The sequence below is a fragment of the Protopterus annectens genome, chromosome 16.part0 (genome assembly GCF_019279795.1).
Source record: "Protopterus annectens isolate FY-2018-M chromosome 16.part0, PAN1.0, whole genome shotgun sequence".
Classification (NCBI taxonomy): domain Eukaryota; kingdom Metazoa; phylum Chordata; order Ceratodontiformes; family Protopteridae; genus Protopterus; species Protopterus annectens.
This window is the reverse complement of record NC_056750.1, coordinates 827,741,238-827,813,326: the sequence shown is the minus strand read 5'-3', so window position 1 is coordinate 827,813,326 and position 72,089 is coordinate 827,741,238.

Genomic DNA, 72,089 nt, shown 5'->3' with positions numbered 1-72,089 from the left:
CCATTAGCCTAGTACACACCTCTGAACCTATGAACCTACTGTACAGATGGAAACATAAGGTGGAGGAGACTCAGTCTATATTAAAACCAACCTCACATCCAAACTAGTTAAAGCGTATGACCTACTGGAACTCACACAACTGCAGCTCACCATAAGCAGGACAATATCCTTGGAAGCTATAAGTCCCCCCTTCATGTCTCAGGAAACCCATACTGCCTATCTCAGTGTACTAGAGTCTCTTACTGTTCAACCCAGTATGATCTTTATGGAGGATTTCAATTACCCCTCTAAAGATTGGGAATCCTACACTACTTCTAATGCAGAAGCGCAGTGATTACTAAACTTCATTACTACCAACATCCTGCAACAGTTAGTCCATTTTGCTACTGGGGGTACAAACATCTTGACCTTGCACTCATGAATATATGGGAGCAATGTTCCTCACCAAATGTTATGTCCTCACTCACTACATCTAACCATAAGGCAGTATTGCTTGAAATAAAAATTAAATCTGGGAACCAAGCAAAACCAAAAACCCTTTAGGAATTATTCCAAGACTAACGTCTCACTACTAAGCAACACCTTGGCCAAATTCCAAGCAGCCCCAAACCCAGTAATCACCATAGCATATGGTGAGCTATTTACAAAATCCCTGTACAGACATATTGATAACTGTACAGAATGAGCTATGCTTACTCTTATTAAGAATAAGACAAACTCAAAAGACAAGCCACCCTGGTGGAATCACAATATCAATCAGTTATACAAAAAAAGAAAAAATCTTGGCCAAACGTAGGATGAATAAAGCCCAACACACTAAAAGCCTCTTGACCAATCTAAACATGTAGCTAAGAGGATTAATTAATACTTCAAAGGCTAAATTTAAAGGAAAAATAACTTCCCAGGCAAAGGACAGCCACAAAGCTTCCTACAGTTATGTTTGTAACCTCAAAGGAAGTACGCAATAATGCACAGAACTTATTGCAAATGGCATCACCCACACTAAACCAGAAGCCATTGCCAACCTTTTGACTGATGAGTTTAACTCAACCCCTCCTCCGATAATCTAAAGGAAATACCACAATCCCCCCATCCATTACCATGAAACAGACTGTCAATGCACTTTCCAAGGCCAAAAATACTGTATCGATGGGCCCTGATAACATCCTGCAATGCTTAGTAAATAGCATGATACATGACCGCTCTGTTTCACTTGAATCACTTTTCATCCGGAGCCTGCAGTCAGGTTTTGTGTCCAAGGAATGGAAGATGGCTGCAGTCAATACCTTATACAAAGGAGGTCCAGCCACTGATCTGGGTAATTACGGGCCCATAAGTTTAACAAGCCTCATATGTAGGGCCATGGAAAGAGTCATCATGGACATAATAAATGAGGACACAGGTAACCTGCAAACACTGTACCCATCACAGTTTGTCTTTTTTAAAAGAATGTCATGCATATTAAATCTGGTGGACTTTTTTGAGAGGGTCACCAAAGTAATAGATGAAGTCAAGACTATGCACACAGCTTACCTTGATTCGTTGAAGGCTTTTGATACAATTCCCCACTCAGACATTATAGACAAGCTCACTAATTTAAGTATAAACCCTTTTATCTCCATCTCGATAGCCAATTGGCTCATTGGCCCAAAAATTCAAAATAGGCAAGGCCACCTCCACAGTGAGGTCAGTCATTAGTTTAGTCCCCCAGGGTTCAATACTGGGCCTGCTCTTTTTTGGCATCTATTTCTGTGATGTGGAAGTAAATGTTGAAGGTTTATGGCTAAATGAAAGTAAATGTGCAGATGATTGCAAGCTGGGGGTTATCACCTACTCCCATTGCTAGCACTAGTATTCCTCAAGAATGCCTATCTGTAACTAATAAATGGTGCCAAAGCCATGGTCTTAAACTGAATGCAAAAAATGCATAATTGTATATTATTGGAAGTCAACCATCACGGCTAATTACCATGTTGATAATATGTCTCTAAGTGTCAACCCAGTGGTCAGGTATCTGGATGTGCACATAGTCAGTAGCCTTACCTTCAACCACCATGTGGCCACAGTGGTGAGGAAATCCTTTTATGTTGCACAACTTATAAGTAAGGACATAGCATCTAGGTCCAAAGGGGTCATTATTCCATTGTACTTTCTCCTTATCAAACCAGTCATAGAGTACAATGCTCCCCTTGTAGCATACCTGACCGGGTATATGCAGAAGCTACAGCGACCTCAGATGTTAATAACAAAAAGAATACAAGGAGTAAAAAACCTACCTTATGCAGAGTGCCTTAAAAGCCCTTTCCCTGTACTCAGTCTCCTATAGATTGCTGAGGGGTGATTTATACCTGGCATACAAGACATTTGCAATCCCTAAACATATGATTCTCCTGCATATTTGTAAATGAAACAGTGCCAGAAATACAAGGCCTAGGAAACTGAATTTTGTCTGTGACATAAACAAAACATGCTGAAGCGACAGATACATGCCCCAGAGACTGCCCATCCTGTTCAGGCTGACTTCATCTATTAGCCAGTTTAAGCATAACCTAGACCAGTGGATGGGGAAGAGGAAATTTACACCAGGCCTGGTACCCATGTCCCTTAGGGACAGAGGTAGCATATAAATATTTGTCTCCTAATGTCCAATTTGGTTACAGGATGTCATTATTCTTTCAGGAAAACTTGGTTAGGCTTACAAAGGCCCCCCCAGGTCATTACCTAGTAACAAGCTATAAATCTATGAATCTCTATGACCTGCAAAGTGCTACTGATTTCAGAACCAGTTACATTCAGACACGTAGAATGATTCTTCTGAAGAGATATATGTTATAGTTATGGTTAATATCCAAATTATCAAATGTATTACAGACTTATTTCATTGTATACTTTTTATCTTTAATTAATTAAATTTAGCCTGCAGGCATAACTGTTATCTTAAATGTAAAAGGCTGAAGACATTGCTTAAATGTCACAACAATGAAATCATTTGTAACTCGCTGTTCTTAACAAGTATAGTTAGAAAAATGTCAACTGAAAAGTCTCACAAGGGAACCTGATGCTTATTTTACTGAAAAATATTTGTTTTGTTTCTGCATGAAATTGTACAGCTTACTTCTAGAATGGCAATTGTTCCAATATTTCATACCAAGAAGTGAAAGTGACATTTAAATAAGGCTAACACGCAGGAAATTCTATTTGGTTAAGGCTGATATCATATGCTAATAATTACCACACAAATATGAGTGATGCAAGATTTATCTACGACTTTTCAGTTTGTGTAAATATTACATCATTTACTGTTGAGGGGAGATTGCTAGCATTATACTCTGAAGTTATTTTTAAGCTTAAATTTCTCACCACTTTAAAATAAATATGTTGTATAGAAGATCTTTTTCAAGTTTTCATGTATGTTACATGGGAGAGAACCACTGTGAATGTAATTCGTATGCTTTGTTACAGGTGAGGGCAATTTGTATAAAAAACCCGTTGCAAGGGTTTTGGGGCAGCTGTTTGATTTTTGCTGTGTAAAAGCTGAAGGCAATTACTTTTAACATCTGCAATCTGAACCTGACAGTTGTTTTTATTATAAAATGCTTTTTTGCAGACTTACTGTCGGTATTTTAATAGATCGATAGTACGGTAGACTGGCTCACTAATTGTGTTATGCCTCAGAATAGCAATCGGATACAGGTTAAAATGAAGAGAGGAAAGCTCATGAGGAAGAGCAACACTTTTAACTCGATAAAAGTTATAAAGAAACAGTGTCCCTCTCTAACAAACTAATGGCAGAAAAGAATACAGTAAAGTGGTTCATATGCAGGCTGCATGAAGAAATACAGATGAAAACAAAAAGGTAACTATTTAGGTAACTACAGAAGAAAGCAAGTAAAGGTATTGGGAAAGAGAATATCCTTCTATATCACTGTTGCAGTATTCAACATGGAAAGGATGTCACGCCCAGGGCAGCCCGATGCTTGGACAGTATGGAAAAGCCTAAACAAGGTCGTGTATGCACCATACATCACATTTATGTTCCCTGCAGAGAAATTCCTAGAACTTTTTTTGCTACCAGTTTGAATGCTGTTTTTACCAGTTGGTCTGAATGCCTTGTTGCTACACTAAATATTTAGCAACACCAGATAAGTGCCCCGTTAGTTTTTTTTTTTTTTTAATTTGCTTTTCTTGGTCTTGTCTTTTATTTTACTACCTAGAGTTCATGTCATCCAAGGGAAAATGTCAGTGTGGGAGACAAAGTTCCCATAAGGATCATCACAAAAAGTCTATTTTTTGTTTGGGTATTTCCCACAACCATACCTCTTGTAATATCTGTAAAACAAATGTGCCTGAAGCACTCAAAAGTTGTTTGTCTTCCCTGGCCCTTTATCTTGAAAACCAGTGGCTTAAACAGTTAGCTCAGGGTACTATGGCAGAATCCTTTAACCCCAAGATACTCCTGTAAGATAAAAAGAAGGTCAAGATGTCTCAGCCAGATTCTTTAGCTGTCCAGTCTCCACCAAATGTTTCTCTCTTTAGAAGCAGGAAATAGCTCTGGAGATTGACAGGGAACTATGGTTGATTATCCAGGGGTGTCCTAGAGGGATTCTGCAGATATTGGTCAGGGAGGAAGTTCTGGATTCTCTTATTGAAATCTAGCCAAGGGTCAGAACCACCAGTATTTGCTAGGGCTGATCATTCCTTCTAAGAAAAGACAAAAACTGAAGCATGTTTTGATCCATCCCATGGATCCGCAAAGTGAATAGCATGAGTTTACCCAGGGCATGTTTTCTGCCTTAATGGCCCTAAAGCCTCCTCAAGGGGTTTCATTACCTGGTCCTCCTTCGTCCTCTACTCCTTCTAAACAGCTGAGGGAACCAGATTTGTCGGATGAGGATTCAAGTGTCTGGTGAGGGGTCTTTGTCCTGTTCTTCACAGATGTCTTCAACTTTGGCTTATGGTTCTGAGGGAGAGGAGTCTGTTAAGTCTGAGTCTCCTTTCAAGGAATTATCCTTCGGGGACACATTTGCTAGGATGATAGAATGCTTTAAGTGGTATTCTTCTCAAGTGTCTGATATTCAGAGAAGATATTATGGGTTACTTCAGGATGATACTCCTAAACCATTGGCAGTTCCTCCTTTGTTGGCTGCCTTTTTAGATACTTTCATTGTTGCTTCCAAGTCTCCTGATTCTCAGCCTCCTGCTCCTAAGAAACCTTCTATAAGGTTCCTGAGGATTGTCTATTTTTATTTAAATGTCTTTCTGCTGATCCTACTGTGGTGTCAGTCTCTTCTAAGCGCTTGCCCTCTTCCAAACGTTTGCCTTCTGATAAGGATAGTAGGACAATGGAGAGGATTGGGAAGAACATTTACACTGCTTCTACTTTGGCCTTAGGGCTATTAATTACCAGACCCACATGACCAGGTATGCTCTGCTCTTGACTGCTCAGGCTTGTCAAGATATCTCTCAACTCCCTCATTCTGAAGACAAATCCTCCGCCTTATCTTTTTTTAGGTTCTGCTTCTCAAGTGGCACTCCACTCTATTAAATGTAGCTATGATGCTGCTGACATCTTTTCTATGGCTCCGGCTTTTGGGTCCATCATGAGGTATTATTCTTGGCTTCATTTCCAGTCGTCTCTACCTAAAGACATTAAGGTCAAGTTTTTAGATGCTCCTTTGGATAATACACCTATTTTTGGGACTGCTGCTGACTTGTTTATGTCTCTTCAAGAGAAAGGCAAAGCCTTACGAGACCTTAAACATAGTTTTGTCTCCCTTATCCCTACGTTCCAGAGAAGTCATCCTTCTAGGTCTGTTTTTGTTCACAGGCAACCCCACCAGGCCTCTAAGGGCAGGAAGGGTTGGAGGTGGGCCCCCTCTGCTAAGGATTCCCAGATTTCAGTGGCCCAGAAGCCTCCTTTATCTGATAAGCCTGCTTCTCTTTGATAATTCACCCCCCTTTCTTTTAGACCGAGTTCCTTTGTCCCTTCAGTTCTCCCTTTGTCTTCTAAATTGATATCTCATCACTTCAGACTCTTAAGTTCTTTCTATCATCTGTCAGGATTACTTCATGGTATGGAAATCTCTCCCTCTTTTTTCAGGGATTCTTCAACTTCTTCTAGAGCAATTTGCTCATAACTCTGGCAAACTCGTATCTTCCCTGTTCCTAGACCTATACAAAACTTTTGATACCGTCTCCCACCCCATACTCCTATCTCAACTTATCTCCTTCTACCATATCCTGCTTCTCTAACTACCTCTCCAAAAGGCATCAAGCTGTAAAATGGAAACCTTCAACTTCCTCTTTCTTACACTCACCCACTGGTGCACCCCAAGGTTCTGTACTTGCCTCCCTACTTTTCAACATATTCATCAATAACTTTCACCACATCATCCCCAATTCCTCCCTAATCCAGTATGCAGATGATTCTACAATCATCTGCACTGCTGACTCCCCCTCTGACCTACTACTAAAAACCCAGTCAGCTTTTATTAAAACAGAAGCGTGGATGCACAATAACCACCATGCCCTAAATGCAAACAAAACTAAACTAATGATCTCTACTCCCTCTAGAATCTCCTCCTTTGCAAATACCTCCTTTACCATATTAAGCCAGAACAATACCCCCATTGAAATAGTAACTCACATCAAATCACTGGGTGTCACCATTGATGAGCATCTAAAATTCGACATCCATATTCAGCCATCAAAAAAAGCACCAAAAATTAAGACTCCTGCACATACACAATCGCTACCTCACTCCCTCCACTAGAAAGACCTTACCTTCTCCCATCTTTCATATACGGACCCCCACTGCTCTCCAACCTCCAATTCGGCTTACAATCCAAATTAGAATTTTGCTACAATAACATCAGAAAATTCACCACCAAGTCCAAGAATTCTTCCCATCACTGACTCTCCCTCCAGTCTCTACAGTGGCTAGAAATACCTAACTACCTAAACCTACTTAAACTCACCACAGCCCATAAGCTCTTCTTCAAACCATCCAGCTGTCCCACTGTCTCCAACACCTTAACCCCCTATATTCCAAACCGCTGTCTCCGATCAGAAAACCAAAACCTTCTACAAATCCACAAACCCTCCCGACCCCTTGGCCACCTTCTGCTATCATACTCCCTTGCCAAATTATGGAACTCAATCCCCTCCTCCCTTTGAAGCACTCCAGACCACACCAACTTCAACTCTGTCCTACACTCCTACCTGTCAGCTAAATGGATATGCCCCTGCTCCTCCCCTACATGAGCCCCTCCTCACTCATCTTTCATTTCCCTGAACCTACTTTCTCTCCCTCTTGACCCCCACATACTACTCCTCAAATCTGCCTGCTATTGCTGGAATGCTTTTTCTACCCTCTTTTTCATTAGATCTGAGATTAATATTTATATATTATGAAATGTAACTGCTTTTACAGAGTGAATGTTCACTGTCACTGCAGCTGCTCTGTATATAATGTTATTCTCTTCATACCTGTTAATTGTACTCTCAGCATATGTAATATACTCTGTTTGTTATGCATGTTTGCTATTGTTAATGAAGTTTTTCTCCCTGGGCCTCCACTGAAAATGGGCTCTTCTTTGCCTAGTGGACTTCCCCGGTCATCAAACTGAAATAAATAAAAATAAATAAATAAATAAATAAGTTTCAAGGGTTCCTGTTGAACCAAGGAACAATTCAACCTGTCCCCTCTTCTCAAGTGGGAAATGGGTTTTATTCCAGGATGTTTCTGGTTCCTTGAAAGCAGGGCACACAGAGACCTATTTTGGATCTCTCCCAACTCAACACCTTTCCAAAGATCCCTACTTTTTGGATGCTTATTCTTCAAAATCTGTTTCCACTTTTATTACCCCAAGCTTTTCTGGTGTCCTTGCATCTGAAAGAATCTTACCTTCATATCCCTATTCACCCTCTCTTCAAGATGTTTTTATATTTCTCTGTGTCTTCCTGTCATATTCAGTTATCTGCTTTGTCCTTTGGTGTCTCCACTGCCCCACAGGTATTCACAAAATGCCTAGCTCCTGTGATTGCCTTCTGCAGGTTCCAAGCAGATTTTTCCTTATCTAGATGACCTGTTGCTTCAGCCACCTTCTCCCAAGTCAATTGTTACAGGATCTGTAGTTCACCAACTTTCCTCTTCAAAGTCTGGGGTTTACTATCAACTTACAAAAGTCTGTCCTGACCCCCCTTCTGGATCATGTGTATCTAGGATACCGGATTAAGATGGTGCCAATGTTAGCCTCTCTTTTACCCCCAAATGTATTGTCATTGACAGCCTTCTTTCAGTTGCTTATTTCTTTGACTGGCATGCCAGACAGGAAATTTTTTCAGGCCTTGGGATTCATGGCCTCTTCTGTTCCAGTGCTTCCTCTTGCCAGACTGCATATGCAGAAGCTTCACTGGTACCTCAAGTCAGTTTGATTACAGCATCGTCACCCTCTGAATTTCAGTGCACCTCTCCTTCACTGTCTCAAGAAGGCATTTGAGTGGTAGTTTCCACAGTTCACTCTCAACACAGCCTGGCCCTTTCAGCCTCCAGTCCCTTCTCAAGAGCTGTTCACCAATGCCTCGGACACGGGGTGGGGGACTTCACTTACTCACCTGAAAGTTCAGGGTCTTTGGCCTCCCCATCAGAAGTCAGATTGTATGAACATCAAAGAGATAAGAGCTCCAATTCTGGCTCTTTGTGCTTTTCAACCCGTGTTCTCTCCAGGACTGTTGAAGGTGTATACAGACAACACTACAGTGATGTGGAATGTCAACAAGCAGGGGGGCATGAAATCTTACCTCCTCTGCAGGATGGTGCTTCAGGCTGGGGGAGTGGCTCTCAGTTATCAATTTAACTCTTCAGGCAGTATACATTCCTTTAGAGCACAATCTAGTGGCAGACTCTATCAGCAGGTGCAAAACACAGGTTCATGAATGGATGCTTCACAGATACATGTTTCTAGACTTTGTCCATCACTGGAATATTCCTCAGGTAGATCATTTTGCCTCCCCTTTGAACAGGCAGCTTCCTCTCTTCTGTTCTAGAGTTCTATGCCATCTGGTATGGAAGACGGATGCCTTTTCCTTTCCTCAGAAGGGGATGTTTCTTTATGCTTTCCCTCCTCTTCCTCTACTTCCAAGAGTCCTGCAGCAGATTCAGCTGGACTCCCAAAAAATCTTGCTAGTGAATCCATTTTGGCCGAGACAGCACTGGTTCCCCCTCTTAATGCATCTGGCCAGGGGCATTCATCACAAGTTACCTCTTGTCCATCCCCACTTGCCCACTCTGCAAATGGCATTGTGAATGATAGGGTTTTGATCCCTTTCAGGCATCTCTTTTCTGAGGATGTGCTCAGGGTTTTACAGGAGGCAAGGAAACCCTCAACCAGAAAATAGTGTATGTCCAAATGGAAAAGTTTTTTGGTCTGGTGCCATGCTCCTAACCAGGACCCTTTTTCAGTGGGGGTACCTCTGGACATTTTCTATTGTGTAAGTTGCTCCAGTCTGGCTTGGCCTATTATTCTGTGAAGGCCCATTTGTCAACCATTTTTGCTTGTCTGCCCTTGAATCCTCCTTTGACTTCTTGTTTTGAGATCAAACAATTTCTTAAAGGCGTCATGCATAATAGGCCTCTAAGAAAACTATGTCTATATTAGGTCACAAAAATGGTATTCAGCTACCCGTAAGGAGCTAAAATCACTTCAGCGATTCACTGAATTCACTAAGGGCAATGAAATAGTTGCCTAAAGCACAACAGACAGCTACAGAACTTTGCCCTTTTCTCCATTGTTGTACGATCTCGGAGTTGGTATATATAGTTGGGTGGGGGGGAGGTCGAGTCAACTAAAAGCTGGTCCATTGTGCTTCAGGCAACTATTTCATGCCCTTAGTTAAGTCAGTGAATTGCTGATGCAATTTTTGTTGATTAGGGGTCAATGAATAGGTGTTTCCTGGAATACCATTTCGGCGAACTAATATAGACCCAAGAAAACCTATTCCTCCCTCTAGGGACCTTAATTTTGTTTTGGAAAAATTGACTCAGGATCCTTTTGAGGCTGCAGATTCTGGTTCTTGCAGCTTTGTACCTGGAAGACTGTTTTTTTTGCTGGCTATTACTTCTTTTTGGAGGATTTCTGAGCTCCAGGCCTTTATGGCCATTCCTTCATTTTTGTTTTTCCCAGGGACAGGGTGTCCCTTCATACTAATCCTTCTTTTACACCCAAGGTAATAAATGAGTTGTCCTTGAATCAGCCAGTACAACTCCCTTACTTTTTCTCTTCACCACAGTTTGCTAGTAAGAGGGTCCTGCATACCTTGGATTTGCACAGACAGCTCAGACTCTATTGGAATAAAGCTTGGACTATTTGTAAGTCTGATCAGCTTTTTGATTCCTTTCTTTCCAAGCCTTTGGGATTGGCTGTTTCTAAGCAAACCATTTCCTCCTGGATATCTAGGGTCATTTTCTTTTGTTATTCTTTTCATGGCAGATCTCTGTCTACTTCTGTTAGAGCTCATTCCACTAGGGATGTTGCCTCTTCTAGTGCCTTTTTCAGGGGGTTGGACACCAATTCTATACTTGAACCTGATACTTGGTCTTCAGTGCATATCTTTACTAAGCATTATATGTTGGATATGGTTTCTAGGGCAAAAGCTGGTTTTGCTGAAGCCATTGTATGTGGGTTTGTTGATGGCTCTTCTCAGCCTTGCATGTCTCACTGTGTTTCTTGAGGTTTTTACTCTCCCTTCTATGTAAGAATACTGAACATTGATATAGAAACACATAGTGCAGTTGTGTCCTTCTCTTTACTGTCGCAGTATTTGGTCCCTCCCTTCAACCCCCTCTTGTTTATTCTGCATTTTTTCCTTCTGGATGTACATCAACTCCTTTGTCCTATGGCAACTAATTTTTTTCTGGGGCAATTTAGTTCCAGGTAGTTGCATTCGTATGTCCCTTTTATGCTCTTTGTTCTGTGCAGGGAGCATACATGTGACGTATGGTGCATACAAAATCTTTTTTTAGACTTTTTCATACTGACCGAGTATCTGGCTACCCTGGACAGGACATCCCTTCTATGCAGAATACTACAAGTGAAGATACTGTTATGGCAAGATTTTACACCACTGTATTTTTCTGTTAAATGAGTGATGAAGCTATGCATAGGTTATTGATGGGATTCATGAATTTTATCCTAGCAGTGCAGACTGGGATAACATGCTGCTGCTGCTGCACCAAGGAACTAGTAGGATGTCCATGTTAGACTTTACAAACCAACATAAGAGCCAATAGCACATGCAAGTGAAATGTTCTACGTTTAACATGTAGGGATAGACACCTCTTTTTACTAGGCAGTGTGGCCTCAGCAGCTCCATAGCAATGCTCTTACAATGTGTATGTAAACAGTGGTCCAGGTGGGAAGTCAGGTGTACTGCTTGGTACTTCTCACCTGCTTTCTGGACCCTTATACAGCACAGCGCTGCTTTTGATATTTAAGCATATACCATGTGCAAACACACAGCCGCAGTGCCATGATAAACTGCTAGTTTGTGCATTGTATGACTGAATAGGGACATTCAAGAATTGGCATAACTCAATGCTTCAAAGGTATGACTTTCAGAGGAGTGTGTAATGAAGCATTTTTTTGCTATGCAGATTTCTTGGCAGGGCTTTTTTAAATATCTTTTGCATCCTGCACTCCATACCAGCTTTCTACCTAGCTATTATACATTACTATGCAGAACATTCTTTTGACGTTAGCCATGTTTCGCTAAATGAATTGTTCAAACAGTTCTAAGATTCCCAACCTTAAATTTTACTTTCATGAAAATTTTATATAAATTCTGTATAATCTGCTATTTTCATTTCTTACCAAATTAATGTATCTCAGCATTATATACTACAAACTCAACAACTGACTCAAAGCTGTATGCTACCACAGTTAAACCAAGTGCTACATGAGTATGTCTGTGTCTGGTGCAAGTAACATCAAAGCTGTTGATAGTATAACCTATATGCTGCTACCCCTCCTGCTCAATTTCCAGCTGTCTATCTGTAGTAACCAGTTATGAATTAAGCTACAGAACTGATAATTCTACATTACTCAAACTAACAGTTCCAATGACACAAGACAAGGCAGTGGTTTTCCTACCTTCTGCCTATAATCTGATTTTCCGATGCTCCGTTCTCTCCACTGCTAATACACACAGTTCTATATTGTAGAAATGTCAGTACAACTCACATCTTATTTATGTATATCCATCCTTCGCATTATTTTGTGTTCTGTAACTCTGTTACAGAGAGTGGCTTGCAATAAAACAATCTGATATCAATATGTGTATTTATTTATCTGATTACTTAATTAATCAGATTATTGCTGGGGGACAGAGGCTGAGGAATTGAAAAGTTGCTCTAGTCCAGGCCAAAAAATTTTAATAAGATAAACTTGATTGAAGGTAAATACAGATTAACTGATCGTGTAAAGATGACAGTGTTGCTTAAAAACTAGAATACTTTTATAACACTACACAACAGAGGAGCTGAAAATAAATGGTTGAATATGTTTAGAGCAAACCTTTCTGTAACTCTCTTGAAGCCAAAACTGAGGAGGCCTGCACTTTTTAGGAGAAAAGGTCTTTGTTGTCTAAAAGAACTCTAAAGGAGAAGGATTATATATGTGTGTGTAACTGGGTCATTACATTTCACTGAATGCTTATTTCACTGAATCCTAAATGTTTGAATCCATTTCACTGGAAAATCATTTGACTGAAAACTCATTTCATAGAAAACATTCTCAGCAAGAAATATAGTCTAAAAAATGTTTCTAAACAGGGACAATCCCTCTGTATCCCCATATCCTTTAATTATATATAGTAACTCCATGGTTGTATAACCACAGAGAAAAAAGGGAAAAAAACACCGCACACAGTGAATCAGTGCTGGAGCATAAACACAAACCAGATCTGGGGGTACAGCTTGATCCTGACCATTGCAGTCCACACATACTCTGCTAGACTCACCTCTATAATAATTCCTATGATAAGAACTGACCGGACTGCATACTTTTTTTCTGTACACTTCACACATACATCTACATTTTTCTAGTAAATCACTTTTCAGTAAAATTAGTTTTCAATCAAGTGGGGTTGACCATTTGGGACTCAGTGAAATGAGCATTCACTGAAATGACACAGACTTATTCAACTACCCTGTATCACAAGATGGACATTGTCAGATATGGAAAAGTGATATTTGGTCATCGAATCGGAGTACTTGATCACCAAATCGGTATTGGATGCCTTACGTTACTTCTTCCTTGGCCAGATGTTTTGATACTTTAAAATAGCCAGGAAGCACCATTAAGACAATTTATTGATCACTGTGTGTGTGTGTGTGTGTGTGTGTGTGTGTGTGTGTGTGTGTGTGTGTGTGTGTGTGTGTGTGTGTGTGTGTGTGTGTAAAACTGAATAGCTAAGCATGGAAATATGGGAATTAAGAAGAACACCCATATGCTATTTTGGTATAAAATTTGAAAGTAGTCTGGAACCATTAAGGAACCAAACAATTTTAACACATGATGGTTCAGCAGAGAATAGCAATCTCCTTTATTGCATTGAGAAACATGTATATGGGAGACTAGCAAGGTCCTGTCTCCGTGAATTACAGAATGCATTACATTTTATACCTTTTTTCATTAAAAGCAACATTAATACCAGGCTACAACTCTTACCACACTTTTCGGCCACCAAAGCAGGACCGAAACACTAAAGGTGGAGGAGTGTCAATATTCACCAAGGATATTCACACCACCAGGCTAGTTGCCCAACACAATGCGTCTGAAATTCTCCAGGTGCAACTAACACTAGGTAAGACTGCAATCCAAATTGCTACAGATCACCCACCATACCCCAAGATTCTCACTACACCTTTCTACACATACTGGAAAATATTAAGATAGAACCAAACACCCTAATACTGGGTGATTTTAACTACCCTGCCATTAACTGGGAAAGCTACTCATGTACCAACACCTTTGCCCAACGGTTCTTGGAATTCATAAATTCCAATGCCCTGGATCAACTAATCCATAGTCCCACCAGGGGCTCCAATATCCTAGACCTGGTCATTACCAACATGGGAAATCAATGCTCCACACCTATGGTCACCCCCTCATTAGTCACGTCTGACCATAAGCTAATCACCCTTAATATCCACATCCCACCCCCACCCCCCAGTAAGGAAAACTCCATAAAAAACTTCTCGAAAGCCAACTTCATGCTACTCAAGTCAGAAGTGACAAACTTCATGACACCCATGCAGACGGGCGCTGAAAGTTCAACTGCTGAATCCTACACTAAGGCACTGGATGAGCACATCCACTCATGCATAAATCGTGCCATTCCAAATAGAACCAAGATGCTCTCATCCAAAAAAAATAAGCCAATCTGGTGGTCCCCTGCCATAAACAAAATTTACAACAAAAGGAAGAAACTGTTGCAGAAAAGAGGAAAATCCCAGGATACAAAAAACTTCCTTACCAGCCTCAGTAAGAAACTGAGATCCCTCATAAAATCTTCCAAAGCTAGTTATGAAAATAAAATTGGCAAAGATTCCAAAGACAACAACAAGGCATTCTATAACTATGTCAAGAATCTAAGTGGCAATGCTCAGATCTGCTCTGAGCTAAAACAGAATGGCATTAAATATACTGATCCCAAGGATATTGCCAATATCCTGGCAGATTGATTCAGTGCCAACTTCACCCCCCTCTCACCCCCTAAATGGCCCATCTCAATACCGGAAGACTGCCAAATTCCGGTAATAACGGCCACACAGGTAAAAAACGCACTCTCCAAAGCTAAGAATACAGCATCCATGGGACCAGATGACTTCCTGGGCTGTGTACTACATGAACTACAATATGAACTGGCACCTCACCTAAGTGTCATGTTTAATCATAGCCTCACCTCAGGTTTCATGCCCACTGAGTGGCACACAGCTACAGTTATCCCACTCCACAAGGGGGGATCCACCTTGGATCCCGGAAACTACCGTCCCATCAGTCTGACAAGCCTTATCTGCAAGGCCATAGAGCGTATTATCATGGAACTTATAAACAAAGACATTGGCAATCTTCAAACACTGGACCCCATCCAGTTTGGGTTCGTGAAGGGCCGATCTTGTCTTCTGAACTTGATTGACTTCTTCGAATCAGTCTCCAGAGCCATGGACAAGGGTAAGGTGGTCCACACAGCCTATCTAGACCTTGCAAAGGCCTTTGACACCATCCCCCACTCTGGAATCATAGATAAACTTACTAAGCTGGGCATTAATCCCTATGTCACCCAATGGGTTGCCAACTGGCTTACTGATAGAACCCACACTGTAAAAGTAGCAGACTCCAAATCCAGCTCCAGACAAGTGACAAGTGGAGTACCTCAGGGTTCAGTCCTGGGACCGCTCTTGTTTGGCATCTACTTCTCTGAAGTACAAGCCAACACTAAGGGACTCTGGATAACAAAGTTTGCAGATGACTGCAAACTGGGAGCCATTATTGAATCCCCAAATTATGTGGATACTCTACAAAAGGGCCTTACAGAAACAGATGCTTGGTGCCAGAGCCATGGGCTCAAGCTCAATGCCAAGAAATGTATAGTTATCCCCTTTGGGAAAAAACATGTATAAATGAATTACCATATAGGTGGCAGTACACTAAACTCCGAAAGTTTGATAAGAGACTTAGGGACACAGGTGGACAGTGGTCTCACCTTCGATAACCACATCGCCACAACTGTCAGGAAATCCTTCTATGTGGCACACCTCACCACTAAGGGCTTTTCATCCAGAAAAAAGGAGGTCATTGTCCCACTGTACTCATCCCTCATTAGACCCATTATAGAATACAATGCCCCGTTTGGTATGTACCTCTCAAGACATCTGCAACAACTGGAAAGGCCACAGATATACCTCACTAAAAGAATCATAGGCCTAAAGCAGATGCCCTACGCTGACCGCCTTAAAAAACTCCAGCTATACTCTGTCGCATATCGTCTACTCAGAGGCGATCTTTGCTTAACATACAAGGCCATGTCAAACCCAGAGCTGTTGGACATGCTACACTTAAAGAAATCCCAATCCCTCAGAGCCACACGCTCCGGGGATCTAAACCTTGTCATCACAATAAACAAAACATGCTGGAGGGATAGGTTCCTGACCCAGAGACTCCCCAGACTCTGGAATAGATTGCCCATACATGTCAAGCAGAGTGCCTCTTTGGCCCTCTTCAAAAGGAACCTTGACGATTGGATGGGAGAAAGGAAATTCACCCCAGGGATCACGTCAGTCGCCCTGCTAGACAGGGGTCCAGGGAAGTAGATAGTGTGGGAAGAAATAGCCAGAGAATTGTTATGGCTAGGCTTGTATAGGCCCTAGGGCTGATAGCCTAGTACCAACCTATGAACCTATGAACCTATGCAATAATCATAGAACAACCGATGCCCAATTACAAATGAACACTACAGCATTAATTCTGCTAAGATCTCATTGCTGCTTGTTTATGACATTCCATATTAGGCATGAATTCTGAATTCCATGATAGAACTTTGTACTCAGAACAACTCTTGTGTGTTTTTAATCCCATCAGCACTTTTCTGATATTACACAGGAAACAAACTAATAGATACATACTGCAGAACATTCAGGAATCCATCTTATTGTGAAAGCACATTAGAGATGAAATGCACACACTAACATTTTACCTTCTCTATACTTCTCACCCTTCACAAAACTTAGCTGTAGCCTCACGAGAAGGCTCTGCTGTAAAAACTTACTAAAAATATACAGCTATATTTTATTTTTCTGTATTACCGTCAACTTCATCCATCCTAAAGTAGATTTAGATTTAAACTCTTCAGTATCAGTTTCCCAAGGAGAAACTCTCTGATCACTTTTTATTTGGAATCACTTTGGTACAGTTGCTTATTGTACTCTGAGCTTGACTCTCTTGTGTCTTTTCTCTTTTTCTTCTCAGCTTTGTGACAATGGAATAAGAAGTCATGTACTCACCATAATGTTCCATCTGAGTAGGTAAACTTCATTTGTCAGCAACCTATGGGTTATCGGATCCATATCGGATCCGAGCCGGCAGTTTCCAACAGCTAAGATCCGAGCTCCAAGCTCCTCCCCCTACCCATAATCCCCTGCCATCCCTGCTTGACCTCAGATCGAGTTTGCCTAAAAGCAACACCTGCAATATCAGAGAAGAGGATCACCTCTATAGACTAACCTGGATACAGTCCGCCATGACACAGGAATACCATGAACATCCAAGTAGGTCAGGGGGATGGAGGGAGGGACGGTTGCTGACAAATTAAGTTTACCTACTCAGATGGAACATTATGGTGAGTACATAACTTCTTAATCTGAAGTAGTTAACTTCATTTGTGCATCAACCTATGGGACAGAGTCCCCAGCTACCTGAATCTTGGGAGATCCTCATGGAAGGATGTTCCGGAGCACTGCGAAGCCAAAGGATGCTCTCCCTTTGGAGATAAAATCCAGCTTATAGTGGTTTATAAAGGTATGAGATGAAGCCCACGTGGCTGCTGAGCAAATGTCATCCAAAGATACTCTAGAACGAAAAGCAGCGGAGGTAGAAATAAACCGAGTAGGATGGGCATGGACTCCATGGGGTGCAGGTCGGACAGAACTCTCATAAGCCAGAAGAATACACTGGGAAATCAACCTGGACAATGTGACTTTCAAAACAGGTTTCCCCAGACTTGGTTTAGCAAAGGATACAAACAGCTGGTCTGATTCCCTATGACCAGCTGTCCCGTGTAAATAGAATCATAGTTGTCTGTGTATATCTAAGGAATGCAACTTGTGCTCACCCTTATTCTGATAATTGGGAAAGAAGACTGGTAAATTAATAGACTGGTTGATGTTAGATTCGGATGCAATTTTGGGCAGAAAGGAGGGATTGGTCCTGAGGGATACTCTATCTTTGTGGAAAGTCAAGTACGGTGGCTTGGCGCAAAGGACTTGAAGTTCTGAAACCCTTCTTGCCGCAGTAATGGCAACAAGAAAAGCTGTTTTCCAGGATAAGAATTTGAGATCCACCGAAGCTGCAGGCTCAAAGGGGGAAGTTGTTAAAGCCTGGAGTACCAGTGCTAAATCCCAAGGAGGGACGACATCCTTCACCGGGGGTCTTAGTAAGAATTTGCCTTTTAAGAAGGTCTTACACAATCTGGACGAGATCAAAGGACCCAGATCACATTCAACATGGTAATGAGAGATAGCTGACAATTGTACTTTGACTGTGGAGGAGCTAGCACCTTGGTCAAATAACCCTGATAGAAAGTCTAATATTGCTGGCAATGGAGCTGTAAAGGGGTCTAAGTTCTGATGCTCCAACCAGATAGAAAAACGTTTCCATTTGCTATTATAAATCCTTCTAGTAGACAGCTTGTGAGCAGCTACTAGGATGGCTTTGACCGGGGAAGAGATACCGGGAGTCCTAGCTAACAGTGGAACTGGATCACCCAAGCCGTGAGCTTGAGGTTGTTCAGGTTCGGGGCTGGCAGGCCCAATGGGTGAGAGATCAGATCCAGAATGGGATCTAGAATCCAGGGAGGATTCACCAGATGAGACCATAGATATGGGAACCAAGCCTGACGAGGCCAGAATAGGGCAATGAGGATTATTCTGCTCCCTAACCGTCTGGCTTTCTGTAGAAATGTCAGCATCAGGGGAAGTGGAGGGTAAGCATAAAGTAGACCGGGTGGCCAAACATGCAATAGAGCGTCTCCTGGAGATTCCCCGGGTGGGGGAATTAGAGCGAAGTAGTCATTGCACTTTGTGTTTGCGGGAGAGGCGAAAAGATTGCAATGAGGTTGACCCCATTTGGAGAAAATCTGCTTCACTACTTTGAGATTCAGAGACCACTCATACGGCGAGAGGATGGTGCAACTCAATCTGTCCGCTAGGATGTTGGACCGTCCCGGAATGTGCGTCGCTATGAGAAAATGGTTGGTGGAAATCACCCATTCCCAAACTCTCATGGCCTCTCGACAAAGTGGATAGGACCTGGTTCCCCCTTGTTTGTTGATATACCAGACGACCGACATGTTGTCCATCTGGATCGCAATTGTCCCGATGGGAAGAAGGCTCTGAAGTGCTTGCAATACTAACAGCACCACCCTCATCTCTAGGACATTGATATGCAGTGAGGTCTCCACATGGTTCCACGTGCCTTGGACGGTCCTGCCCAAACAATGCCCCCCCCACCCGAGGCGAGAGGCGTCCGTGGTCATCGTGGCTAAGGGAGGGGACATAGAAAAGGGGCATCCCTTCTGGAGGTCCGGAGACTGGAGCCACCCCAAGAGGGCTCTCCTGCAAACCCTGCTGAGAGGAACAGGATGGCTCAGGGGGTAATGTAGGAAGGACCACTGGACTTGGAGGGTCAATTGCAGGATTCTCATATTTAGGCACACCATGGGCAAGAGGTTGATGGTTGCCGCCATCGAGCCTAAGGCCCTCAGGACCAATTCCACCGAAGGGGCTGGGCAATGAAGACTGGCCTGCACATGAAGTTTTAGAGATTGCAGCCGGTCCGGAGTCAAGAAGGCTATAAGCTGATTTGTGTTCAACCTGGTTCCGATGAAATCTATGACCTGAGTCGGAAGAAGGGAAGATTTTCCCACATTGATCATGATCCCCAACCGGGAAGCTAGGTGAAGAAAATAATTCCTGGCCGTGCAGAGTAGATGCCTTGTGGGGGCGGTCAGGAGCCAGTCATCCAGGTATGGAAAGACCTGAATTCCCTGGAATCTCAGTTGGGCCGCTACCACAGTTAACACCTTGATGAACACCCTGGGGGCTGTGGTGAGACCAAAGGGGAGGACCCTGAATTGGTAACAGCTGGCTCCTAGCCTGAAGTGGAGAAACCTCCTGGACCATCTGTCCATCAAGATGTGGTAGTACGCGTCCTTGAGGTCTATGGAGCACATCCAGTCATTCTCCTGCAAGAGGGGGAGAATGGATTGAAAGGTGATGATTCGGAACTTTTCTTTGGTTACCGCCAGGTTCAAGAGAGAAAGGTCGAGGATTGGTCTTAAGTCCCCCGTCTTTTTTGGCACCAAGAAGAACCTGGAGTAAAAGCCTGATCTGTACTGGTCTACGGGGATGTGCTGGATCACTCCCTTTTCTAGCAGCTGCTGAATTTCTGCAGCTGTGGCCTCCCTCTGATCGGGTGGAACATCGGGGAGGGATCTGGGTCCGAGAGGGGAATGGAAAAACGGAATCTCGTAGCCTCTGGATATAATCTGAAGCACCCAGCAGTCTGTTGTGATGGACTCCAAAGCTGCTAGGTGCCTCGAGAAACACCCCCCGACTCCCTCCAGAGTGGAGCAGTTGGGTAACCCCTCAGGGTTGTTGTGTGGGCCGATTGGAGAAAGGTTCTCTGGACCCAAAGTTTTTCGGGTCCCTTCTGCCTCTAGGGTGGCGTCCACCCTGTCCTCCTCGGCCCCTGAAGGATGGGTGGTCCTGAGTGAAATGGGACTGCTGAGGCTTCTGGAACCACATCTTCTTCTGTCCCTTTTGGTTCTTGAAGAAGGACCTCTGGGGAGCAGACAAGTGGACTTCGATGGCAGACAGCGTCTTCCCGTCTTTCTCGCTCTGGACCAAGGTGTCGCTTACGGTTTTGCCAAAGAGGGCAGAACCATCAAATGGGGCATTAGCGAATGATTCCTTAAAGGGTTCCGCGAAATCACAGTGGTGGAGCCATGCCTGTCGCCTTAGGATGACTCCCGCTCTGCTAGCTCTAGCGGCTCCCTCTGTAGCATGGGATAGTAGCCACATAGAGGTATTGGAAATTGACCTGAGAGTGGCCATTCAGGTAGAGTAAACTTGTTTGTCCTCTGCCAACATGGACTCTGGGGGTGACCGAACGTACTCTTTGATAAGGTCCCACTGGAGTCGTATTACATGTGCCATATAGTTCAGCGACCTTACCGAGAAGGTGGCTGAAGCAAACACCCGCTTCCCCAAGTGGTCCATCGCCTGAGACTCCTTGTCAGGAGGATGGACCGTGGGACTCTCCTGGGCTAGTTCCCTTTTAGTGGCAGCTACCACCAACATGGCATCTACGGGGGACCCCTTACTCCAATGTACCCTGTCCGAGGGGGGGCTAAGAATTCTATCTGGCCTCTTGGGAATGGGCTCCACAGTGTCTGGCTCCTTCCATGCCCTGGTAGTGATCAGGTCCACCAGGGGGTCGGCTGGAGGGGACACCCAAGAGGTAGACGGGCCTGCTTCAAATGCCTCCAGAAACACGGACTCGTCCGAGGTAGGCTTTGGGGCAGACCACCCCCCTCTAATCTTGAACATCTCCATGATGTCTCCAAATGAGACGTCTTCGGGGGGTGATCTTGGGGAGCCTTCCCCTTTCTCCAAGTCTGTGTCCTCTGTCAAGGACTCAGGGGAGTCCAAGTGCCTCCTTGTGCACTTGCGTTTGTGAGGGACTTCCTCGGAGGGGCTGTCCGAGGAGGCCTCACCAACCACATCCTGTTCCAAGAAGGGAATGATCTGGGACGTAAGAGCAGGCTGCCCTGGGGCCAGGCGATTGAAGTCGGGCCCATCAGAGAGGGAGTGCAGGGTGGGGCCGTAGCTAGGGCTGGGGGCCTGGAGTCCCTTGACAGAACCCTGTCCACCATGTTGAAAGCTGAAGGAGAGCTGCTCTCCCTGGGATCCAAGAGCAGACCCTCCCTCGGATCTGATGCGGGGATTGGAGCCGGCGCCGAGGTAATCAGATCCGAAGGGGCAGCATGCTCCGACCTGGACGGAGCCAAAGGCATACTAACCGTCTTGGATCTGAAGCTTAGCTCTCGGCTCCGAGAGCTCGGATCTGCAGAAAAGGGACCCGACAGACTCGAGGGTGCCATTGGCGCCGATGCACTTGACTCTATCGGCACCGACAGTCCCCCGGCTCCAATGCTAGTCGGCTCCGAAAACCCCGAACCCAGGAAGCAGGTTGGGGAAGGAGCAATCGGGAAAAAACAGGGGGTCGAGCTCCCCCCCGGAGTGGGGGGGGGCAGGAGCACTCCCATCTGCAGCTGGGCCTGGAGGAACCTTCGCATCATCCTGTCCAAGTCTGCATCAGTTAAACTTCTTGTGGACCTAGAAGAGGCCACCGAGGCGGGATGGGAGTGTCGCCTCCATGACCTCAAAGGTGACCGGGCCTCCTCCCCCTCCGGCCCCGGCGAGAAGCAGGGTGAATGGAGCCGGGAAGGAGAAGGCTCGGAGGTCTCGGGTGGAGAAGCCCGCTTAGTTGGCAGAGCCGATGCAGAGGCTTCGGCCCACCACTTGTGATGCTTCTCTCTGCGCTTCTCTCTTCTGGCTTCCCTATCCTCTTGGCCCAAGGTGGGAGGTTGGGTCCCGACCAAGGGAAGGGAAGTAGCAGAAGGAGCTGCCGCAGCTGTGGCAGGAGCCATGGGGGGACCGGAGGCCGGAGCCGAGTCCGGGGGCAGAAGTCCCACCAGAATTAGCTTCGACCTCCAGTCCTTGAGAGCCCTGGGGTTGAACGCTGCACAAATTGTGTAGCCAGATGACAGGTGTTCAACCCCAAGGCATAAAACACACCGAGTGTGGCCATCCGCTGGGGAGAGCTTATGGCCACACTCGGTACATTTAGAAAAAAATGTTTTGGGGGACTCTACCAAGGTAAACTAAAAACACACTCACTAGGCCCCAAAACCACACATGCCCTAATGCTCTCACAAAAAAAGGGGGGGGGTAATACGAAAAAAAGGGAATCTAACGACTACTTTAAGGTAGCTATCCTAAAACACACACTCAGCAACTTCACACACAAACTTTAGCTAAATCCAAAAAAAAGGAAGATTTTTCTCACAGAAAAACGCTCTCTAAGGCCTGGAAGCTTGAGATCAAGCTGCTGGTGTAACCGCGGCAAACTAGATCTGGGGTCAGGTAGGGATGGCAGGGGATTATGGGTAGGGGAGAGGAGCTTGGAGTTCGGATCTCAGCTGTTGGAAACTGCCGGCTCGGATCCGATATGGATCCGATAACCCATAGGTTGATGCACAAATGAAGTTAACTACTTCAGATTTATTATTTAAAAATAAGAAGGATGAGGGGGTGAGCTTATACAGGCTTGCTCCTTGCAAAAAAATTCTTCAGTTGTATGTTTCATTAAGCTGCAGCTTTTACTGGCATTTTCCCACTGATCGAAGCTTCTTAGAAAACAAGAAAAATGTTATTCTATTCCCATTACTGAAAGAAGACAACTTACGCATTTATGTTTTGACACAAAGATTAATATAAAATGCTGCTTCAAATATGTACCCAGCCAGTATGCCATGCCTTTTGTTTTCTGTAAGGCTGTGTATGAGTTAAATCCCCAAAAACAATGTGCTTGTATTGTTATAATGCACACATACACACACACACACACACACACACACACACACACACACACACACACACACACACACACACACACACACTCACACCTATCTGTCTGTGTGTCTGTCTGTCTAAGAATAAACAAGGAAGACTAGCCAGGCATGTTACTTTCTACCAATGCATCATATCTCTTCTATGTGTATGCAGAAATAAATCCTTCCAAGCAATGAATTCATAAATCATAAACTAATGGGCAGAGTTGAAACAGGTTTCCTGCCATAAATATGGCTTCTACCTCTACTTTGAGTGAAAAACTTGAAATGGGATGTTTAATAAAAATTGAATGAGGTGTTGAGTATAAAACATAACTGAATACTGTTTTCATTATTATTATATTCTCTTTATACTCATAAACACATTAGAAAAATTAGACAACATTCTTAGTTTTGATGGCATCTCTTGGTTTTCAGTGGAAAAGATTCTCCTAGTTTGCTTTTCTCAAGGATGGGTGTCCTTTTTCCCTGACGTTAATACAACCAGCATCTAGGAATCATTTCTTTAAATATGACTCTCCAGAAGTGTCTCCTTACTCCTAAAAGTTCCTTGCCTGTTGTACTCCCAAATTAAATTATAATGTTTACCTTTGATGATATCACGTCCTCCTTTATTCCAGCTAATGATCTTACCATGGTAGTACATAATCGTGTCTCATCCCATCTTGACTATTGCATTGCCTTGTTACAAGGGCTACAAGATACAGAACTTGTCCACTTACAGCCACAGCAAAATGCCACAACCTGGTTACTGGCTTGGATTTCCTTGTTTTGATATATTGCACTGATCTTGCACTGATTACCAATCAACCAGATAATTTAGAAGGTCTTAGGTCTAGGCCGCCAATGCCTGGGTCTGCCTTATCTTCAGGTTTTCCTATCCTGGTATAGGCCTCCTCTCTGCATTCTGCTTCATGAGGTCTTTAGTAGTTACATCATATAATAAAAAAAATCTTCTGTCTGTCAGCTATTTAGTTACCAAGGCCACTGTATTTGGACTCTGCCCCCTGACTGGCTGTGGAACTCATCTAGTCTATCCTGATTTAACAGAGGATTAAGGACATTTATTTGAACTAGGTTTTAGTTGATGCCCATTTACTATTCATTTTAATTTTCTATTTGATATTAATTCATTTGTGAGACTTTTATTATATCTTAACATATCTTTTATATTTGGTATTTGGTTTAATATCTCTTTTTTATTGTTGTGTTTGATTTTTATTTTATTTGTTGGTGCTTCATTACTGTGCTTGTTTATTGATTTGTAAAATGTCTAACAGGTACTTTAAATAAAGTTAAACTTGACATTGTAATTGCTACATAAAAATGTTTGAAAGTGACTGGTGTTTTCTACTAGTGGTCAGTGTTGGGGCCTCTCCTGATCTCTGTGCAAATAGTCAAGACTTCTGATTAATAAAGTTTATATCTGACTGCAAATTGGATGTTGTTGTTGTCACCCTCTGACACCCAACCACTCCAGCACGAACTCTCCGTGGTAAACACTTGATGTGATAAAAATGGACTCAAACTAAAAGTTAAAAAGTGCAGTTTTGTCACGTTTGGCAGATAATCCATTGTGTCGTACTACACAGACAACACACCACCCCAAATTGAAAATGTAGTCAGTGATTTAGGAACTTTGGTTGATAATTCCCTCTTTTTTGACCATCACGTGACAATGATTGTCAGGAACATCTTTTACTTAGCACAACTAATAGCAAAAAGAATATCTTCACTATCTGAGGAAGTAATTGCTCCCTTACAGTCACCATTGATCAGACAAGTTATTGAATACAATGCCCCTTTGGATGTAGCTTATTAAACATATCAAACAATTAGAAAGACCTCAAATGTTCCTAACAAAAAAGATCACAGGCCTAAAGTCCATGAGCTATCACAATAGGCTAAAAGTTCTAACCCTTTATTCAATGTCTTAAAGGCTTTTTAGATGAAATCTCTGTCTTTATTACCATACAATAAGAGACTCTGTTGTCTTGGATACCCTGTATCTATGTAAGTCAAATAGCTCCACAATGCTTGAGCAAAGGACCTAAATCTTCACCAGCAGATAAACAAAATAGATTGATATCTCAGCACCTCTCACACTTTTGAGACTCCCCTTGCATGTTAAGCAGCGTGACTCACTATCTTCCTATAAAATAGCCTGGATGACTGGCTGGGTATTCACAAATGTTGTACTCCAGGATTGGCTGGTAAGGTCCTGCTGGAGAAAGGAGCTGCAGTCTGGGGAAAGGCACTGGCAGGGTAAAGTAGTCATGAGGCTAAATGGCCTTGGAAAATTAAAATCTATGAAGCTGCCGAGAATATTCCTTGTTTTTCAATTTGTCAACTAAATCAACTCTCTTTAAATTGTGGATAGCGTGATCCAACACAGAAAAAAGCTAGTCCCCCATTGCAAATCAATAAATTATTATATAGAGTGTTAGTTATCATCTCCTGCCTACGTTGCATAGTAATGATTGTAAATTCTACAATGTGACTTGCGAGTTGTTTTACCCATATAAACATGGAATGCTTAGGACACAGAATGATGCCACAATATGAAGACAAGATGATCAATTTCAACAATTGGCTTAAGTGTTGGTGTCATTCAAAGGGGATCCAATGCCTGTCAGCCTGGGATGACATGCTCGACAAGCCACGATGCTTCGCTAGGGACGGCTTGCACCTGTCACCCCTGGGCTTTCGGATATTGGCAAAGGCTCTTGCTACCCCCATAGTGCCTTTTTTAGGCAAGGCTCAAAAGACAAACCCACATCCATAGGTATCACAAGGGATAAGAAACTAAGAGTAATGCTACTCAACGCCAGAAGTCTAAACCTCAAGATGCAAGCACTCGAAACTCTCCTTAGCATGGAGAACATCGATATCTGTGCAGTAACAGAAACCTGGTTCAAGGCTCTCGAGAGCACCCCAGTACTACCAGGTTATACCTCATACCATGCTTTTCGGCCCCAAAACTTGGACCGAACCACAAAAGGAGGGGGAGTATCAATATTCATCAAAGATACCCACACCTCCAGGTTGGTGGCACAGCACGAAGCATCAGAGACTATCCATGTGCAACTAACTGTGGGTAAAACTGCCTTCCAGTTTATAGCCTGCTACAGACCACCCTCCCAAACACAGGAACCCCACTTGGCCTTCCTGAGAATACTGGAAAATATGAAGGTCTCTCCAAACACCATTATATTGGGCGACTTCAACTACCCAAACATAGACTGGGAGCCTTACTCTAGCTCCAACACCCTAGCCCAAAGGTTCCTAGAATTTATAAACTCAAATGCTATGGAACAACTTGTTAACACTCCCACAAGAGGGGAAAACATACTGGACCTGATCATCACCAACATGGGGACACTATGCTCCAGACCAGAAGTGTATCCCTCACTGGTAAGATCAGACCATAAACTAATCTCACTGGATATTCACATCCGACCCCAGCCCCTGCCCAGAAAACCACGGTGAAAAACTTCTCTAAAGCAAATTTCACACACCTCAAAACCGAGGCGAAATCCTTCAAAGCCCCCGGGCCTGTAGAAAATACAGCCCAGACCGCAGAATCCTTTATAAACGCATTCTATGAACACCTTCAGGAATGCATGGATCATGCAATCCCAAACAAAACCAAGACCCAATCCTCCAAAGGCAGACGTCCTGTTTGGTGGACCCCAGCCATAAACAAACTATACAATAGAAGGAGGAAGCTACTACATGATAGAGCAAAATCCCAAAAAGGGAAGGCATCTCTGATCAGTATTAGCAAAAAACTATGGGCACTCATAAAATCGTCTAAGGCCAGCTTCGAGAGAAAAATTGCACAGGACACTAAGGATAATCACAAGGCTTTCTTTAGTTATGTTAGGAATCTGGGTGGGAATTCCCAGATATGCTCAGAATTAGTCCAAAATGACAAAAAATACACCGAGCCCACAGACATTGCCAACATCCTAGCTGACAGGTTCAGTGCAAACTTCTCCCCCCTCTCCCCACCAAAAGGTCAAATATCTATCCCAACAGAGTGCTGCCCCCCTGACATCTCAGATGCTCAGGTAAGAGTCGCCCTCTCCAAAGCAAAAAACACAGCATCAACGGGACCAGATGGTGTCCCAGGCTGCGTCCTACATGAACTCCAAGAAGAGCTAAACCCAAACATAAAACTACTGTTCAATCTTAGCCTTACTACAGGATATGTACCCAAAGAGTGGCGTACAGCAACAGTGGTCCCTCTCCACAAAGGTGGTGCCCCAACGGATCATGGAAACTATCGCCCCATAAGCCTGACTAGTTTGGTCTGCAAAGCTATGGAAAGGATCATCATGGACTTCATAAATAAAGATATTGGGGACCTACAGACACTGGATCCTACCCAGTTTGGCTTTGTTAAGGGCAGATCCTGCCTCTTAAACCTGGTCGATTTCTTTGAAACAGTCACCAAGGCCATTGACGAGGGGAAGGTGGTCCACACAGCCTACCTGGACCTCACAAAAGCCTTCGATATAATACCCCACTCGGGCATTATAGATAAGCTCACCAGCTTAAATATAAACCCCTATGTCACTAGATGGGTTGCAAACTGGCTCAAGGACAGAACCCACATGATTAGAATTGCTGGAGCCATGTCAGACTCCAAACCAGTTACAAGTGGCGTCCCACAAGGCTCAGTCCTGGGACCTCTCTTGTTCGGTATATATTTCTCGGGTACAGGCCAACACGGAAGGACTGTGGCTGACCAAGTTCGCAGATGACTGCAAACTGGGCACCATAATCAACTCTCCAGCCGACACAAGCATCCTCCAAAAGGGCCTCATAGAAACAGACAACTGGTGCCAGAGCCATGGCCTCAAGCTAAATGCCAAAAGTGTATAGTCATCCCTTTGGCAAAAACAAAGTGCCCACAAATTACCACATAGGTGGTAATCCATTAAGTACAGAAGAAGTCATTAGGGACCTGGGGACCCAAGTTGATAGCAATCTCTCATTTGACAACCACATGGCCAAAGTGGTTAGAAAAACATTTTATATAGCCCACCTAATCATGAAGGGATTCACATCTAGATCAGGGGAGGTCATTGTACCTCTTTACTCATCCCTCATCAGGCCCATAATTGAGTACAATGCCCCTTTTGGGATGTACCTTACCAGACACCTGCAGCAATTGGAAAGACCCCAAAAGTACCTCAGCAAGAGGATCAAAGGGCTCAAACAGATGCCATATGCTGCCCGGTTAAAGAAACTCCAGCTCTACTCAGTGGCATACCGCCTGCTCAGAGGCGATCTGTGCCTGACGTATAAAGCCATGTCCAACCCGGAATTAATGGACATGCTGCACCTCAGAAAATCCAAATCCCATCGAGCTATGCGCTCAAGAGACTTGAACCTCAGCACTGAAATAAATAGGACATGCTGGAGGGACAGATTCATAACCCAGAGGCTCCCTTCACTCTGGAATAAAATCCCAGTCCAGGTTAGGCAGAGTCCCACATTGACTCTCTTCAAGAGGAATCTTGATGAGTGGATGGGAGATCATAGGTTTACCCTGGCTATCACTTCTGTGTCACTGTTAGACAGAGGCACAGTATACTAACCTCAAAAAAAGGCATAGCAAAATTAATTTAAAATGGGTGGCGAAAGCCAAACACACTCTGGCTAGGCTTATAAATGCCCTAGGGCAGATAGCCTAGTATGAACCTATGAACCTATGTAGCCTTGTGTCCTACATACAGTGCATTACTGGATTTATATATAAAAACTTATTTGCTATGCATTTTTCCCCTTAACGATACAAAACCAATTTTGATAGAGTCATCTTTTGAACATAACTCCTTGAAGATCTTATACCTATTACTGACAAAGATAGGCTCCTCTCCTAATGTTTTGCTAAGTGCTTAATATCCACAGTGTTCTATTTGTTGCCATGTTTTTGATAACTTCACTGGCAGAATCAAACAATAATATCATAGCCATATTTCTGCCTGGCCTTACAAAATGCATGTCACTCATATCATGTCTATTATGGCAGGTTTATTTTCACATTTTAAACATATTTCTTTCACAGTCATAATAATTATAACATCATATGGATATTCCTTTTCAAAACAATCTTAAAAATTAAATATTCCAAAAGTTCATCTATTTCTTGCACATTATTCTTCCATACAAGGAAAACACCATCACTAAAATGAAAATATACTTTAATATATGTAAAACTATGATTTGTAAATGTATGCCTCTTTCCACTATGCCATGAATAAATCATTAGAATTCGGTGTCATTGCAGCACCAATGGACACTCCATTTTTTATTTGTGTAATTTCATTTAAATAGCAAAAAATTATTAGTTACATCCATAACTTTATTAACTCCCATGCCATATTTAACCAATGATTTATTAAAGCAGCCAGATGTCCCTGGGATAAATGGATATAAAAACTCTGTATCCATAGTAACAAATATGTCTTCTGCAATAAGTGTCATTCTCCTTGAAGGCTTTGGCCGAGACGTCAGAGATTTTATTAAAAGATTTGCTGGATACTGTGTTCGTTGTTTAAGCATCTGTGAGTAGCACTGCCATTGTTTTTTGCATAGACTACACATGAGAAAATCATGATTGTCTGTAGTACCTTTATGATGAAATGTCTATCACTGACCTGGGTTCTATACTTACTATAAATTAGCATACGTGTAGGTCACTGATGCAGGCACAGATGGTTATAACCCAAACCATTACTACCACAGTGAGCTGCTGTGACCAATGGGATAACATAAAGCACCTCCTCAGTGATATTGACTAAAACGATAGGGAACATATGATAACGCTCAGGTCAGTGGTGACTACGCTCAGGTCAGTGGTGACTAACAAGGCATGAATTTGTGCATCCATGTCACATATGGTAAACATTCCCCAGTCTGTCTCTCCTGGCTTTGTTGCCCATGGCAATAAAAGAGTCTAGATGCAGGATAGCCAGTCACAGGCAGAGCATCACCAGATGACAGAGGTGATTCCTGAGCTTACCTGTCAATTGCCCAAATTTGTAGAGAATGTCCAGATTTTTACCTTATATTTTTAGTCAGTTCCTCATACAATTTGCATATTTATGGCAAATCATTGAGCATTAAAGTCATTAAATAATAACATGCATTTGAGTTTCAGACAGTTTCTTCAGAACATGCATGCTAATGAAAAAAACTGTTATTCTAGCAAATGTCTTAATTTATAACAGCAATATTTAAAATCTGTCCCTGATTTTCAGCATTTGAACTCCCATTAATTTTGGCCTTGTCCAGATGTCTTGCACTTAGAAGTTGAGAGTTATGTTTCTGAGACAGCCCCACTGCCAGCTCTGACATCATATTCCGCCACACCTGGCTTTGACTAATTACACATAGCTGTGCATTGACATTCCTCCAGTCCACTCCTGGGACACCTCACCTAACTGCATGCTGTCATTATCATAGTTCTATGCTATTGTTATCCTATGTGGGAAGATGGAGAACCAGTCCTTCCCATGGTCTTTGAACTGACCCTGGGCACCGATACATCTAATGGCTCCTGACATGTGACACCCCATCAGGGAGTATACACATACTTAGGTTGTTCAGCTCCATCCCTGCCATTGACCATGTAAAGCCCTAAGACCATAAATCTGTATATATGTATATGTAAACAAAAATAAATATAGCTCAGGACTGGTCAAACAGGACGATGTACAAGAGCTTCTCCACTTTCAAATTACCATAGGAAAAATCCAATACCGCTTCCTTGCAAGCTATAGGTCCCCCTCTTTGACCCAGGAAGCCAATAACATGTATTTAAGTTTACTGGAAACATTCACTATACAACCCAATACCATATTCATGGATGAATTCAACTACCTCTCTATTAACTTGAAATCGTATACAACACCAAACATGCAGGTGCAGAGATTCCTAGATTTTGGAAACACAAACTCCCTGGACCAGATTGTCAATATGCCAACAAGGGGCACTAACATACTGGATCTGGTCCTCAGTAATATAAGAGAGACAGTGCCGCACACCTCCTAGTGTAATGTTCTCTTTGGTAAGGACAGACCACAAAACAGTCTCCTTTGAAGTAAAAAATAAACCTGGACGACCAGCTAAATCTGTAATGTTCAGAAAATACTCTAAGGCTAACTTCCTACTGTGATAACCTGGCAAAATGTCAAGCCCCCATAAACCCTGAGAACACTGCCGCCTATGTGGAACTGTTCACAGAAACCCTATTCAAGCATTTTAATGTCTGCATAGGGGCATCTGTACCCACCAGAAAGAAGTAAAGAACTAACTTTAAAAAAGCCACTGTGGTAGAATTACAGGATCAACAGTCTCTATAACAAAAGGAAGACAATCGTGTAGAACTTAGGAGATGTAAGACACAATCGTGTAGAACTTAGGAGATGTAAGACCCAGAAGGATAAAAGCACTTTCATCAAACCAAATTAACAACTCAGAGGAAAAATAAAGCCTACCAAAGCCAACGTTTAGGTGAATTTGTCCTCCCTGGCCAAGAACAGCCAAAAGGCATTCTTTAGCTATGTGTGCAACCTCAAAGAAATACAAATTTTGTGCAGAGCTCATTGTTAATGGAGCCACCTATACTGAGCCAGAAGGTATATCAAACCTACTGGCAGACAAATTCAGCTGTAACTTTACCCTTCTCTCCCCTTCAACTTCCCTGCAGGAAATACCATCCAAAATAACACCCCCTAATAAAACTAGAGAACAGGTCCTCAAAGCTTTCCGTCTCTCTCTCTCTCTCCCTCTCTTTCTCTGCCTCTCTAAGGCCAGGAACACTGCATCAGTAGGGTGAAACATGATCTTTTAGGCCCTCTGGAATTGCTATTTAACTGCAGCCTCCAAACAAGTTTCATGCCTAATGAATAGAAAACAGCAACAGTCATTCCAGTCGGAAAAGATGGCCATCTATAGACCCTGGAAACTACAGACCCATAAGTCTCATTAGTCTCATATGCAAAGACATTGAAAAAATTATCATGGAAATGATCAATAATGACATAGGAAACCTCCAGGCACTGGACCCAACCTAATTTGTTTTCGTCAATGACAAGTCCTGCCTTCTCAACCTGGTGAACTTTTTGAGAATGTCACCAAAGCAATGGATGAGGACAAAATGGTTTATACTGCCTACCTTGACCTGACCAAGGCATTTTATACAATACCCCACTCAGGCATTGTTGACAAAGTCAAGAAGTTAGGTATAAAGCCTTATGTTACCCCATGGATAGCCAGCTGGCTCACAAACAGGACTCAGGAAGTCAGAATTTGGGAATCCACCTCTACAAAGAGGCTAGTCAGAAGTGCAGTCCCTCATTAATCAGTTTTGGGACTGCTCCTTTTTGGTATTTACTTCTCTAAAGTCAAGGAGAATGTCAAGGGCCTCTAGCTGACCAAATTTGCAGCCAATTGCAGATTAGGAGCAATCATAGAATCCTCAATCAACACTAATGGTCTCCAAGAAGAGCTGACACAGACAAATAACAAGTCAGAGCCATGGACTAAAACTAAATGCCAAGCAATTCATAATAGTATCCTTTAGGAAGTCATCCTCCCCTGGTAACTATCATATCATGATAAAGACTGGTCCCTAAGAATCAACCCAGCAGTCAGGGACTTGAGGACAAACATAGACAGTAATCTAGCCTTTGACCATCATGTTTCTACAGTAGTGATAAATCATTCTGTGCTGTAAAACTTATTAACAAAGGTATGGTATGTAGGTTCAAGGAAGTCATTGTTGCACTGTATTTGGCTTTTTTTCAGACTATCATACAATGTCCCTTTGGTATGCACTTCAGCAGCAGGTACTTCTCTGCAAGTGGTGAAAACAGACCCCCACCCCCATCTTGATAGCTCAGATCACATTTCTATCCTGGTTTTCCCAGCCTATAAACCAATGCTAGTAAGAGGAAAACCCTTCAGGAAGCAAATAAAGATATGGCCTGAAAGTGCTGTCTCACCTCTGCAAGGCTGCTTTGAATGCACTGACTGAAATCTATTTAAAGAGCCTGCCACCACAAATCAAAGTATTAATTTGGACGAGTACACTGAAACTGCTGTGGGATACATCACAAAATGTATTGAGGATGTCACTACCCTGAAGGAAGTAAGCATCAGAGCCAACCAAAAACCCTGGCTCACCAGTGAGGAATATGAATTAGACAGCACATAATGCTGCCTTTAAGGCTGGAGACCGAGAGGCTTTGAAAAAGTCCAGGGCTAACTTGAACAAAGGTGTGATAGTAGCAAAAAGGGCCTATAGTCTAAAAATACAGAGAGGCGCCTCTCTGACCAGAAAGATCCCAGGCAGCTGTGGAGAGGGATCCAAAAAATCACAGACTATAAGCTACCATCCACGTGATGTGATGATAACCAGACGTTTTAAACAAGCTAAACGTCTACTTCAGCAGATTCGAGGAATCAAACAGAACATCACCAGAAAGACTACCTGTAACTCATCTTGTGTAGCTAGTTAAGATGAAGAGGCTTGTGTGTTCGTTTATATACTTTATTTCATACAAACACACCAGGATGAATAGCAACAACAAAATATAAATGAACTGACTGACTACTACATATACATACATGCTTACACCTCTGCAGCTCACTACAAAATGGCAGTCTTACTTGCATGTACTCAGTATTTATATACATCTGCTAGCTCACTGGAAAGCTTCTTAAAGGTACATACACATTCTGATCTACACTACCCCAAATGAAGATGCCACATCACTATGACTCAACCTGGAAGAAGTACGCATGAACTTATGTAGGGTTCATCCGGGCAAAGCAGCTGGTTTGGATAGGTACCTGGGGAAGCTACTTAGAAACTGTGCTGATCAGCTGGCACCAGTCTTTGCAGACATTTTCAATATATCTCTCAGCCAGGAAAAAGTGCCCAAATGCTTTAAGACCACTGACATCATCCTGCTGCCCAAGAAATCATCTCCAGCATTATTAAATGATTAGCGGTCAACTACACTTACTTCAGTAGTGATGAAGTGTTTCGAAAAAATGTTCAAGGATCATATAACATCCTGCTTGCCTGCTACATTTGATCCTTTACAATTTGCATACAGGCCAAAACGTTCTACTGCAGATGCCATAGCCTTAACGCATCAGCACACCTTGGACCACTTGGAAAATAAGGAGTGTTATGTACCCATGCTGTTCATAGACTTCAGCTCAGCTTTTAACATGGTTATTCCACAACAACTACTGTCTAAGCTGAGTAAACTGAGTATAGGAAGCACAGTATGCGACTGGATCCTCAGCTTCCTAACTGAAAGGCCACAAATAGTTTGAGCTGAGAAGAATCACTCAAACAACATCACCCTAAACGCCGGTGTCCCACAAGGTCGCATACTCAGTCCACTTCATTTCACAGTTCCAAAACATGACTGCACAGCTATGCCTCAGTCAAACAGAATCATCAAATTTGCAGACGACACCACAGTAATCAGCCTTATCAAGAAGGAAGATGAGGTGGCCTACTGGGAAGAAGTGAACCGACTCGTTAATTGGTGCACTGACAACAACTTAGCACAAAATGTTGGGAAAACCAAGGTAACTTTGTTGTCTGGCACAGAAATTGCTCTCTAGCTGATTAGAAGGCACTGGATAAGATTGTTAAACAGGCCACAAAAATAATTGGCTCCAACCTTCAATCCCTACAGGACATATATTCAAACTATGCTATGGCAGAGTCCAAAAACTATTGAGGGATATACACCATCCAGCTCAGAAACTGTTCACACTCCTGCCAACAAGGAAGCACTACAAAAGCATTAGATGCAGGACATCCAGATTCCATAACAGCTTCTTCTCACATGCTATCAGACTGCTGAATAACAAACCCATACCCTAACGAACTACATGGGTAAAACATTTATGTGCATTTATGTGCATTTATGTGCAGCTATACTACTCAGAAACAGCTCCTCATGGTCCTGCAGAGTGGTGCTAGCAGCAGAGAACTGAGAAAAGTGACTACTTTCCTGATCTAAGTAATTTTTTGCTGTTTTTATCTGAGAGACCTTCCTTTTCTTACTTTGAACAAGTTTAAACTGCTTTATTACCTGTTTTTTTGCATTGTACATTATCTGCACTTAAAGTTACATTTGGTCGAATGTTTGTTGTTAAATTTAACTGTTGAGGGTACCCACTAAAGTGAGCTAGCCTGTGTAAGTGATGTATTACTGTTTTTCCTGCATTTCTGTGTACTTTTTAACCTAAAAAACAAAAAAAAACAAAAAAATATCCTTGTTTTCCCACCTTTCTCGACTAGTTTAGACCAGTATACAGGCTTTGCTGTATTCTGGACTGTGGTGTAGTTCCTGCGTTGTCCATTGCCTTACTTGGATAGAAGGACGTTTCTTTGCTCACCAGTGGGAGTGGGGAGCCTATCTGTCCCTGAAGGAGTGACCTCAGCACAAGAGCTTGTAGTAATTGGTCGTTTTGGACCATTTCCAGCTCTTTTGAAGTTCCCTGTTTAAAATCCGCCCCTGAGCATTTTTTTCTGACTATACTACTCAGAAACAGCTCCTCGTGGTCCTGCAGAGTGGTGCTAGCAGCAGAGAACTGAGAAAAGCGACTACTTTCCTGATCTAAGTATTTTTTTGCTGTTTTTACCTGAGAGACATTCCTTTTCTTACTTTGAACAAGTTTAAATTGCTTTATTACCTGTTTTTTGCATTGTACATTATCTGCACCTAAAGTTACATTTGGTCGAAAGTTTGTTGTTTAATTTAACTGTTGAGACTACCCACTAAAGTGAGCTAGCCTGTGTAAGTGATTTATTACTGTTTTTCCTGCATTTCTGTGTACTTTTTAACCTAAAAAACAAAAAAAAAAAAACAAATATCCTTGTTTTCCCGCCTTTCTCGACTAGTTTAGACCAGTATACAGGCTTTGCTGTATTCTGGACTGTGGTGTAGTTCCTGTGTTGTCCATTGCCTTACTTGGATAGAAGGAAGTTTCTTTGCTCACCAGTGGGAGTGGGGAGCCTTGAGCAGCCTATCTGTCCCTGAAGGAGTGACCTCAGCACAAGAGCTTGTAGTAATTGGTCGTTTTGGACCATTTCCAGCTCTTCTGAAGTTCCCTGTTTAAAATCCGCCCCTGGGCATTTTTTTCTGGCTATACTACTCAGAAACAGCTCCTCGTGGTCCTGCAGAGTGGTGCTAGCAGCAGAGAACTGAGAAAAGTGACTACTTTCCTGATCTAAGTATTTCTTGCTGCTTTTACCTGACATACCTTCCTTTTCTTACTTTAAACAAGTTTAAACTGCTTTATTACCTGTTTTTTGCATTGTACATTATCTGCACTTAAAGTTACATTTGGTCGAAAGTTTGTTGTTTAATTTAACTGTTAAGGTTACCCACTAAAGTGAGCTAGCCTATGTAAGTGATTTATTACTGTTTTTCCTGCATTTCTGTGTACTTTTTAACCTAAAAAACAAAAAAAACAAAAAAATATCCTTGTTTTCCTGTCTTTCTCGACTAGTTTAGACCAGTATACAGGCTTTGCTGTATTCTGGACTGTGGTGTAGTTCCTGTGTTGTCCATTGCCTTACTTGGATAGAAGAAAGTTTCTTTGCTCACCAGTGGGAGTGGGAGCCTTGAGCAGCCTATCTGTCCCTGAAGGAGTGACCTCAGCACAAGAGCTTCTAGTAATTGGTCGTTTTGGACCATTTCCAGCTCTTTTGAAGTTCCCTGTTTAAAATCCGCATTTGCGTGGCTTTGCGCAATTGTGCACATAGCGCAGCGCCAGTTAAACAGGCTTAAACTATTGCTGTCTCCGCCAAGTCCGCACTTCAATTTTTCCCTTAAGAAAGCTCCACTTTCAACAAAATCAGTCTATTCGCTTTATCATAAGCCTAGCACTTGCTCTTAAAACCTTTCTTTTAAGTGAAACACCCTTAAACTAACATAAGCACTACATCCACCTACAACCCGTGCTAATACCCACTTCCCTTCAAAGTCCTCTCTCTGACCCAGTTACACATCACCCCCTTATACTATTCTGGCATGTCGAGTGGTATATTACTGACGTCCTCTCCAGTTCAGCTGGTTAATCTGGGAATCCTGAGACAATGTTACAATTGTCTCATGTACACAGACAACCCTCTCCTCCTCCCAACAAACACAAACACATGTGAGAGATGCAACTATATAGCCAAACTGGAGGCTGAACTCTCTCAACACAGGACTAGCAAGACCAGACAGGAGGAGAAGGTAACCACACACACAACAAACCCAGTCTCACATAAACCAACCACAACTGCAAACCAAACACATAGTAACACAAAGACAAACCTGGAGGCTCTAATAAAAAACTTACCGAAACAACAAAGGCTCCCAAAGCAGACATCCAAGAAAACACCACCTCAAAACTCTGCACAAGCAACACATAGTACACAAAGTCAGTGTGCCAAACAATCACAGCCCTTAAGGCGAAACACCATGCCTGATACACTAGTAATAGCTGACTCTATAGTCAGACACACTGACGTCCCGCTTACCAGGCTGAACAAAGAGAGGGTAACGATGAGCTGCCTGTCGGGAGCTAGGATTCGCCACATAACACAAGCACTCAGGTCACTCCAAAGCAAGTACAAATATGACTCTGTCATTGTCCATGCCGGCGTGAATGACCTGAGATGTACCTCCTTGGACTACATGAAAAGAGACATAGAGGAGCTCTTTGATTATGTAGCCCAGGCCGGTATGACCTTGACCCTGAGCAGCATCTTGCCATCACCAAGAATGATGCCACAATACAAAGACAAGATGATCAGCTTTAATAATTGGCTCAATTACTGGTGTCATTCTAGGGGGATCCAATGTCTGTCTGCTTGGGATGACATGCTGGACAGGCCATGCTGCTTCGCAAGGAATGGCTTGTACCTGTCACCACTGGGCTTCCGGATATTTGCTAAGGCTCTTGCCACCCCCATAGTGCCTTTTTTAGGCAAGGCTCAAAAGACAAACCCACCACCTTAGAAAACAATAAAGGAAAAAAACTAAGGGTAATGCTGCTCAACGCCAGAAGTCTAAATCTCAAGATGCAGGTTCTCGAAGCACTCCTCAGTATGGAGAGCATTGATGTCTGTGCAGTAACTGAAACCTGGTTCAAGGCTCCTGAGAGCACCCCAGCCCTACCAGGTAATACTTCGTATCATGCATTTCGGCCCCAAAATCTGGGCCAAACCACAAAAGGAGGGGGAGTGTCCATATTCATTAAAGACACCCACACCTCCAGGTTAGTGGCAATGCACGAAGCATCGGAGACCATCCATGTGCAACTAATTGTAGGCAAAACTGCCATAAAACTTGTAGCATGCTACAGACCACCCTCGCAATCTCAGGAACTCCATTCAGCCTTCCTGAAGACACTGGAGGATATGAATGTCTCACCAAATACCATCATATTGGGAGACTTCAACTATCCAAACATAGACTGGGTGTATTACTCAAGCCCCAACACCCTAGCCCAAAGGTTCCTGGAATTCATCAACTCAAATGCGATGGAACAACTAGTCACCTCCCCCACAAGGGGAAATAATATACTTGACCTAATCATCACAAACATGGGGACAAAATGCTCAACACCGGAAGTATACCCCTCACTAGTGAGATCAGACCATAAACTAATAACCCTAGATATTCATATCCCACCTCCACCCCCAGCATAAAAGACCACAGTAATAAACTTCTCAAAAGCTGACTTTACACTCCTTAGGACTGAAATGGTATCCTTCAAGCCCCCTGGTCCAGTGGAAACCACATCCCACACTGCTGAATCCTTCACAAATGCTTTCTACGGGCATCTCCAAGAATGCATGGATCATGCAATCCCAAATAAAACCAAGACTCTTTCCACCAAAGGCAGGCATCCTATCTGGTGGACCCCAGCCATAAACAAACTTTATAACAAGAAAAGGAAGCTACTGCAAGACAGAGCAAAATCACATAAAGGGAAGGCATCCCTGATCAGCACTAGCAAAAAACTACGTTCACTAATAAAATCATCAAAGTCCAACTTCTAGAGAAAAATTGCTAAGGACACTAAAGATAATCACAAGGCCTTCTTCAGTTATGTTACAAACCTGGGTGGAAACCCTCAGATATGCGCAGAGTTAGTTCATAACGGCAAAAAATACACTGAACCCACAGATATTGCCAACATACTGGCAGACAGGTTCAGTGCAAATTTCTCCCCTCCCTCTCCCCCAAAAGACGAAATAAATATCTCAGCTGAATGCAAACGCCCTGAAATCTCAGATGTCCAGGTGAGAGCTGCCCTGAGCAAAGCTAAAAATACAGCATCCATGGGACCCAACGGTGTCCCGGGTTGCATGCTACGTGAACTCCTAGAGGAGCTAAACCCGCACATAAGAACGCTATTTCATCTTAGCATTGCTACAGGATATGTCCCTGAACACTGGCGTACAGCTACAGTGGTCCCACTCCACAAAGGTGCCACCTCTACAGACCCTGGAAACTACCGCCCCATAAGCTTGACCAGCCTGATCTGCAAAGCTATGGAAAGGATCATTATGGAACTCATAAACAAAGACATCGGGGACCTACTGTCAATTGACCCTACCCAGTTCGGCTTTGTAAAAGGCAGATCCTGTCTTTTAAACCTGGTGGACTTTTTTGAAACAGTCACTAGAGCCATCAATGAAGGCAAAGCAGTTCATACAGTCTACCTGGATCTGGCAAAAGCCTTCGACACAATACCCCACTCAGGCATCATTGACAAGCTCAACAGCTTAAATGTAAACCCGTTTGTCACAAGATGGGTTGCAAACTGGCTAAAGGACAGAACCCACAAAGTCAGAATAGCTGGAACTATGTCAGACTCTAAGCCACTTACAAGTGGAGTCCCACAGGGCTCTGTCTTGGGACCCCTCTTGTTTGGCATTTATTTCTCAGATGTGCAGGCAAACATAGGGGGGTTGTGGCTGACAAAGTTCGCAGACGACTGCAAACTAGGCGCCATAGTCGACACACCAGCTGACACATGCATCCTCCAGAAGGGCCTCACAGAAACAGACAACTGGTGCCAGAGTCATGGCCTTAAACTAAATACCAAAAAATGTATAGTCATCCCCTTTGGAAAAAACAAAGTACCCACAAATTACCACATAGGTGGTAATCCATTAAGTATGGAAAAAGTAATCAGAGACTTGGGGACCCAAGTTGACAGTGACCTCTCATTTGACACCCACATCTCCAAAGTGGTTAGAAAGACCTTCTATCTTGCCCACCTTATCACGAAGGGATTCACATCCAGATCAAAGGATGTCATTGTACCCTTATATTCCTCCCTTATCAGGCCTATGATTGAGTGCAATGCCTCATTTGGTATGTACCACACCCGGCACCTGCAGCAGCTGGAGAGACCCCAAAAGTACCTTACCAAGAGGATCAAGGGTCTCCAGCATATGTCATATGCTGCCAGACTGAAAAAGCTCCAGCTCTATTCAGTAGCATACTGCCTGCTCAGAGGTGATCTGTGCCTTACGTACAAGGCCATGTCCAATTCAGAATTAATGGACATGCTCCACCTCAAATAATCCAAATCCATCAGAGCCACGAGAGCTAAAGATCTAAACCTCAGCACAAATATGAATAGGACATGCTGGAGGGACAAATTCATAACCCAGAGGCTTCCCGCACTCTGGAACAGGATACCTGTCCATGTTAGGCAGAGCCCCTCACTGACTCTCTTCAAGAGAAATCAGGACGAATGGATGGGTGATCGTAGGTTTACCCCAGGGGTCATCTCTGAGTCATTGATAGCTAGAGGCACAGTAAACTAAATTTAATTTAACTGCAACAACCAGAAGAAACACCAGTGAGTAACAGCTCAACTTTCAGAAAGTTGAGCTGTTACTCACTGGTGTTTCTTCTGGTCGTTGCAGTTATATGAACTTTTTCGTTGTTGTTGCTTAAATTTAATTTAAATTGTACACTTTTGTATCATTACATGGGGTGGCGAAAGCCACATACACTTTGGCTAGGCTTATAAATGCCCTAGGGCAGATAGCCTAGTACTATACTATGAAATTATGAAACTATGAATATGTCACTGTTGTTTACATAAACTCTCTGAATAGCTCACTTCATACGTCTCTATCTGCACTAGGAAAACTGTGAACTGTAAGTTTGTAGTATACATTGGTGGTGCGTGAGGTTACATGTGTGCCTCTCATTTATTACAGTACTGTTTTTGGATATGCTTATATTTCTACTGAGTCAATTCCTGCTGTTGTATTTGTTTTGTTTCTGATGTAAATAGAGCTTTCAAATTTGTTTTACTTTATTTAATTTTTTGCATCTTATTTTTTTTATTTTTATTTAATTTAATTTAAATGTTTTATTAATTTAATCTGTCTTCCTTCTGTAAACTATCATTCATATGGTATGAGCCTGAGTATCGAAATTTCATGTAGTGTTACACACTTTTCCTCTGTTTTGACCTGTATGACAATAAAGTTTAGTTTGACTTTGACATCCCAACAATTGCAATGTCTACGGAGGATCCTCACTTAAAGAATACAGGGCATAAGTAACAGGTCATATGCAGACTGCCTCAAAGCCCTATCCCTGTATTCTGTCTCCTACAGTCTGTTGAGGGGAAATCTATGCCTGGCGTACAAGGCATTGTCAAACCCCACTTTGATGGACCTCTCACATATTCGCAAAACAAACAGCACCAGAATTACCGGTTCTATAGACTTAAACCTTGCCTGTGATAAAAATAAGACCTGCTAGAGACAGGTATATATCCCAGGTATTACCCCTTCTCTGGAACAGGCTCCCCATCCATGTGAAGCAGAGTTCCTCCCTAAATCAATTCAGGTGTAATTTGGACAACTGGATGGGGAACAGGAAATTAATCCCTAGTTTGGCACCTATATATATATATCTATATATATATATATATATATATATATATATATATATATATATATATATATATGTGTGTGTGTGTGTGTGTGTGTGTGTGTGTGTGTGTATATATATACTATATATATGTATTAGTTCTGGTTTAAGCACTTGGGCTTCAGGCCAGTTATTTTACATTAAGAAGGTTCGTGGTCTGCACTCTTGTGGGAGAAGAGGCTGGACTCTGCCCTTCTGAGCTGGGAATTTCTGGTTAAAGGTTTATAGTGCCTGAATATTTGAACTGTATCTTACTGAAATTGGTACACCTTGTTTGCTTAGCATAGACTAGATCCAGGCCTGCTGAATCTAGCTTTGTTTATATGCTTGTTGTTTGTTTGCTTGTTATTTCCCCTGGAACGCTCATTCCACCTAATACGTGGCTTCTCAGCGCTTCTGTGGATCACTAATGATATCTGCATTGCATACTGTACTTATTTCCTTGTTTCACTTGAAAGAAAGTTACTGTTTGTCATTTTTGCATTTAAGTTACCTGTAACACAGTGCACTTAAGCTACCTGGCACTTGCTCACTAAAGCAATTATATAAGTCAGCACTAAAAATTAAAAGCACTACACCCTCACTCCCCACTGGCCCTTGTTTTCAATTATAAAGGAATTCCCAATATTATTCTAGCATGTCCAAAGGTCAGTTGTCAATCTCCTCATCGGTCCAGCTGGTGAATCTGGGAATCTTGAGGCAATGTTACAACTGCCTCATGTACACAGACAACCCTCTCCTCCTCCCAACAAATTCCAAAACATGTGAGAGATGCAACCATATAGCTAAACTGGAGGCTAAGCTCTCTCAACTCATTACTGGCATAACCAGTCAGGAGGAGAAGGAAACCACACTCACTACAATTCCAGTCTCACATAGACCTACCTCGACAGCAAACCAAACACATAATCACACAAAAACATACTCGGAGGCTCTAAATAAAGATCTGCCTAAGTAACAGAGACCTCCAAAGCAGACACCCAAGCAACCGCTACCCCAAAACAAAACACGTGCAACACATATCTCACACAGTCAGTGTGCCGAACAGTCACAGCCCTTAAGACTAAACAACGCACCTGATACACTTGTAATAGGTGACTCTATTGTCAGGCACACTGACGTCCCGCTCACCAGGCTGGACAAGGAGAGGGTCACGGTGAGCAGCCTGTTGGGCGCTAGGATCCGCCACATAACACAAGCACTCAGGTCACTCCAAGGCAAGTACAAATATGACTCAGTCATTGTCCATGCTGGTGTGAATGACCTGAGACGTACCTCTCTGGACTACATGAAAAGAGAAATAGAGGAGCTCTCTGAGCATGTAGCCCAGGCCGGTATGACCCTGACCTTGAGTAGCATCTTACCCTCACCAAGAATGATGCCACAATATGAAGACAAGATGATCAATTTCAACAATTGGCTTAAGTACTGGTGTCATTCAAAGGGGATCCAATGCCTGTCAGCTTGGGATGATATGCTCGACAAGCCACGATGCTTCGCTAGGGACGGCTTGCACATGTCACCCCTGGGCTTTCAGATATTGGCAAAGGCTCTTGCTACCCCCATAGTGCCTTTTTTAGGCAAGGCTCAAAAGACAAACCCACCTCCATAGGTATCACAAGGGATAAGAAACTAAGAGTAATGCTACTCAATGCCAGAAGTCTAAACCTCAAGATGCACGCACTCGAAACTCTGTTTAGCATGGAGAACATCGATATCTGTGCAGTAACAGAAACCTGGTTCAGGGCTCCCGAGAGCACCCCAGCACTACCAGGTTATACCTCATACCATGCTTTTCGGCCCCAAAACTTGGACTGAACCACAAAAGGAGGGGGAATATCGATATTCATCAAAGATACCCACACCTCCAGGTTGGTGGCAAAGCACGAAGCATCAGAGACTATCCATGTGCAACTAACAGTGGGTAAAACTGCCTTCCAGTTTATAGCCTGTTACAGACTACCCTCCCAAACCCAGGAACCCCACTCGGCCTTCCTGAGAACACTGGAAAATATGAAGGTCTCTCCAAACACCATTATATTGGGCGACTTCAACTACCCAAACATAGACTGGGAGCATTACTCTAGCTCCAACACCCTAGCCCAAAGGTTCCTAGAATTTATAAACTCAAATGCTATGGAACAACTTGTTACCACTCCCACAAGAGGGGAAAACATACTGGACCTGATCATCACCAACATGGGGACTCTATGCTCCACACCAGAAGTGTATCCCTCACTGGTAAGATCAGACCATAAACTAATCTCACTGGATATTCACATCCCGACCCCACCCCCTGCCCAGAAAACCACAGTGAAAAACTTCTCTAAAGCAAATTTTGCACTCCTCAAAACCAAGGTGGAATCCTTCAAAGCCCCCGGGCCTGTGGAAAATATGGCCCAGACTGCAGAATCCTTTATAAACGCATTCTATGAACACCTTCAGGAATGCATGGATCATGCGATCCCAAATAAAACCAAGACCCAATCCTCCAAAGGCAGACATCCTGTCTGGTGGACCCCAGCCATAAACAAACTATACAATAGAAGGAGGAAGCTACTAAATGATAGAGCAAAATCTCAAAAAGGGAAGGCATCACTGATCAGTATTAGCAAAAAACTACGGGCACTCATAAAATTGTCTAAGGCCAGCTTCGAGAGAAAAATTGCACAGGACACTAAGGATAATCACAAGGCTTTCTTTAGTTATGTTAGGAATCTGGGTGGTAATCCACAGATATGCTCAGAATTAATCCAAAATGACAAAAAATACACCGAACCCACAGACATTGCCAACATCCTAGCTGACAGGTTCAGCGCAAACTTCTCCCCCCCCCTCCCCACCAAAAGGGCAAATATCTATCCCAGCAGAGTGCTGCCCCCCTGACATCTCAGATGCTCAGATAAGAGCTGCCCTCTCCAAAGCAAAAAACACAGCATCAATGGGACCAGACGGTGTCCCGGGCTGCGTCCTACATGAACTCCAAGAAGAGCTAAACCCAAACATAAAACTACTGTTCAATCTCAGCCTTACTATAGGATATGTGCCCAAAGAGTGGCGTACAGCAACAGTGGTCCTTCTCCATAAAGGTGGTGCCTCAACGGATCCTGGAAACTATCGCCCCATAAGCCTGACTAGCTTGATCTGCAAAGCTATGGAAAGGATCATCATGGACCTCATAAATAAAGATATTGGGGACCTACAGACACTGGATCCTACCCAGTTCGGCTTTGTTAAGGGCAGATCCTGCCTCTTAAACCTGGTTGATTTCTTTGAAACAGTCACCAAGGCCATTGACGAGGGGAAGGTGGTCCACACAGCCTACCTGGACCTCACAAAAGCCTTCGATACAATACCCCACTCGGGCATTATAGATAAGCTCACCAGCTTAAATATAAACCCCTAAGTCACTAGATGGATTGCAAACTGGCTCAAGGACAGGACCCACATGGTTAGAATTGCTGGAGCCATGTCAGACTCCAAACCAGTTACAAGTGGTGTCCCACAAGGCTCAGTCCTGGGACCTCTCTTGTTCAGTATATATTTCTCGGAGGTACAGGCCAACACGGGAGGACTGTGGCTGACCAAGTTCGCAGATGACTGCAAACTGGGTGCCATAATCGACTCTCCAGCCGACACAAGCATCCTCCAAAAGGTCCTCATAGAAACAGACAACTGGTGCCAGAGCCATGGCCTCAAGCTAAATGCCAAAAAGTGTATAGTCATCCCCTTTGGCAAAAACAAAGTGCCCACAAATTACCACATAGGTGGTAATCCATTAAGTACAGAAGAAGTAATTAGGGACCTGGGGACCCAAGTTGATAGCAATCTCTCATTTGACAACCACGTGGCCAAAGTGGTTAGAAAACCATTTTATATAGCCCACCTAATCATGAAGGGATTCACATCTAGATCAGGGGAGGTCATCGTGCCTCTTTACTCATCCCTCATCAGGCCCATAATTGAGTACAATGCCCCTTTTGGGATGTACCTTACCAGACACCTGCAGCAACTGGAAAGACCCCAAAAGTACCTCAGCAAGAGGATCAAAGGGCTCAAACAGATGCCATATGCTGCCTGGTTAAAGAAACTCCAGCTCTACTCAGTGGCATACCGCCTGTTCAGAGGCGATCTGTGCCTGACGTATAAAGCCATGTCCTACCCGGAATTAATGGACATGCTGCACCTCAGAAAATCCAAATCCCATCAAGCTACACGCTCGAGAGACTTGAACCTCAGCACTGAAATAAATAGGACATGCTGGAGGGACAGATTCATAACCCAGAGGCTCCCTTCACTCTGGAATAAAATCCCAGTCCAGGTTAGGCAGAGTCCCTTATTGACTCTCTTCAAGAGGAATCTTGATGAGTGGATGGGAGATCGTAGGTTTACCCCGGGTATCACTTCTGTGTCACTGTTAGACAGAGGCACAGTATACTAACCTCGAAAAAGGGCATAGCAAAATAAATTTAAAATGGGTGGCGAAAGCCAAACACATTCTGGCTAGGCTTATAAATGCCCTAGGGCAGATAGCCTAGTATGAACCTATGAACCTAAATATATATATATATATATATATATATATATATATATATATATATATATATATATATATATATATATATATATCTTTTAAATTTGTGCTTACTATGAAGTCAGTTGTACATATACTGTACTTATGCTCACTATACAAATGTGCTGTGGTCATATATTTCTACTATAACCTTGTTTTGTTTAACTGCTAACCTTACTTGAACATGTTTTCTTAAACTATTATTAAACTTTGTTAACTATCTTTAGCATGTATTTTACTTTGCACTCTGTAACTTTGTGGAGCTTTTCTCCCCAGGACTCCGCTGATAACGGACAGCAGTTTTCCAGTCAGACAAGCCTGATAAACAAATGTTAAATAAATAAAAATGAATAAATAAACAAACACATTTATTTATTTATTTACTTATTTATTTATTGCATTTGTTAACCGGGGAAGTCTATTGGGCCTGGAATAAGCCTATTTTCAGTGGTGGCCCGGGGAAAAAAGCTCCACAAAATTATATACAAAGAAAATATTAATGCACATAGCAGAGGAAAAAAATCGAGCAGTACTATTATATTGAATGAAACATATTAAAACAACAGTGAAAAGATTACAATCATGGACATATAGAAGTAATAAATGGCATATATTCAAATGACATATACATAATCGTAATGTATCTGCATGTCTCTAATGAACACAGGCAGCCTGTAAATGGTTCATCTCCCAGGTCCCTGCTTGTAAATGTTTTATCTCCCAGTCCCCTGTGTACACTTATCAAGGGTACCAGAACTTGTCTGAGATTTGGGATGCATGGCTAGGCTTAAAAAGTCCCTAGGAGTCATTAGCCTAGGACATACCTACAAACCTATGAACCTAAAGGCCACTGTAGTACGTATCACTAATAATCATGCCATAGCAGCTCAAGCCTACCTACAGAGAATGAGATTCCTGACTCTGCTCAGCCTCATATCACACTGTATAACTACCTCATCCACTTCCTATGATCCTGGGTAATATAATACCACTGCTGTCACCGTTCACTGCTTCAACCTATGTGTATGAGTTCTAATGCCTTTTCTTTGCCCACTTTCTATGGTAAGAGGGTGAGGGAATATTTGATGCACAGTGTGACCAATCCATGTACCAAGCTGCATGGCCTGGGTTACATAAAGCATATTGTCTGTAGCATTGTCCTTATAAATGTGGACCAAGCACTGCACCTTTGCCTACACCCCAATGAATTGAACCTACCTGTGCCTTTCATGGGGTCTCACAGCTGTCTATTCCTCCTCAGACTGTCTACTCATTGTCTTGTCTACTGCTCCAGCAGGTATGATAAGACCTGAGGGAGTGGTTTCCGGCTGCTGAAGCTATTTCTGCTGAACTATGTTAGGTAACATAATTCATGGTGTGAATATGCAGCTGCATTTCATGTTGAATACTGCAATGGCCCACTGAATGCATATGGGCAGATGAAGCAACCATTAGGTAGGCCATGCACCTGCTTCACTGTGTTTCATGTCACTGTGTCACTATGTGTGCACTAATGCATGCAATCTCTCTCATGGTCTTGGCGGGGTTACATAAAAGGGTCATCATCCATGGTTCAAATTCCCATCAAGCACTGCATGTAACACAACATAATGGCACCGTTATATGTGGCCTGATAACTGATTGCATGGTAACTGCATATGGTGAGCACAGACACAACTGCTGAGTAGATGACCCTGTTGAAAGTCTCCTGGTTGAAATGTTGGTAGAGGTAGGATGGGTTCAGGTTTAAGAATCATGGGAATTGCCCTGGTTGGCATGAAGACACAAAACAGATGATATTTTGTGCAATGTACAGCATCTGACAGTTGTGGAAGTGGAATCCCTTATTGCTGATGTATTTAGAATCCTGTGGACCAGCTGGGGTCTTGATGGTAATGTGTGAGCAATCAACAGCTTCCAGGACCTCAGGTAAGTGAGCAAAGTCCTAGAACACTGGAATAACTGTAGCTGTCTCTCTTTGGCAGTCCTAGGAGCCATTTTACTTCACCACATATTATAGTTTGATGCCAAGGAAATGGAGTATGATCCACAGAGGCTGGCTCCTTTGAAAATCACAGTCTACCCTCTAGGTAACTGAAAGGTCCCTGAGTCTGTATGGTGGAAGCTACATATACCATCCATTGGCATGAGCAATCCATGCAGACCCAGTTGACTCTGTATGTGGGAAACACAATTCAAAAAGTTCCCCTATTGTTTCCCGGTATACAAGGAAGTTGTCCACAATCTGATGTTCTGCCAAATGGTGATACATTTAGTGCTGGTGGTATTCCTGCCATGCTCCAGGGGTGGGGGTGGTGGGAAGTGAGCATGACACATCATGTGTGGGGCACTGGCTCTAACACTGGCCTTTAACACATGCAGTCCTGCTATGGATGAAGTTATTGGATACATACTTGCATGCTGTGCACTGACAATTCTGGTGATGACTGCCATTGCCAACCTGCTCTGTGCATTTCTGTTTTGCTCTGTCATCTTTGATGGTGTCATTTGCTTATTTGCTGTTTATCATTTGCATCTGGAGACTCATTTACATACCATTATGTAGATCTGGAGACTCATTTACATACCATTATGTAGATCTGGAGACTCATTTACATACCATTATGTAGATCTGGAGACTCATTTACATACCATTATGTAGATCTGGAGACTCATTTCATACCATTATGTAGTCATTCACTTACACTGAGTACCATCGTATTCCTACCCTAAACAGGCTGCTCTGTTTCTGAATCACACTTGTGTGTGTTACTTTTCATGCTGGTTTCTGAATCACCCCTGTGTGTGTTACTTTTCATGCTGGTTTCTGAATCACTCCTGTGGGTGTTACTTTTCATGCTGGTTTCTGAATCACCCCTGTGTGTGTTACTTTTCATGCTGGTTTCTGAATCACCCCTGTGTGTGTTACTTTTCATGCTGGTTTCTGAATCAACCCTGTGGGTGTTACTTTTCATGCTGGTTTCTGAATCACCCCTGTGTGTGTTACTTTTCATGCTGGTTTCTGAATCACTCCTGTGGGTGTTACTTTTCATGCTGGTTTCTGAATCACCCCTGTGTGTGTTACTTTTCATGCTGGTTTCTGAATCACCCCTGTGTGTGTCACTTTTCATGCTGGTTTCTGAATCACTCCTGTGGGTGTTACTTTTCATGCTGGTTTCTGAATCACCCCTGTGTGTGTCACTTTTCATGCTGGTTTCTGAATCACTCCTGTGGGTGTTACTTTTCATGCTGGTTTCTGAATCACCCCTGTGTGTGTTACTTTTCATGCTGGTTTCTGAATCACTCCTGTGGGTGTTACTTTTCATGCTGGTTTCTGAATCACCCCTGTGTGTGTTACTTTTCATGCTGGTTTCTGAATCACCCCTGTGTGTGTTACTTTTCATGCTGGTTTCTGAATCAACCCTGTGTGTGTTACTTTTCATGCTGGTTTCTGAATCACCCCTGTGTGTGTTACTTTTCATGCTGGTTTCTGAATCACTCCTGTGGGTGTTACTTTTCATGCTGGTTTCTGAATCACCCCTGTGTGTGTTACTTTTCATGCTGGTTTCTGAATCACCCCTGTGTGTGTCACTTTTCATGCTGGTTTCTGAATCACTCCTGTGGGTGTTACTTTTCATGCTGGTTTCTGAATCACCCCTGTGTGTGTTACTTTTCATGCTGGTTTCTGAATCACCCCTGTGTGTGTTACTTTTCATGCTGGTTTCTGAATCACCCCTGTGTGTGTTACTTTTCATGCTGGTTTCTGAATCACCCCTGTGTGTGTTACTTTTCATTCTGGTTTCTGAATCACCCCTGTGTGTGTTACTTTTCATGCTGGTTTCTGAATCACCCCTGTGTGTGTTACTTTTCATGCTGGTTTCTGAATCACCCCTGTGTGTGTTACTTTTCATGCTGGTTTCTGAATCACCCCTGTGTGTGTTACTTCTCATGCTGGTTTCTGAATCACCCCTGTGTGTGTTACTTTTCATGCTGGTTTCTGAATCACCCCTGTGTGTGTTACTTTTCATGCTGGTTTCCAAATTACCCCTGTGTGTGTTACTTTTCATTCTGGTTTCTGAATCACACCATGCTGCATATGATTACTAGCCTTAGTATTTAGAGTAAACCACTTTAATACTACAGTACTATATTTTCTAAAAGAAATTCAGATATCATTTTCACCTCAAAATATATGTCAACTCTAGAAACTAATATAAAGATTATCTGCACACAAAGTTATAGAGGTGAAAGAAATGTAGCATCTACTGTGTTTTCTTAACTCTGCATTTAATTGGTATTCCCCTGCTGTTGAAATTATTTACATGTATTATATGCAGTATCTAACAATAGAACTTCAAAGCCACTAATTTTAAAACAAAATCAAAAGTATGATATAATGAAACACATAGTCAGCAGAGAATTTAAATGTATTCGGAAAACTACAAATTATTTATTTATTTATGTATTGCATTTCATAGGTTCATAGGTAGGTACTAGTCTATGGGCCCTGGGGCCTATACAAGCCCAGCCAAAAAGGTACTCTGGCTTTCGCCACCCAAGAAAATTATTTTCCTGTGCCACTGTTGAGCAGAGCCACAGAGGTGATCCCTGGGGTGAATTTCCTATTTCCCATCTAATCATCAAGATTTTTCTTGAAGTGTGCTAATGAGCAGCTTTCTTTGATATAGATAGGTAGTTTATTCCAGAGTATGGGAAGTCTCTGGGACAGGAATCTATCCCTCCAGCATGTTCTTTTTATTGTGGTGACAAGGTTTAGGTCCCTAGAGCATGTAGCTCGGAGGGATTGGGATTTCTTTAAGTGGAGCATGTCCAAAAGCTCTGGGTTTTACATAGCTTTGTATGTTAAGCAGAGATCACCTCTGAGTAGGCGATATGCGACAGAGTAAAAGCTGGAGTTTTTTGAGACGGTCTGCGTAGGACATCTGTTTGAGGCCGGTAATCCTCTTTGTGAGGTATTTCTGTGGCCTTTCCAGTTGTTGTAGATGTCTTGTGAGGTACATACCAAAAGGGGCATTGTACTCTATAATGAGTCTAATGAGTGATGAGTAGAAAGGAACAATGACCTCTTTTTTTTCTGGATGAGTAACCTTTTGTGATGAGGTGTGCCACATAGAAGGATTTCCTGACTACTGTGGTGATGTGATTATCAAAGGAGAGACTACTGTCCACCTGTGTCCCAAGGTCTCTTATCACACTTTCGGTGTTAAGCATACTGCCACCTATGTTGTAGTTCATGGGTACAGAGTTTTTATTAAAGGGGATGACAATGCACTTTTTGGCATTGAGCTTGAGGCCATGGCTTTGACACCAGGCATCTGTCTCAGTGAGGCCCTTTTGTAGGATGTCCACATCGTTAGGAGTTTCAGTTATGGCTCTTAGTTTGCAGTCATCTGCAAACTTCATTAGCCAAAGACCTTCTGTGTTAGCCTGTACTTCAGAGAAGTAGATACCAAACAGGAGAGGACCCAGGACTGAACCCTGTGGTACTCCACTTATCACTGGTCTGAAGTCGGATTTGGAGTCTGCTACTTTCACAGTGTGGGTTCTGTCAGTGAGCCAGTTGGCAACCCATCTTGTGACATAGGGATTTATACCTAGTTTAATGGGTTTATCTATAATTCCAGAGTGGGAGATGGTGTCAAAATCTTTGGCAAGATCTAGATAGGCTGTGTGAACCACCTTACCCTTGTCAACGGCTTTGGTGACTGCTTCAAAGAAGTCTATCAGGTTTAAGAGACATGTTTGGAGTTTGGAGATTACCAATGTCTTTGCTTATAAGTTCCATGATAATATGTTCCATGGCCTTGCAGACCAGGCTTGTCAGGCTAATGGGGCGGTAGTTCCTGGGGTCCATGGTGCCCACCCCCCCCCCCTTGTGAAGTGGGATAATCGTCGCTGTGCGCCATTCAGTAGACACAAAGCCTGAGGTGAGGCTATGATTGAACATGGTACTTAGGTGGGGGTGCCAGTTCATTCTGTAGTTCGTGTAGAACGCAGCCTGGGATGTTGCCTGGTCCCATGGATGCTGTGTTCTTGACTTTGGAGAGTGTGGTTTTTACCTGTGCAGCCGTGATTACAGGAACTTTACATTCTTCCCGTATAGAGATGGGCTCTTTAGGGGGTGAGAGGGGGGTAAAGTTAGCACTGAACCTATCTGCCATGATGTTGGCAATATCAGTTGGGCCTGTATATTTAGTGCCATTGTGCTGTAACTCAGAGCAGATCTGAGTGTTGCCATTGAGATTCTTGACATAGCTATAGAATGCTTTGTGGTTGTCTTTAGAATCAGTGGCAATTTTGTTTTCATAACTAGCTTTGGAGGATTTTATCAGGGATTGCAGCTTCTTACTAAGGCTGACCAGGGAGCTCCTCCACTCATGGGATTTTATTCTCTTTTGCAACAGTTTCTTCCTTCTGTTGTACAGTTTATTTATGGCAGGGGACCACCAGATTAGCTTCCTTTTTTTGGAGGATAGCGTCTTGGTTCTGTTTGGGGATAGCACGATCTATGCACTCATATAATTGCTTATAAAGTGCAATTGTGTAGGATTCAGTAGTTGTAACTGTATTGTCCATCTGCATGGGCATTTGTTTACCCGGAAAGTCCACTGGGCCTAAAAGAGCCCATTTTCGGTGGAGGCTCGGGGAAAAAAGCTCCAACAAGAACATAGATGCAGAAAAAAAATAATCATTAATTGGTACAGTAGTAGAAACAGTGTTACACATAGTGGTTATATATACAGAATATATACATAAAAGCAGGAATCTAGTTGGTTGCCAGATGATTTCAGAGTGGTAAAAACAGAGCTAAAATAATCAGCATTATTGTGCTTGTATCAACAAATGATAAAAGAAAAAAAATCATAAATAGGAGAAGGTATCATCAGTCACTAGTAGCAAAAAGCACAGGAATGTAGTTATAATATAAGGAGAAGGAGGAGGTTAGGTTATAGAGCAGGTACACAGCCAGGAAGGGTTGTTATAGAGCAGGTACACAGTCAGGAAGGGTTGTTATAGAGCAGGTACAGAGCCAGGAAGGGTTGTTATAGAGCAGGTACATAACCAGGAAGGGATGTTATAGAGCAGGTACATAGCCAGGAAGGGCTGTTATAGAGCAGGTACAGAGCCAGGAAGGGTTGTTATAGAGCAGGTACAGAGCCAGGAAGGGTTGTTATAGAGCAGGTACATAGTCAGGAAGGGTTGTTATAGGGCAGGTACAGAGCCAGGAAGGGTTGTTATAGAGCAGGTACATAGCCAGGAAGGGTTGTTATAGAGCAGGTACACAGCCAGGAAGGGTTGTTATAGAGCAGGTACAGAGACAGGAAGGGTTGTTATAGAGCAGGTACACAGCCAGGAAGGGTTGTTATAGAGCAGGTACACAGCCAGGAAGGGTTGTTATAGAGCAGGTACACAGCCAGGAAGGGTTGTTATAGAGCAGGTACATAACCAGGAAGGGATGTTATAGAGCAGGTACAGAGCCAGGAAGGGTTGTTATAGAGCAGGTACATACCAGGAAGGGTTGTTATAGAGCAGGTACACAGCCAGGAAGGGTTGTTATAGAGCAGGTACATAGCCAGGAAGGGTTGTTATAGAGCAGGTACACAGCCAGGAAGGGTTGTTATAGAGCAGGTACATAGTCAGGAAGGGTTGTTATAGGGCAGGTACAGAGCCAGGAAGGGTTGTTATAGAGCAGGTACATAGCCAGGAAGGGTTGTTATAGAGCAGGTACATAACCAGGAAGGGATGTTATAGAGCAGGTACAGAGCCAGGAAGGGTTGTTATAGAGCAGGTACATAGCCAGGAAGGGTTGTTATAGGGCAGGTACAGAGCCAGGAAGGGTTGTTATAGAGCAGGTACACAGCCAGGAAGGGTTGTTATAGAGCAGGTACAGAGACAGGAAGGGTTGTTATAGAGCAGGTACACAGCCAGGAAGGGTTGTTATAGAGCAGGTACACAGCCAGGAAGGGTTGTTATAGAGCAGGTACACAGCCAGGAAGGGTTGTTATAGAGCAGGTACATACCAGGAAGGGTTGTTATAGAGCAGGTACACAGCCAGGAAGGGTTGTTATAGAGCAGGTACATAGCCAGGAAGGGTTGTTATAGAGCAGGTACACAGCCAGGAAGGGTTGTTATAGAGCAGGTACATAGCCAGGAAGGGTTGTTATAGAGCAGGTACACAGCCAGGAAGGGTTGTTATAGAGCAGGTACATAGCCAGGAAGGGTTGTTATAGAGCAGGTACATAGCCAGGAAGGATTGTTACAGAGCAGGTACACAGCCAGGAAGGGTTGTTATAGAGCAGGTACATAACCAAGAAGGGTTGTTATAGAGCAGGTACACAGCCAGGAAGGGTTGTTATAGAGCAGGTACATAACCAGGAAAGGTTGTTATAGAGCAGGTACATAGCCAGGAAGGGTTGTTATAGAGCAGATACATAACCAGGAAGGGTTGTTATAGAGCAGGTACACAGCCAGGAAGGGTTGTTATAGAGCAGGTACACAGCCAGGAAGGGTTGTTATAAAGCAGGTACACAGCCAGGAAGGGTTGTTATAGAGCAGGTACATAGCCAGGAAGGGTTGTTATAGAGCAGGTACATAGCCAGGAAGGGTTGTTATGGAGCAGGTACATAGCCAGGAAGGGTTGTTATAGAGCATGTACACAGCCAGGAAGGGTTGTTATAGAGCAGGTACACAGCCAGGAAGGGCTGTTATAGAGCAGGTACACAGCCAGGAAGGGTTGTTATAGAGCGGGTACACAGCCAGGAAGGGTTGTTATAGAGCAGGTACACAGCCAGGAAGGGTTGTTATAGAGCAGGTACACAGCCAGGAAGGGTTGTTATAGAGCAGGTACATAGCTAGGAAGGGTTGTTATAGAGCAGGTACATAGCCAGGAAGGGTTGTTATAGAGCAGGTACATAGCCAGGAAGGGTTGTTATAGAGCAGGTACACAGCCAGGAAGGGTTGTTATAGAGCAGGTACACAGCCAGGAAGGGCTGTTATAGAGCAGGTACACAGCCAGGAAGGGTTGTTATAGAGCGGGTACACAGCCAGGAAGGGTTGTTATAGAGCAGGTACATAGCCAGGAAGGGTTGTTATAGAGCAGGTACACAGCCAGGAAGGGTTGTTATAGAGCAGGTACACAGCCAGGAAGGGTTGTTATAGAGCAGGTACATAGCCAGGAAGGGTTGTTATAGAGCAGGTACATAGCCAGGAAGGATTGTTATAGAGCAGGTACATAGCCAGGAAGGGTTGTTACAGAGCAGGTACATAGCCAGGAAGGTTTGTTATAGAGCAGGTACACAGCCAGGAAGGGTTGTTATAGAGCAGGTACATAGCCAGGAAGGGTTGTTATAGAGCAGGTACACAGCCAGGAAGGGTTGTTATAGAGCAGGTACATAGCCAGGAAGGGTTGTTATAGAGCAGGTACATAGCCAGGAAGAGTTGAGATGATTTTGCAGTGTTTGTTTGAAGGTGGTGGTGCTGCCCGTGTTTCTTATAGAAGGAGGAAGTGAGTTCCATGGTTTGGCAACTATGAAGGTGTAGAACAGTTGACCAGCTGGTATGGTGGGCTTTTCTACTTTTAGAAGTAGATGATTTTCAGATCTTAGTTGCTTGCTGGGTTAACCCAGCCACTGGGGATGCACAAGCCAGTGCATTTCTTTGTGTCGGTCCCAAGCCCGGATAAATGGGGACAGTTGCATCAGGAAGGGCATCCGGCATAAAACTTCGCCAAATAATTTCATGTGGAACCCAGTAAATATTTCCATACCCGATTGGTCGAGACCCGGGTTAACAACGACCGCCACCAGTACTGTTAGCCAACAGGGTGCTGGCAGAAATTGGGCTACTGTTGGCCAAAGGAGGAGAAGAGGTGGAAGGCATGGCCGAAGAGAGGAGAAAGGCTAGGACTGTGGTAGTGAGGGTTGGGTGTGCGATGGATGAGAAAGATACATTTTGGAGTGAATTGAATGAAGTGGTGGTGACTGTACCCAAGGGTGAGAGAGTGGTGATTGGAGCAGATTTCAATGGGCATGTTGGTGAAGGGAACAGAGGGGATGAGGAAGTGATGGGTAGGTATATTGTTAAACAAAGGAATGCAGAAGGTCAGATGGTAGTGGGTTTTGCAAAAAGGATGGACATGGCTGTGGTGAATACATATTTTAACAAGAGGGAGGAGCATAGAGTGACATACAAGAGTGGAGGAAGATGAACACAGGTGGATTATATCTTATGTGGGAGGGCCAGTTTGAAAGAGATTGGAGATTGTAAAGTGGTGACCGGGGAAAGTGTAGTTAGGCAGCATAGGATGGTTGTTTGTAGGATGATGTTGGTGATCAAGAAGAGAAGGAGGAGTGTGAGGGTAGCACCAAGGATCAAACGGTGGAAATTGAAAAGGGGTAATTGTGAGGTGGAGTTCAGGGATCAGTTAAGACAGGCACTGGGTGGCAGTGAATAGTTACCAAATATCTGGGTAACTACAGCAGAGCTAGTAAGGGAGGCGGCTAGAAAGGTGCTTGATATGACATCTGGACAGAGGAAGGATGACAAGGAGACATGGTGGTGGAACGAGGAAGTACAGGACAGTATACAGAGAAAGAGGTTGGCAAAGAAGAAGTGGGATTGTCAGAGAGATGAAGAAAGTAGACAGGAGTATAAGGAGATGAGGTGCATGGCAAAGAGAGAGGTGGCGAAGGCTAAGGATAAGGCATATGAAGAGTTGTATGAAAGTTTGGACACTAAGGAGGGAGAAAAGGACCTGTACCGATTGGCTAGCCAGAGAGACTGAGCTAGGAAAGATCTGCAGCAAGTAAAGGTGATAAAGGATAATGAGGGAAACATACTCACAAGCGAGGAGAGTGTGTTGAGGAGATGGAAAGAGTACTTTGAGGGGTTGATGAATGAAGAGAATGAGAGGGAGAGAAGGTTGGATATTGTGGGGATAGTGAATCATGAAGTACAATGGATTAGCAAGGAGGAAGTAAGGATAGCTATGAAGAGGATGAAGAATGGAAAGGCTGTTGGCCCAGATGACATACCTGTGGAAGCATGGAGGTGTTTAGGTGAAATGGCAGTGGAGTTTTTAACCAGATTGTTTAATTAAATCTTAGAAAGTGAGAGGATGCCTGAGGAAAGGAGAAAAAGTGTTTTGGTACCGATTTTTAAGACTAAGGGTGATGTGCAGAGCTGTAGTAACTACAGAGGGATTCAACTGATCAATCACAGCATTAAGTTATGGGAAAGAGTAGTGGAAGCTAGATTATGAAGGGACGTGATGATTAGTGATCAGCAGTATAGTTTCATGCCAGGAATGAGCACTACAGATGCGATGTTTGCTCTGAGAATGTTGATGGTGAAGTACAGAGAAGGTCAGAAGGAATTGCATTGTGTTTTTGTAGAATTAGAGAAAGCATATGACAGGGTGCCTAGAGAGGAGTTGTGGTATTGTATGAGGAAGTCAGGAGTGTCAGAGAAGTATGTAATAGTGGTACAGGATATGTACGAGGGTAGTGTGACAGCGGTGAGGTCTGCGGTGGGAGTGACAGATGCGTTTAAGGTGGAGGTGGGGTTACATCAAGGATCAGCTCTGAGCCCTTTCTTATTTGCAATGGTGATGGACAGGTTGACAGATGAGATCAGACAGGAGTCCCTGTGGACTATGATGTTTGCAGATGACATTGTGATCTGTAGTGAGAGTAGGGAACAGGTGGAGGAGACCCTGGAGAGATGGAGATATGCTCTAGAGAGAAGAGGGCAAGATGATTGTTAAGCATTCAATATTGAGTAGAGATGAGGGCATTCTGAGTGAGTTCAGAGCTGGAATTTGCTGTGCATATTATTGTAGAGTCATCAGCATACTGGATTACTGTGCATTATGGGATAGTGGTGTGAAAGTTGTTAATAAAGATACTAAATAAGACAGGACCAAGTATGGAGATTTGGGGTACCTATGTGGAAGTACTGAGGAAGGGAGAGTAAGACTGTTGCCATTTGGTGGATTGCTGCCTATTGGAGAGATAGCTATTGAACCATTGTAGGGTAGATGGGCAAATGTGGAGGGAAGATAGTTTAGAGAGGAGGATAGCATAGCATTACAAAGCTGCAGCCTTCAAAATTAGCAAAAACACAAAGTTTGTATTTTCTTCAGAATTGGGAAGATAAGTCCATCTGATATTTTACATAATTTGAATTAATTTAAGTAAAAATAAACTGTTTGATCAGAGTACGAAAATCATTAACTCTCTGGATCTTGCTCAACTGTTTGTGTATTTATTTATTTATTTTTATTATATTCTTTACTACAGTATCTTAACTTATTGTGGCTATGCTCACAAATATCTAAGTTTTTTTTTCAATGCTGCATATGTCTTTAGTATCAACAAGAGGAGATGGGCAGGACAAAAAGCAGTCAGCCTTCGGACATGCTGGCCCTATAACAGTGTTATCTTATAAACAAAGTGAAAACAGTTATATATACATAAACACACAAATTTATATCTACATGCATATTTAGTTACAGTATACTCTGTCAATTGCTAACATCATTCATAGAGTGTACCGCTGTGTTTTTTTTTTAATACTGAAACTCAAAAATACTTACTGTTAAGTAGTACAGGAAGTTTACAAAACAAGAATCTTACAGGAAGTTTACAAAACAAAACTCTTTGGCTGTTGTCTTTATGTGTGGCATGTGTTTAGATTTGCAAAGAGTGGAAGTGTGTTAATGGAGAAACTATTGGATATACCAAACATTTCAGCATTAGATGTGGGCGAGTGTTTGCAAGTTAGAGCTAGAGTAAGGGGATAGCTTTAGTGTTGTGCATGTGTGCTGGTGTATGTCAGGTGGGTGTGCCTGTCTTGTTTAGTGGCACTGTTAGGGAAAGGGGTTTTCATAAGGTAATGTGTAGGGAAACAGTTAAGGTGAGCACACATGAGTAAGGTGCAGGAGGGGCCCTATACATGTTGACCCCAACTGAACTACTGCAAGTCACACCTCCGGAATCTGTTAGGTGAGCTCCTGCTCAGTCTTCCTAGTTTCCACATGAGGACTCACTCTGCTGCCTAGCTGTCCCACCCAACCTTATTTATTACGCCATTAACTGGCAATCGGTGCTCTGTTTAATGGCTAATAGACAGTTTTCCTAACAATGCGGGAACTTCTCATTTCCAAAAACACATTTAAGGGCACAGATACCTTTCTTCAAACATACATCCTCAAGGTTTAACTATAAATATATATATATATATATATATATATATATATATATATATTTAAAACATGCACATCAGTGTGTGTGTGTGTGTGTGTGTGTGTGTGTGTGTGTGTGTGTGTGTGTGTGTGTGTGTAAGTGTGTGTGGTACAAAATACCAATAAAAACTTCGTCCCAACACGTTTTTAAAGGCTTTATTACATCAACATCCACCAGATTGAACGCTTTCATCTGCCCTAAGCAGATTTCTTCAGAATCTCAAAGACAACTCAAAGAATGGCAAAGTTGTCAAAACTACTAAATAGATGGAAACACACATTGTCAAAAAACAAGAAAAAAAACAAAAAACTTTTTGTGAGCAAGTTCCCTATGCCCACCACACTCCTTGCTACTGATCGATATCAACTCTGAGATCATACAACAGTGGGGAAAGAGATAATTCACATTCTCTGTTGTACCACAAGCCCCCATAAAGTAATGCCAGCATTCTGTAATCTAAACAGTTTCTGATGGCTTATTCCAGCATTCAAAACATTCAAGATTCTGAATGTTCATTGAACTGTCTGGGAGCCATCTATATGTATATATATATATATATATATTACAGCAACTGCCTATAGATCTGAAATCAGAGAGTTGTTTTGGGTAGTTAATTTTACACATCTGAGCTAATTTGGCAAAAGTAGCTTTAATTTTTGACTACATAATTGAACTGCAGTTAATAATGTGGTAATCTACAGACTACACAGCCTAATTTTTGAAAATGGTGATGACTATGTTCAACAAGTTAGCAAACGTTAATTAAATACCTAAATTAATAAAAGTGGTCAGATCTCTTTTCTTTGCCTGTATAGCCTTCAGCTTTTGGCAACATTTCATTCACTGCATTCCGCAGATCGTAGCCTGATCAGTAAAACCAGTTGAGAACAATCAATGCTTGTAGTCATGCCTTGTCTGGAGCACTAGTTCATAATCTTGCGTTACAAGAAAATAGCAGGAGACAAAAATATGTAAAATAGCCTTTCGTTGTAATAAATAGCATGACTGTAGTCAGAGCCAACAGACAGAAGAACATGTACATTTTGAATGGCTGCCATGTAGTGCTTACTGGTAAATATCCGGTACTCTGTGCTCCCTTATCTCTGCAGAGTTTGTTACTGCTGGCATTGCCATGAAATTCGGTCCAAACACAGTCAGCGAGGAAGTTGTTTTAATTTAATAAAACCACTTTTCTGAATGTGATAATATGACATTTCAGACTGTAAAATTTTTATTGATGCTTTTTTATCAGTTGTCATCCTAACCGTGTGAAATGTGCTGGCATATACATACAGTACCTGCTTTTAATATGCTACATTTCACAGAAATGCATAGTACTGCAGACAGCTTTCAAAATGAACATCAGCAGCCAAAAACACAGAACGTCTGACTGTTTAAGATCTCAGTGAGTGTGTATTCAGGTGCATAATGTGTCGGCATTTGTGTGCTTTTTTAACCCTCTCGGCAGGTGACCATTAGCTGAGACGAGCTTCTCTCCTCATTCACTGGTTTACAGGACCTGTTTTAGCCTTCCCCAAGCTCAAACTGAGCTACAATCAGGGCCTGGAAGGAGATTGAAGATGTTGGTTCAGTTTTATACTGCTGTAAGGGAGTGTGACATTAGCCCCAGTCACCTCACAATAACCTTGCAAGCTCCGCAATGGCTGCCCTCAGGAGGTGTATGTGTGCTTCCATGCAAGTGGTATAACATTTACAGCATATAAGTCATCCAGCTGACCAGACTTTTAAAGCTAATATAATAGTCATCTGGGGTGCAGTCATACTGTTAGTCAAACATGCGTCATCTAGGGTGCAGTCATGCTGCTAGTCAAAAATGAGTCATCTGAGGTGCAGTCATACTGGTAGTCAAGCACGAGTCATCTGGGGTGCAGTCACGCCACTACTCAAGCATAAGTCATCTGGGGTGCAGTCATGCCACCAGTCAAGCATGAGTCGTCTGGGGTGTAGTCATGCTGTTAGTCAAACATGAGTCATCAGGATGCAGTCATACTGCTAATCAAGCACGAGTCATCTGGAGTACAGTCACGGTGCTACTCAAACATGAGTCATCTGGGGTGCAGTCACTCTGCTAGCAAAATATTAGTCATCTGGGGTGCAGTCACACTGCTAGTCAAGCATGAGTTATCTGGGGTGCAGTCATGCCGCTAGTCAAGCATGAATCATCTGGGGTGCAGTCATGCCACTAGTCAAGCGTAAGTCATCTGGGGTGCAGTCACTCTGCAAGTAAAATATAAGTCATCTGGGGTGCAGTCATGCCGCTAGTCAAGCATGAGTAATCAGCGGTACAGTCATGCTGCTAGTCAAGCATGAGTCATCTGGGGTGCAGTCATGCCACTAGTCAAGGATGATTCATCTGGGGTGCAGCCATGCTGCTAGTCAAGTATGAATCATCTGGGGTGCAGTCATGGTGCTAGTCAAGCATGAGTCATCTTGGGTGCGGTCATGCTGCTGGTCAAGCATGAGTCATCTGGAGTGCAGTCATACCACTAGTCAAGAATGAGTTGTTTGGGGTGCAGTCATTTCACTAATCAAGCATGAGTCTTCTGGGGTGCAGTCATGCCGCTAGTCAAGCATGAGTCATCTGAGATGCAGTCATGCTGCTAGTCAAACATGAGTCATCTGGGATGCAGTCATGGTATTAGTCAAGCATGAGTTGTCTGGGGTGCAGTCATGCTGCTAGTTAAACACGAGTTATCTAGGGTGCAGTCATTCTGCTAGTCAAACATGAGACATCTGGGGTGCAGTTATGCTACTAGTTAAACGTGTCATTTGGGGTGCAATCATGCTGCTAGTCAAACATGAGTCATCTGGGGTGCAGTAAGATCTTTATTTTTTCTGTTCTAAGAGGCTTGTATCATTTGTGTTTTTTGAGACAACTGAGAAGATGAACTTAAAGTACGTTAGATGTAAATTGATTAATTTATTGCCATCCAGTATTCTTAAATAATATCTAGGACTGCATGCGTGTGTGTGTGCGTGTGCGTGTGCGCGTGTGTGTGTGTCTGTGCGTGCATGCATGTGTGTGTGTATTTGAGTGTGTTCGCTATTTAATTGCTCTCCTTTTATTTAATTTCCTTCAAAGTAGGGCCTTACTTATGGATTGCATAACCTTACCAACTTGTCGTTTAACTATCAATGATTACGTCTCCAGTTGCTGTCACATACTTTGCATTATCTTCCTTGCTAATAAACTATATGTGTCTTCTGATTACCAATAAATTTGTCTTTCTGCAGGGCACATAGAAGGCATTTCAGAGAAAATACAGAAATCAGAGTTTATAAACTAAGTATCATTCATAGAGCTCATGGGGATTTATGGTAAACGCTGAAAATCTAAGGTAGCCAAAGAAAGCAAGAAGAGTTGTGTAATCCTTTGAATCATTCCACAGCAGGGCCATGGCAGAAAAGGGATTTCAGTTTTCTGCTTGTGTCACTTCTTCAAAATCTTATAAAGTTTATCTAGGCAAATGTGCCCACTAAGATTAAATGGCTTTGACAATGCAATTAAGGTGAAGTACCGCCTTCCAGTCAAATACAGATGCTCAGGCTGTCAAACTGAAGAAAACTGGTGTGCACACACACGCACACATTACTGATGCATAAATGTGTAACATAGTACACAGTCATGGATTTTAACATCACTCCGGGGCTGACTGTTTGGGAGTTTAAAAACAGGTCTCAACACAAATATCATACTTATAACAATGAGAGAGCCGTACTTGTTTGACTAGTCTGAAGGATATTAATGCAGAGAGATTTAAATCTGAGCTGAGATTATGCCATGACCAGGGGCAAGCTGATAGCAAAAGGATTTTCTTACAAACTGACTTTAGGTCTTTGGAGCTGAATCATTTGAGAAACTGAGGTTATTGTATACTAGTATTTAATTAATGTAAAACAAAATATTTAAGCTGCAATAATGTTTATACAAAAATAACAAAATAATCTTGTGTGTGTGTGTGTGTGTGTGTGTGTGTGTGTATATATATATATATATATATATATATATATATATATATTTTTTTTTATTTTGTTTGTTAACCAGGTAGTGTCCGACTTTTTCAGCAGAGACCTGGGGAGGAGAAGCTGCACATTGTACTATATAAATATAATCCAGAATAATAAAATGCATACAGGAGTGAGTTACATATAAAGTAACTTGTGAGTTATATACATAAGAAAACAAATTCAAGATTTAATTCAACAACGATAGAGAATGCTATTGACCAGAGAATGAGAAATTCAGCAATAGAGTCAAATATCATATGTAACAGTAATGAGTGATTGTATTTTAGAAACGTGTCTGTAGCTAAGGATGTCATTGCATTCTACTGATACCACATATGGAGTGATGATGACAGAGTCCTGAAGAGAGGTTGAATCAGAATTCCAGGTAGGATGGGGAGGGTACAGGGGTTGCAGGGAATAATAGGTTGCATGAAGTAGGTGGACTCTGAAGGGTATGGGTAAAGGGTATGGGAAAGAAATTAGCCTGGAGAGTGGCAAGAACACAGCCAGTGATTAGCAAGGTGCTCCTTTAGGAGTCCCTGGAACTGATGGTGGTTAGGGATTCTAGTTATGGTGTTGGGAAGAGTGTTCTAGAGTCTGGAAATTTTGTGCAAATAGAGGGAGTCGCCATGAAGGTTTGTGGGAGTTGGAAACCTTTAGCAGAAGTTTGTTAGAAGATCTCAGATATCTGGGAGTGGTTTTGGGCTGGACTAAGAAATAGCAGGGCAGTTGTTAGGTTGGCTGATTATTTTGTGGGTTAAGGCTATCTGATGTAGTGATAGAAGGTTGGGGAGTTCTTGCCAGTTTAACTGAATGAGTGAGAGCAGAGCAGTGGTGAGAACTGTGTGGTTGGTTAGTAGCATATTTTGCAGTCTTATTGTAGCATGATTCTAGGTTGTTAAGGTCTGAATTTCAGAGGTTTGTGAATATGAGGGAGCCGTACAGGAGGGAGGATAGCAGGTGTGAGCGGGGTGTAGAGATAGAGAGTCTGGCTATTGAAGTTAGGAATGGTTTGTCTCTGTATAGGATGCCTAGTTTGATGTGGACTTTCTTGATTGTAAGTGCAATATGTTTGTCAAATTTTAGACTATTGCCTATGGTAACACCTAAAGGTTTAGTGTGGCTAGTGGGTACTATTTTGATGCCATTTGCAGAGATGATTGAGAGCGGGGGATGGGAAGGTTTGAGTTTTTTATTTTTGAAAACTATTATCTTTGTTTTGTTGGGGTTCAGAATGAGTTGTTGGGAGAGGTATTTTTCAATGTCCTGAAATGCTGATTGCATTTTTAGTTGGAGTTCTTGGGGTAAGGTGGCTGAACAGGTAAGTGTAGCATCATCTGCGTACTGAACAATGGATGCTAGTTGAGTAAGCAGAGCTGAGGTCATTAGTAAATACGATAAAGAGAAGTGGACCAAGTATAGAGCCTTGGGGTACACCTACGGAGATGGGGAGTAGGGGGAATGTGAGTTTTCCTATTTTGTAGCCTGTTGACATCTGGAAAGATCTCTGTGGAACCAAGTTAGAGCTGATAGGCTGAGCCATGGGAGGACAGTTTATTAATTAGCAGCTGGTGGGATACGGTGTCAAAGGCCTTGGACATGTCAAGAAAGATGGATGAGACAAGCTGGCCTTCATTAATGTGATGATGAATAGTGTTAGTGAAGGTTAGTAGGGCAGTGCTGGTACTATGTTTAGGTCTGAAACCGTGCTGAGAACTGGAAAGTAGATTATTGTTTAGGAGATAGTTAATGAGTTACTTGTGGATGCATTTTTCAAGGATTTTTCCCAGGGGGAGAGGATGGCTATGGGGTGATAGTTATTTAGTTCTGTAGAGGGTCCGCCTTTGTGGAGGGGTATGATGTAGGATATTTTCCATAGTAGTGGAACATATTGTTCTGTAATAGAGTGATTAATCAAAATCGATATTGGGTAGGCAATTGAAGGAGCAGCAAGTTTTAGAAATTAATTTGGAAGTTTGTCTGCAGCAACACAGCAGGGTTTAAGTTTAGTTAACAGATTTTTTTTATTTAAGTTTAGTTAACAGATTTTTTTTATGTAGTTAGTTTGTATGGGTGAGAAGGTGAGGGGGTTAAAGTTTTCTGGGTTGGGGGTTGGGACTGTGAGAGGTTGAGTAGGTTGGTTGTTTAGTAAGGAGGTGAAAGTATTTATGAAGTGGGAGTTGAATTGTGTCGAGATAGGGTCTGAGTTGTTTGAGGCGGCTGGGGGAGGGGTTGGGGTACGACCAGGGTTGAGGAGGTAGTTGATGGATTGCCAGAATTTTTGGGAGTTGTTTTGGTGTTTCTGTTGACAGGACAGGAAGTAAGTTTGTTTGTCTTTTTTGATCTGTTTCTCTGTTAGGTTTCTTAGCTGTTGATAAGTTAAGAGGTCAGTTTTGTCTTTGCATGTATGGTAATCTGCCCCAGGCTTTATCTCAGTGCTTCATTAGTATTTTGGTCTCTTTGGTTAGCAACGGAAGGGCTTAGCATTAGTGTGCCGTTTCCTAGTGGGGCAAGGTTGTTAAAAATAGTAAGGAAAGTGGTGTTGAAGTGCTGCACAGTAGGTGTTTTAGTTGGGACCAGTCACATTGTTTGAGTAGGAGGTTAAAAGTGGTGGGGGAGAAGTTTTTTTATTAATGACGTCACACTGATGTCCCACTCACCAGACTGAACAAGGAGAAAATTACTGTCAGCTACCTGTCTGGTGCCAGGATCCACCACATAACACATGCACTCAAGTCACTCCACAACAAGTACAAATACGACAATGTCATTGTCCATGTTGGAGTGAATGACTTGAGACGTAGCTCCCTGGGCTACATGAAAAGAGACATGGAAGAGCTCTCAGATCATGTGGCCCAGGCAGGTATGACTCTAGCCCTGAGTAGCATCCTGCCTTCACCCAGAATGATACCACAGTTTAAGGACAAAATGATTGACTTCAACAACTGGCTAGGTTTCTGGTGTCATTCAAAGGGGATCCAGTATCTGTCTGCCTGGGATGACATGATCAACAAACCACGATGCTTTGCCAGAAATGGTCTGCATCTGTTGCCCCTGGGATTCAGGTTACTGGCTAAGGCTCTTGCCACCCCTATAGGGCCTTTTTTAGGCAAGGCTCAAAGGACAAAACCACCAGTGTAACAGATATAAGCATGCAAAATCTGAAGGTAGTGCTACTCAATAATAGAAGTCTAAACCTCAAAATGCACTCTCTCGAGGTACTCCTAAAAATGGAGAACATCGATATATGTGCAGTAACTGAGACCTGGTTCAAGGATCCAGCGAGCACCCCTGCAATACCAGGCTACAACTCTTACCACACTTTTCGGCCACCAAACCAGGACCGAAACATTAAAGGCAGGGGAGTGTCCATATTCACCAAGGATATTCACAACACCAGGCTAGTTGCCCAACACAATGCATCTGAAATTCCACAGGTGCAACTAACACTAGGTAAGACTGCAATCCAAATTGCAGCTTACTACAGATCCCCCACCATGCCCCAAGATTCCCACTACATCTTTCTAAACATACTGGAAAATATTAAGATACAACCAAACACCATAATACTGGGTGATTTCAACTACCCTGCCATTAATTGGGAAAACTACTCGGGTACCAACCCCTTTGCCCAACAGTTTTTGGAATTCATAAATTCCAACGCCTTGGATCAACTAATCCATAGTCCCACCAGGGGCTCAAATATCCTAGACCTGGTCATTACCAACATGGGAGATCAGTGCTCCTCACCAGTGGTCACCCCTTCATTGGTCAGGTCTGACCATAAGCTAATCACCCTTGACATCCATATCCCACCCCTACACCCCAGTAGGGAAACCTACATAAAAAACTTCTCCAAACTCCAAGTTACTCAAGTCAGAAGTGACAAACTTCATGACACCCATGCAGATGGGAACTGAAAGTTCGACTGCTGAATCTTACACTAAGGCACTGTACGAGCACATCAACTCGTGCATGAATTGTGCCATTCCAAATAGAACCAAGATGCTCTCCTCCAAAAAAGGAAGGCAATCTGCTGGTCCCCTGCCATAAACAAACTATACAACAGAAGGAAGAAACTGTTGCAGAAAAGAGGAAAATCCCAGGATGCAAAAAAACTCCCTTACCAGCCTCAGTAAGAAGCTGAGATACCTCATAAAATCCTCCAAAGCTAATTATGAAAATAAAATTGCCAAAGATTCCAAGGACAGCCACAAGGCATTCTATAGTTATGTCAAGAATCTAAATGGCAATGCTCAGATCTGTTCTGAGCTACAACAGAATGGCATTAAATATACTGATCTCAAGGATATTGCCAATATCCTGACAGATCGATTCAGTGCCAACTTCACCCCCTCTCACCCCGTAAAGGGCCTATCCCAATACCAAAAGATTGCCAAATGCCAGTAATCATGGCCACACAGGCAAAGAATGCACTCTCCAAAGCTAAGAATACAGCATCCATGGGACCAGACGACAACCCGGGCTGTGTACACATGAACTACAAAATGAACTGGCACCTCACCTAAGTGTCATGTTTAATCATAGCTTCACCTCAGGCTACGTGCCCAATGAGTAACACACAGCTACAGTTATCCCACTCCACAAGGGGATCCACCTTGGATCCCAGGAACTATTGTCCCATCAGTCTGATGAGCTTGCTCTGCAAAGCCATGGAACGCATTATCATGGAACTTATAAACAAAGACATTGGCAACTTTCAGACACTAGACTCCATCCAGTTTGATTTCATAAAGGGCCGGTCTTGTCTCATCAACCTGAATGACTTCTTCAAATCAGTCTCCAGAGCCATGGATGAGGATAAGGCGGTCCACACAGCCTATCTGTACCTTGCCAAAGCCTTTGACACCATCCCCCACTCTGAAATCATAGATAAACTTACTAATCTGGGCATTAATCCCTATGTCACTCAATGGGTTGCCAGCTGACTTACTGACAGAACCCACACTGTAAAAGTAGCCGACTTCAAATCCAGCTCCAGACAAGTGACAAGTGGAGTACCTCAGGGTTCAGTCCTGGGACCTCTCTTGTTTGGCATCTACTTCTCTGAAGTACAGGCCAGCACTAAGTGACTCTGGCTAACAAAGTTCACAGATGATTGCAAACTGGGAGCCATTATTGAATCCCAAAATTATGTGGATATTCTACAAAAGGGCCTTACAGAAACAGATGCCTGATGCCAGAGCCATGGGCACAAGCTCAATGCCAAGAAATGTATAGTTATCCCCTTTGGGAAAAACATGTACCCATGAATTACCACATAAGTGGCAGGACAGTAAACGCCGAAAGTGTGATAAGTGACTTAAGGATACAGGTGGACAGTGGTCTCACCTTTGATAATCACATCGCCACAACAGTCAAGAAATCCTTCTATGTGGCATACCTCATCACTAAGGGCTTTTCATCCAGAAAAAAGGATATCATTGTCCCACTGGACTCATCCCTCATTAGACCCATTATAGTGTACAACGCCCCATTTGGTATGTACCTCACAAGAAATCTGCAACAACTGGAAAGGCCACAGAAATACCTCACTAAAAGAATCAAAGGCTTAAAGCAGATGCCCTATGCTGACTGTCTAAAAAAACTCAAGCTATATTCTGCCGCATATCGCCTACTCAGAGGTGATCTCTGCTTAACATACAAGGCCATGTCAAACCCAGAGCTGCTGGACATGCTACACTTAAAGAAATCCCAATCCCTCAAAGCCACATGCTCCAGGGATCTAAACTTGGTCATCACAATGAACAAAACATGCTGGAGGGATAGGTTCCTGACCCAGAGACTCCCCATACTCTGGAATAGACTGCCCATGCATGTCAAGCTGAGCGCCTCTTTGGCCCTCTTCAAAAGGAAACTTGACAATTGGATGGGAGACAGGAGATTCACCCCGGGGATCACATCACTTGCCCTGCTAGACAGGGGACCAGGGAAGTAAAAATTCTGGGAAGAAATAGCCAGGGAATTGTTATGGCTAGGCTTGTATAGGCCCTAGGGTTGATAGCCTAGTACCAACGAATGAACCTATGAACCTATGATATATTTATAGGATGTATATATCAGATATTAGATATTGTATAGTAGATATATATATATATATATATATATATATATATATATAATATCTATATATCCATATACATATATAAATATATTCTCTCTCTCTCTGTATGTGTATATATATATATATATATATATATATATATATATATATATATATATATATATATATATATATTTATATAAATTGAAATCAAAGATCCCTTCCATCCTTTAGAAATTTCTTTAAGACAAATTACCTAATCCTAAGTGATACATTGGCAAGCTTCAAATCCCCACCAAACCTAGCTAGCTCCACTGAATATGCAGAAACATACACCGCCATACTATACAAACCTGTAAACAGCTACATAAATACAGCTGTACCCCATAGGAACAAGTGCAGGGCAAACCCCAGACACGTACCCACATGACGCAACCATTATATCAAAAATGCTTTACAATAAAAAGGAAGAGAATTTGACCAAAAGTAAGAAGTGTAATTCCCAGAAGGACAGTGCCCTCATCACTGAAATAAATAAACAACTCAAGAGCTTAATGAAATCCAACAAAGCCATGTTTAAGGCTAAATAGCCAACCAAGGCAAAGGCACTTACAAGTCATTTTTGTGATGCTCATAATCTCAGAAGCACAATGCAGCACACTGAGCAGCTAGTTTGTGCTCTGAATTGTTAGTTTGCAGGCGGGAAAGCACCCACCCCTTAAGCTTGGCACTAGGCAGTTTTAGGTAGCTTCATTAGTAATCTACATTCCTACAGCAATAAAGCTAATCAGCTGTGAACCTATGTAGAATAAGCAGCTAGGATCCATAGCCATGGACATTCATTTCCTGCTATTTCAGCAGCTGGCCTGCTGGACATAGGACATACCTGTTAACCTCTTAGAGCAATAAATCTGGACAAAGCCATTAATAATGGGGGGACAAAGGGCCAAAAAATAGGAACACTTTTTAAATATTGCTCTTACAAACTTAGAAAATTTGTAGAATAACAGGTTTTGCATTAGCACAAATTTTCTGACAGGGATAAAGTCTGAAACTCAAATGTCTGTCATTATTTTCTGACTTTAACCATCCATGATTTGCTAATGATTTATCAGAAAAACACAATTTTATGAGAAACGGATCAAAAATATAGTGAGAAAATCTGTACAGTTGAGAGGTATGACATAGGCATTCTTGTGCACTGAAGGCCACCTAATCCCCAAACATACAAATAAGGTAAACAAGAAATGTAGTTATACAATGTCAGTGAAGGTAAGACTCTCACCTACGATGATCTACATTACCAGACAGGTAGCACACACACAAGACACGCACTTCACATAATACAGACCAGTCACATAGACCCATATATGCTGAGGATCCTAAATGTAATCTTCCCCAACCACAAAGCCGCTCCAGACACTGCACACAAAAAAATCCTCAGCAACCTCACAATACTCCACAAAAACAACCAACAAGGCACATACTGCCACAACCCCTGGTCTCTCAACCACTAAACCCATAAGGTATTCCAGTACACAACCCAGTATTCTGGTCATTGGAGTTAGTAGTGAGACACACAGATGTCCCACACATCAGGCTAAACAAAGCAAAGACAGAGTCACGGTCAGCTGTCTATAAGGGGCCAGGATCCATCATATCACTCATGC